This window comes from Canis lupus, chromosome 2, assembly GCF_011100685.1.
Source record: "Canis lupus familiaris isolate Mischka breed German Shepherd chromosome 2, alternate assembly UU_Cfam_GSD_1.0, whole genome shotgun sequence".
NCBI classification, from domain to species: Eukaryota; Metazoa; Chordata; class Mammalia; order Carnivora; family Canidae; genus Canis; species Canis lupus.
In genome coordinates this window covers 12,561,518-12,622,465 of record NC_049223.1, presented here as the reverse complement: position 1 = coordinate 12,622,465, position 60,948 = coordinate 12,561,518, and the positions used below count along the sequence as shown (strand labels likewise).

The following is a 60,948-nucleotide window of genomic DNA, read 5'->3' as shown; positions in this document are numbered from 1 at the left end:
GGAGGGGGGAAACGATGGCAGTAAGAGAAAAGAGAAAAATACTCCTCTGTACCTTGACCCACTGGAATTCTTTCTCATCTGAGAGTTAATCTTGAATCTATTAAGTGCTGTGTCATACTAAACCAGATGTCTAAGGTTTGTATGTTTTCTAGTCCATTGTTGAAGGCATTTAATGAAACCCACTTTAATTTCTATGTGAGTGTTGATTGAAAAGGGCCCCCTTACACTATTCACTATGGCAAGAAGCTCCATTTGTTCCTTGAACAAGAACTGAATCATTCTATTCAGCAAATGTTCTTCTCCATACACACATTTTGGTAGCAGGGTATGGGGGCATATATTAGTCTCTCAATATATCTCACCCCTGTAATACTTTTTTAAAATGCAGTGTGGCTATTTACAAAGTACTTTCTACTCTTATGAAATAAAAGGTAAGCATTACATCCTTAATTGTCATTAAATTCAATTTGATATCTATCACAATAAGAGTTTCTCATAAGTATAGCTATATATATTATGTAACTACAATATACTCAATATACACCTAGAGCTAATATAATCACTCTTTACCTTGTACCCATGTGTTGCCTATGGTTTCAAATATTGACATGCTAAAAATGCCAAGTGTCAGAAAAAATGCCAGGTGTCATTTCTCAAATCAGTACTGCAATTTGGAGACGATTGAAATTGATCTCTTACATCTATTTATTTTTTTTTAATTTTTATTTATTTATGATAGTCACACAGAGAGAGAGAGAGAGAGGCAGAGACACAGGCAGAGGGAGAAGCAGGCTCCATGCACCGGGAGCCCGATGTGGGATTCGATCCCGGGTCTCCAGGATCGCGCCCTGGGCCAAAGGCAGGCGCCAAACCGCTGCGCCACCCAGGGATCCCGATCTCTTACATCTAATATCAAAAGCAGGTAAGGGTGCCTGAGGGCCTCAGTCAGCTGAGCATCTGACTCTCGGTTTTGGCTCCGGTCAAGATCTCAGGGTCATGAGGTTGAGCCCCATGTGGGGTTCCCCACTCAGCAGAGAATCTGCATAAGACTCTCCCTCTCCCTCTACCTCCCCCTGCCCTGCTTTTGTACTCACAGTGTCTTTTTCTCTCTCTCGAATAAATAAATCTTTTTTTAAAAAAGCAGGTAAGAACATTAACATACTTCTTACAAAGATGTAGTGAAAAATGGGCTGGCTTCCTCTTCATATCAATGAGAAAGCACAGGGCCCTGGCATCTATTCAGAATCCAGCTCAGTGCTCTGGATCAGAGTCAGTTATTTGTCACTGATATGGGTTTAAGGCTCATCACTATTTACCCAGGATGTTTGACACGTCCATCTCATCCAAGGAAACATTTGCAGAAATCAAAGACTTAACTTCCTTATCAAACATTCTAAGTTCTTGTCTTAATATTTTTCAATATAGTCAGATGAAGATCTTTTTACCTATTTAAGTTCATTCAACTTTCCATTTTTTATGTTTAGATAATGTTTATTTCAACGATGTATACAGATATCAAGGGCTCACACTGAAAACATGCAAGGAAAACATTGAAGAGGTGAAAATGATCAAGCTGAGGACATCATTGAATTCATCGTTAATGAAATACCTTCTTTTCCAACAGATGGGTAATAAACAGATCTGGCTCAAGGTCCGGAGGTAAGAGAAGGAAGTTGGTCAGACAGCTCTATCAGGAAGTTCATCTGCAAATAAAAAAGGTTATTTTACTAACATTCACATGTACCGGAGTATATGCTTTGGCTGTATTTGCTGAGTGTGTAGATAGATTGGGTGGAACTCTACACCTCTTATACTCAATCCCCATTGTCATCTAAAGTATAATATGTAGTCCTTAACAGAGTTTTGTGTATGACTCTAACAAGGATCCAACTCACGACTTTGAGCTTCTGGGCAGAAGGGTCTGGAGCTGTGCTGTCCCATACTGTAATCATGAACCACCTGCGGTTGTTTACACCTCAATTAAATAAAAACTTCAGTTTCCAACAGCCACATTTCACCTGTTCCATAGTCATATGTGGCTAGTGGCTAGTGACTACTGTTTTGGACAGTGCACACACTGAAGATTTCCATCATCACAGGAGGTTTTTTGGGACTGGATCCTCGATACTCAGAATTTGTGAACCAGCTGCTGTGGCCTCAGCCAAGGACCTGTTAGAAATGTGGACTGTCAGTTACCTCCAAATCCATTGAGTCATAATCTGCATTTGACTAAGACCCCCAGGTCATTTATGTACCAGGTCATTATGTCACGTTTGAAGAGCACTGGTCTAGACCAGAAGGAAACATGCCCCCAGGTTTAGAAAGAGAGAACTGCATCCATCAAAAGGTGCAGAGTGACCTCCTACCAGCGTATGTCTTTGCTATGGCTCATTAAAACTAAACAACTAAGGTTGCTTCCAGACATAATGTAACAGTCGTTGTCTGCACCAGTTCCATGCATGCTGTCCTCTTGGCACCCTCATTAAAATAGCCAAATATTTATTAAGCTTGAACTCTGAACCATGCATTGTTCTAGATGCTTCATGTTTTTCTTCATGAAACTTCACAAACAACCTTCTAGGTGACTTCTATTACTTATCTTATTTTACAAATGAGGATTCTGAGATGCAAAGAATGGAAGTAGCTACTGCCTCCACAGCTGAGCTGAAATTCAACCCAGCAGTGTCCAAGCAAGGGGATCTCTTCCCGCAGTTCCTGGAAAGCTACAACTTTGGGGGGTGCTCCCCCAGTGCCCGGAGCTCCAAAGGCAGTAAGTAGTGTAGGAAGGATCCTTTGTTGTGTGCTCCTCCTCCTCCTCCTCACCTCCCCAGGAGGCACCACAGCTCAGGTTGCTGGGACCCACGTTGAGGGGAGGGCCTGGAAGAACACCATGTTTCCTTCTTATTTGTTTAGTTCATCCTATGGCTCAATATTTTCCCCAAATCCCCAGGAAGAATCGAAGAAAGATAAAGAGCTACAGTGAAACTCCTGCCAAAATCCTAATGCAACCTGTCCACCCAGGGAATGCAGGCCTCCTCTAGAACAGCAACAACAGAATCAGCCGTTTCCTGCCCAACCTAAGTGGCTCTGAGTGAGTCATCACTTTCCCTGCCCTAGCCAGGGTATGACTCCCCTAGTCCCTTACAAAGTGCTCAGGCCCGCCTGTTAAGGCTGGAGAGCCAACTATTTCAGGGTCTCCTTTGAATCTCATGAATAAAAAATGCCTGCACTTAAAATTCCAGAGTGCCCACAAACAGACCTGAAATTCACTCTGTTGGCCTCCAGCAGACACCAAACTACCCTCGTGCATTAAGCCCAACAAGAGGATTTGGTACTTGCCAGGGGCTAGCCTGTCAGCTGGCTAAAGGGGCATATGAGTGAAGCCAGGCTGCGTCAGCACCAGCCTTGCTTGGTTATTCAAAATGTCTATTTTTGTGACACAGTGCTCAGAACCAAACGACACACCACCAAGGACACCTTTTTGTTCCTCCTCTCTAGTACTCTACTTTGCTCCTTTCAAGTAGTAAATGCTAAATTCTGGAAGGACAGAGATTGTGTATCTGTACCACCATGAGTGTCCAGCAAAGAACTCTGTATGCAGTAGATTCTCAATAGATGTTTATTAAGGGAAGAAACGCACATGGATAAGGATTCCAACAATCACTATTACTAAGCAACAGCCGATAAGAACAGCATGATACTTTGTCATTCTCTAGGACCTTTTTCCAATGAACTTATTTTGTAAAATTTCAGATAATAAATGCATACTAGTGGGACGCCTGGGTGGCTCAGTGGTTGAGCGTCTGCCTTTGGCTCAGGTCGTGATCCTGTGGTCCTTGGTTTGACTCTTGCATCAGGCTCCCTGCAGGAAGCCTGCTTCTTTTTTTTTTTTTCTTTTTTTTTTTTTAATTTTTATTTATTTATGATAGTCACAGAGAGAGAGAGAGAGGCAGAGACACAGGCAGAGGGAGAAGCAGGCTCCATGCACCGGGAACCCGACGTGGGATTCGATCCCGGGTCTCCGGGATCGCGCCCTGGGCCAAAGGCAGGCGCCAAACCGCTGCGCCACCCAGGGATCCCATTCCTCTGCTTATGTCTCTGCCTCTCTGTGTCTCTCATGAATAAATAAATAAAGTCTTTAAAAGATGAATAAATCCATACTAGTCTTATTTGATAACTGGAACTGTTCGTGTTGAGTAAGGATGTAATTTGGCTACCACCAAACTGGGCAGAATAAAATCCAATCTTTCTTGTTCTCACCTTGAAGCTCTATTGACTGGGAAGACCTAGGATCTAAGAGGAAAAAAAGTATCATAACTAGTCAATGGGGCCAATGATTTCCGTCCATCTGAGGGAGATCTGAGAGAAGAAAACTGGATTCTCCATGTGTCTGCAGAATTTCTTAGGGGGCAGATGCAAGGTCACAGAGGGGGGCCTCTGGCATCTGTGTGGATGGCTGTGCTTTCCTTACGGACCCTAGAAAGGAAGAAGGGCTGGGAAATGGCCTTGGAATAAACAAATGAAAAGCAGAAGCGCCCTTGGAGGGGCACATGCCAGGGCTAGGCTCCATAGCATTCATCTCTGTGTGGTTACAGCTCTTGGGCACCAGTGAGTGGGTCTAGACAAAAGCACTTATCTTAAATATTTGCGAACAACTTCATACTCACAGGGAACCGGGAGGAAATATTTTAGGGAGGAGACCATTGCATCATGCTGACTTTTGCCGCCCTTCTAGCTCTGAGTGCTGAGCCCTTTACTGTTGCCCAGCATTCTGCAAACACCCACGGTTGGCTTTTTCCTTCAGGCCAGTGATGCGGAATCAATGGATTCCTTTATGTCCAGATAGGACTCTGATCCTCCAACAGCCTCATTAAAGAATCAGTGTTTTTTTTTTTAAAAAAAAAAAGAATCAGTGTTTTTGAGAGTCATTGTGTTTAGTGGGTTATTATGTAAAGACAGACTTTCCTAAAACCCTGTGGAGAAAGCCATTTGCACCATTGTCTGGAGCATGGGTGTCATCTGCACAGAGCTGGAGGAGCTGACCTCGAATCAGGTCTGTGACAGAGATAGCAGAGGACTTTCTGCCTCCAAAGGAAGGCAGGGCTTTGCATGATGACTTATAGATGACTTGGAACTTTTATTTTGTCTATGTATTAAAAGGAGTAAGGATGTAAATGGTGGATGATAACAGCAGGAGCCATCATACATAGCACTCGACTTTTTCCAAGTCCTGAGGATTATAGCATTCACTTCCATCTTTAACCCAGGAAGAATCAGTCTCCTTCTCTGAGTCCCTATAGAACTTATCTCTACCTAAGATGAAGGAGAAAACACTGAATTTAAATCAAAAGTCCTGAGTTTGAATCCTGATCTATCACTTACTAGCTCTGGGGCCTTGAGCAAAATATTTATTCTCTGAGCCTTATTTTACTTATCTATAAAATAAAGCTAATCATAAATCTTTCTCAAAGAATCATTATATGAGATCTCAAGCAAGAAGTTAGGCTTTCAACAAATACTTGATGAGAGAATTAATATCACTGTGTCATAATTCATTGGTCATGATTCCTCAACTGGAATGTAACCTTCCTGCCATAATGGAATGGGTCTTACTCATCTCTGTATCCCTGACACCTAGCAAATGCCCAGCCCATAATAGGTGCTGAATAAATGAATGAATGAATGAATGAACCATGTAAGCCATGCCACTACTGAGGCATTGTCCTATATTGTCTCATGTTGTCAGGTGCTCTGCTGAGCTGGAGAAAGCTGGACTACCAGGTGTTGGAGAAACCAATTAAGACAACAAGTCAACAAGCAAGTAATAGTCAAGCCTTTAATCACTACCTAGTATGAACAAGAAGCTACACTGGAGAATGTGCTGATTCCTCCTGTTGATTTTCCCCATGGAACAGAACCAAGTGAGGGTCTGATGTATCAGCGCAGATGTGGACATTATCTCACTCCTGAGGGAGCCCTGAGCAAAAGGTTCCTGGAGTTTTATTGATCCTGGGCTGGGCTGGGGGTTAGGGAACAGAGGGAGGAAGACTGCCATGGAAAAGTAGTAGTGAATACTAAGTCAGCATAGAGAAAAAGTGTTTTCAAGTGTCCTCCTCTCTTCCTCTATACGGAGGTCTTGGCTGTGTCTCCCGAGGGTGGCTCTGTCATTGTATCTCCCTGGTAAAGAGACCTCCAGATGGAGGTGCCTGGGCTGGCAATGCAGACGTGTGTAAGAGCAAGGCTGGCGGGGGTGGGGGTGGGGTGGGGGGGGGCCTGGGTCCTTGACTGTAACTCCTGTCAGTGTGTGGGGAGGTCAGCTTCCCCCTTGAGGACTGGCAGGTGAAGCCTCTCTGATCACCGGTGCTTAGGCCTGAAAAATCACACATAGGTGTTTGGCCGAGAGCTAGACTCTTCATCCATATATTAAGAACCGACAGGCAAAGTAGCCACAGACACAAAAGCTTTAAATGACTTGTCTAAGCTCACTTGCTATGGTAGATGCAGAGCTGGGATCAGAACAGAGTTCTTCCGATTCTCTCCTGATTATTTCACAGCACCAGAAATGGGTAAGTGCTCTTCTGCTTCCAGAAGTTGGCAGCCTTTGTCAGAATGTGTTAATGTGTTGTCAATGTCCAAGGCCTGCAGTACGAGGCAGAATTTTGACCCTGTGACCCTTGTCCCTTGGTGTTATGCCTATGAATATACATTATATAACAAATTGGACTTTGTGGGTATAATTAAGGTTATTAATCAGCTGACCTTACCATAAGGAGATAATCCTGGGTTATCTAGTGGGTCAAATGTAATCCCGGAAGCTTTTAGTACAAGAGGAAAACAGAGAGTCAGAGAAATGCAGCAGAAGAGGAAGTCAGAGAGATTGGGAGCATGAGAAAGATTTGATGCACTGGCGCTGGCTTTGAAGATGGAGAGTTGGGGGCCAATGAAAGAAGCAATGTCTGGAATCTGGGAATCACCCCCACTCCAGCAGACAGCCAGAAAAGACAGGGATGTCAGTCCCACAACCGCATGAGGAGGAACTAAATTCTGCCAACAGCATGGATGAGCCTGGAAGCAAATTCTTCCTGGGAGCCTCCAGAAGAGCCCAGACAGGCTAACCCCTCATTGCAGCCTTGTGAGACCCTAAGCAGAGTATCTGGTTAAGCCCACCGGACATGTGGCCTACAGAAACTGTGAGACAATAAATGGGTGTTGTTTGAAGCCAGTAGGTTTGTCATCTGTGCCAGCAGTACCAGAACACTAACAAGAATATACAGGTTTGAAAGCACAGAGGACCTATCCTTCCACCTCTTTCTCATCATCCCATTGCTGCTACTCCAGACCTGGTCACCACTCCCCTCAGTCAGTAGGTCCTTTGGTACTCTGCAGAAAATGCTGTTGCTAGGCCCAGATCAGACATTCCTGAGTGCAGCTCCAAGTTCATTTTAAGCTTGTGGGTTAGGAAGGCATTGGGACTATTTCTCTGATGCTCGGTGATGGTATCTTTATCTCTTCTGACTGTGACATACTCAGTGAAAGGCTTTCAAGTCAGGAGACTAGGGTTGCCAGCTAAAACACAGTTAATACCCTGTTAAATTGGAATTTCAGATTAAAAAACCCATATAACTTTTTAGTCCATCGCAAATATGACACTGGACATATTTATACTAAAACATTACAAAGCATACATCTAGGTAGATATATACTTTAAAGTGTGGCAGCCCTACCAGGAGCAGACATTAAAAATTAGAGTTTTTGAAAGTAAGCAGAACTGACCAGGAAAACAGTAAGTTGTGACCTAAATTGGATCTGGGTTCTCTTTTCTGGGACCAGTGCCCTTTTGTTCCTGCCACAACCAAATCTGTTATCAAGAAAGGATTTAAAAAAAAAAAAAAAAAAGAAAGGATTTTGTGTCGGATGCTTACACATCAGGGGAATTTTTGTCAGCAGGAGGTGTCTGCATCTCCAAACCTATATCCTGATGTGGAATGAAAGATCTTGTCTCCTGCGAAAATTAAGGTTGGGTTTCACTGAAAAGATGGGGTGATAAACCTCAGTCTAGGTTCCTTCCTGAGACAAGAGGAAGGAGGCAAGACAGATCTGTCCTTAGATTCTGGCTTTGCTGTTCTCTGCTTTGTGATTTGGAGTAAATGAATATTTCTCAGCATTTTTGTCCTCAGCTATAGTACATTTAACTTTAGGATGATTATGAAGGTCAACATAGCCTATACATATAAAGTATTTAGCACATAATGGATGCTCAGTATGTATTATTTATCTTCCCTTCCTGAGCTCTGACCCAGTAACCATGTTTATTCTATATAAAGGCAAAGATGACCATGTCTATCTAAAGCCACCTATAGGCATCTAAATACTAGCATGTAGGGCTGAAGAAATGTAGACTAATAATACATCCATACAGAGCATTTATTGGACACTTAGTTGAATATACCCATAGAGGACATATTATGTGTTGATGATGGTTTTGGATGATTTATACAAATCACTGAACACCCACAACAGCCTTATGAGGAGACATTATTTTTATCATTTTCACCCCATTTCGGGTGAGGAAATGGAGGCACTCACTGAAAGGTCAAATAATTTGTTCCAGTTCACCTGACTAGTAAGTGGTAGTAACAGATTTTTGACTCAGGTAATTGGGTCCAGAGTCCTTGCTGTTAAATACCTCACTCTACTCCTCTCTGTGTGCCTGGTCGCTAATCTACATTCCTATCTCTTTTAATCCTCATAACAAACCCATAGAGTAGGGATTTCTTTGTTTTTGTTTTGTTTTTAAAGATTTTATTTAAATTCAAGTTAGTTAACATAGATTATTAGTTTCAGGGGTAGAATTTAGTGATTCTTGCCTATAACACTCAACGCACATTACATCAAGTGCTCTCCTTAATGCCCATCACCCAGTTACCCCATTTCCTCATCAACCTCCCCTCCAGCAACCCTCAGTTTGTTTCCTAGAGTTAAGAATCTCTTAAAGTTTGCCTTCAAGTAGTGATTTCTATAATCTTTCCCATTTTTCAGTTTGACCAGCACCTAGCAAGTGGGGGAGCCCATCTCTGAGAACCAACGGTAAGACAGTACTTAAGTATTCAAAACATTTGAATCTTAATATTAGTATACTTGAGATAATTAAATTGTGGATGTTTCATCCCAGAGAGGGAGAATCTCACAAGACTGACACAATTTGGCACTCTTATGCGTCAGGACAAGAATAGTTCCCGGCTCAAGAATGGTCCCCTGGGCTCCACCAAGCCCCTCGGGAGGAACTGCCTTCCTGGTCTTTCTCTGAAGCCCTCTTCTCAGCATGCAGAGTTATCACCCCTGAAATAGAATCCCAGTGGAGAGGCTTTGTCTTCCTCCTCTGATGTAGCACTTTCTGTGGTTTTTTTTGGTGACAAGTGAATCAAGTTTCCATTTCAAACACTGATGCCAAAAGGGAGGGGAAAAAAAGCTCTAGCATCACTTTGGAGGATGATTCTTTGTCTTCATTCTGGAGCCCAGAATGGAAAGTTGGCAGCTCAGCCTGAAAGATGAGAATGCATCAGGCAGCTGCATTGCTAGGAGATAAAAACCACAAAACGGGGAGCAACTCGTTTCATCTGAACTGTGGATGGGTGGGTGGTTGGGTGGGGGACGGCAAGAGGCAAGCACCATGCTCCAATGCAGGTCTCGGCCTTTCAGGGTGGGAATCAGATTGCCTAAACATGACGTCATGCAAGCCGTTCCCACACCATTGGCCTACTTTTGAAATCACTTAGCAATGGCTGCTGAAGCCAAATTTGAAATAAATTACTCTATGACTCAGCCTGTTAATCTCTGTTTTGATAACCCACATCAAGTCATTGGAACTTTATATTTTGTATGAAAATATCATAATGTATTGTGAAGGGCTCTTTAATTCACCCCCTGCCTCAAGAATATGCCAGTTGTGCCCAGGTGAAAAAAGCAGATTCACTTGTTTTGAGGGAAGATGGTGAGAATTCCTCTTTATCAGAAGGCTTTGGAAAAGTTAAGAAAGTAGCCTCTAGAGTCAGACTCATGGGTGAATACTGGCTGTACACCCTAGTGTCCTCCTCTGTAGGTGGCTAATACTCACTAACTTCATGAGGTTGTTACAGTGATCCACTGAGGTAAAAAGTTCTAGCATGGTGCTCTGTAGGTGCACAACGTATGTAGGCAATTGTTGTTTATGTTTGTATTTGTAAACACATAGCTCAGAGCAAAAAAATGAAAATGAAGAAAAAGTCACTGATCCTGCTGGTTGTTATTTCCTCTAGATGTGGTGCTTTATAGCTCACTGTTCTTAATGAGGCCCTGCACACCTGGGAGGTTTGAGGAAGTCTGTAGAACTCTTCTATCAAGACATGTAACTGGAATGATGCTGGTTTAAAAAAAACACACTCAATCTCCTCGCGGAGGACTATGGGATCTACAGTCCAGGAGCATTTTCTTTTCAGGGCACAAGTACCCATGTGATGCAAGTATTAAACTTGAGCTAACATCAGAGAGTCTTAAAGTGTTTCTTTCAACAGCAAAAGGCTTGCACTCCACCACATCATCCCATTCAGTGTCTTCCTTTCACTGTTATTTTTCAGCCTATATTCCCCCAATTCCTGAGCTGACTTTCTCAATCAGCTTTGTGTTATCTGGAAATTGGTCCATGAAATGAAAACAGTTTCCTATGATTTTCACCTTGTTTTTCCTCTAACTAGAAATTATTAGAAATCATTCATGTTTATCATCTGTCTTCAGCTTGTTAGAGGATTCTGAATGCCAAAGGTACTTTGAATTTTCACAGAAGTTTTTCAAAGCTTCAAGAAGCTCTTCTGGCTCTTAGCTCAACACACCTCTGAAAACTGTATCAGTTCATGTGCTGGGCCTGGAGTAGCTTTGGCCAAGAGCTGTGATTTGTCAGCCCTGATATTTATCATCCTAACTCTTCTAGGTAATGTTTTATGTCTGTTTGGGGTCTTCCTCTCCTTTAAAATCCTATCATTCTCTCACTTCAAGAATTCCTGCAGCACAGTTGGATGCTCTGAAGTGGACATGGATACAACTAGGTGACTATCAAATCATCATAAATACCCCAGAAATTGACCTGAAGACTGCCAGAATAAACTCCACAACTAAAGATAGAGAAGAGGCCATATCAAAGAAGGTAGGAAATGAGAAGATGTGGATTGGGAGAAAGTGGCCCATGGCAGCTGTGGTGGGGAGGGAGCCACAGTCATGGAGAAGGGCAAGAGACAGTCTAGCACAAGGGGAACCCACACCCGAAAGAGGAATGCCCATAGCTATTGGCTTGAAAGCAAGAGGGTCTGAATCCTGGAAGCTCTTGCAACCAACAGGGCTTAAAGCCTGAAGTTTTAAAGGTCAGAGTGCTTGACTCTGGGAGAACTTGGAGAACATAGGGGCTGCTCTAGGAGAGAAGGCAGGCAAACTGTTTGTGGATATACAGTGTGGAAACAGCAATCTAAAGAGCACCTGAGGCACACAGTGGGGAGGTTATTTATTCATGTCAGGACATCCCAGAGAAAGAGCATTCATGGAGAGACCCTCTGGGAACAAAGGAACTGGCCAGTGCCATTTCCCTCTGCCACCCCTCAGCATAAGCACAGGGCCACCTGTGGAAACCAGCACAGCACTGATGCTCAGCGCCTAACTTGCTTACCACTAAGCCCCGTCCCCCGCCTCAAGGCCCATGGAACCACCCCTCCCAGTCACACCTGTCTCAGTCCCAGCATGGCGGATCCCCTACTCCAAAAGACTGACCCTAACCCCTGCCAACACCACATCTTCTGACCCAGGAATTTTGCAAGGTCTCAGTTCTGGTGGCAGCAGTAAGGGTCTCATTTCACAAGCACAACAGAGCACACCTAGTTAAAATGTACAGAATTCAGGCCAGAGATCAGCCACTGCCCACAATAAGCAAGGAGAGTCTCTGCAGATGACTGACCTGAAGCACACAGTGACCAGGACACAATAGTAGAGTGCATGCAACACACAATGGGAACGCTCCTAGAGGCACCAGACCCTGGAAGAACAGGGGATACTATTATAGCAGGGCACTACAGAAAGTCTTCTTTCTTTATTATTCTAGTGATAATGAGGGAGAGAGAGAGAGAGAGAGAGAGCACATGTGTGAGTGGAGGGCAGGGGAGAAGAAGAGGAACCAGCAGATTCCCTGCTGAGCATGGAGCCCAACATGGGGCTGGATCCCATGATCCCAAGACCACAACCTGAGCTGAAACTAAGAGTCAAATGTTTAACCAACTGTGCCAGGATCTCTTCTTCATAAAGTCACTACCCTCAAGAACAGGAGACATAACTGACTTTTCTAACACAGAGAAACAGGTACAGAGACTTAGCCAAGATGAAAAGACAAAGGAATTTGTTCCAAATTAGAGAACAGGACAAAGCCATGTCTGGAGAACTAAGCAAAATGGATATAAGTGACATGCCTGATGGAGAATTGAAAGCAATGATCATAAGGATACTCACTGGATTTGAGAAAAGAAAGGAATATGGAGTAAACCCCTTACCACAGAGATAAGGGGCTCTAAATGAAATGAGAAATACACTTGATGCAATGAACAGCAAGATGCAAGAAGCTGAGGAATGAATGAATGACTTACAAGACACAGTAGTGGAAAGAAATCAAGCTGAACAAAAGAGAGAAAAAATAATTATGCAAAACAAGAATAGACTTAGGGAACTCAATGACTCCATCAGATGTAGTAACACTGTTTTTCTTTTATAGGTAAAGTGTTATCTCTTTCCTTGCTTTCAATTTTTCCCCTTTGTCTTGGATTACAGAAATTTGTGATGTGTCTTGGTGTGGATTTCTTTGTTTTTGTTTGTCTGTTTGGGATCCCTCAGATTATTGAGTCTGTCAGTTTATGTCTTTGGCCAAATATCAGTCATTATTTCTTCATACTTTTCCAGCCTCATTCTTTTTCTCTTTTCTGGGACATTGATGACACAAATCTTTTGGTATCTTCCCCCAGATCTCTGAGGCTCTGTTCACTTTTGTTTTTTGGTATATTTTTTTATTGGAGTTCAATTTGCTAACATATAGTATAACACCCAGTCCTCATCCCGTCAAGCGCCCCCCTCAGTGCTCGTCACCCAGTCACCCAGTCCCTCTGCCCACCTCCCCTTCCACTACCCCTTGCTCATTTCCCAGAGTTAGGAGTCTCTCATGTTCTGTCACCCTCTCTAATTTTTCTCACTCATTTTCTCTCCTTTCCCCTTTAAACCCTTTCACTATTTTTTATATTCCCCAAATGAATGAAACCATGTAATGTTTGTCCTTAACCGATTGACTTACTTCACTCAGCATAATGCCCTCCAATTCTATCCATTTTGAAGCAAATGGTGGGTATTCGTAGTTTCTAATGGCTGAGTAATATTCCATTGTATATATAGACCACATTTTCTTTATCCATTCATCTTTTTTCTTTTTAATTTTTTTTTTATTCATGATAGGCAGACAGTGAGAGAGAGAGACAGAGACACAGGCAGAGGGAGAAGCAGGCTCCATGCACCGGGAGCCCGACGTGGAATTCGATCCCGGGTCTCCAGGATCGCGCCCTGGGCCAAAGGCAGGCGCCAAACCGCTGCGCCACCCAGGGATCCCTATCCATTCATCTTTTGATGAACACCGAGGCTCCTTCCAGAGTTTGGCTATTGTGGACATTGCTGCTATAAATATTGGGGTGCAGGTGTCCTGGCGTTTCATTGCATCTGTATCTTTGGGGTAAATCCCCAGCAGTGCAATTGCTGGGTCTTAGGGCAGATCTATTTTTAACTCTTTGAGGAACCTCCACACAGTTTTCTAGAGGGGTTGTACCAGTTCACATTCCCACCAACAGTGCAAGAGGGTTCCCCTTTCTCCACATCTTCTCCAACATTTGTTGTTTCCCGTCTTGTTAATTATCACTATTCTCACTGATGTGAGGTGGTGTCTCACTGTGGTTTTATTTCTATTTCCCTGATGGCAAGTGATGCAGAACATTTTCTCATGTGCATGTTGGCCATGTCTATGTCTTCCTCTGTGAGATTTCTCTTCATGTCTTTTGGCCATTTCATGATTGGATTGTTTATTTCTTGGGTGTTGAGTTTGATAAGTTCTTTATAGATCTTGGATACTAGCCCTTTATCTGATATGTCATCTGATAATACCTTCTCCCATTCTGTAGGTTGTCTTTTAGTTTTGTTGACTGTTTCTTTTGCTGTGCAGAAGCTTTTAATCTTTATTAAATCCCTATAGTTCATTTTTGCTTTTCATTCCCTTGCCTTCACAGATGTATCTTGCAAGAAGTTGCTGTGGCCAAGTTCAAAAAAGGTGATGCCTGTGTTCTCCTCTAGGATTTTGATGGATTCTTGTCTCACATTTAGATCTTTCATCCATTTTGAGTTTATCTATGTGTATGGTGTAAAAGAATGGTCTAGTCTCATTCTTCTGTCCAATTTTCCCAGCACCATATACTGAAGAGACTTTTCTTTTTTCCCATGGATAGTCTTTCCTGCTTTGTCAAATATTAGTTGACCATAGAGTTCAGGGCCCATTTCTGTGTTCTCTATTCTGTTCCATTGATCTATGTGTCTGTTTTTGTGCCAGTACCACCCTGTCTTGATGATCACAGCTCTGTAGTACAACTTGAAATCCGGCATTGTGATGCCCCCGGCTCTGGTTTTCTTTTTCAATATTCCCCTGGCTATTCGGGGTCTTTTCTGATTCCACACAAATCTTAAGATGATTCGTTCCAACACTGAAGAAAGTCCATGGTATTTTGATAGGGATTGCATTAAACGTATAAATTGCCCTGAGTAGCATAGACATTTTCACAATATTAATTCTGCTAATCCATGAGCATGGAATTTCCATCTCTTTGTGTCTTCACTTCCTCCATTTCTTTCAGAAGTGTTCTATAGTTTTTAGGGTATAGATCCTTTACCTCTTTGGTTAGGTTTATTCCCAAGTATCTTATGCTTTTGGGTGCAATTGTAAATGGGATTGACTCCTTAATTTCTCTTTCTTCAGTCTCATTGTTAGTGTATAGAAATGCCACTGATTTCCGGGCATTGATTTTGTATCCTGCCATATTCCCAAATTGCCGTGTGAGTTCTACCAATCTTGGGGTGGAGTCTTTGGGTTTTCTATGTACAGTATCATGTCATCTGTGAAGAGGGAGTGTGTGACTTCTTCTTTGTCAGTTTGAATGCCTTTTATTTCTTTTTGTTGTCTGCTGAGGCTAGGACTTCTAGTACTATGTTGAATAGCAGTGGTGAGAGTGGACATCCCTGTCATGTTCCTTATCTTAGAGGAAAGGCTCCCGGTGTTTCCCCATTGAGAATGATATTTGCTGTGGGTTTTTTGTAGACGGCTTTTAAGATGCTTAGGCATGTTCCCTCTATCCCTACACTCTGAAGAGTTTTGATCAGGAATGGATGCTGTATTTTGTCCAATGCTTTCTCTGCATCTATTGAGAGGATCATATGGTTCTTGGTTTTTCTGTTGTTGATGTGATCTATCATGTTTATTGTTTTACGAGTGTTGAACCAGCCTTACATCCCGGGGATAAATCCCACTTGGTCATGGTGAATAATCTTCTTAATGTATTGTTGGATCCTATTTGCTAGTATCTTGTTGAGAATTTTTGCATCTGTGTACATCAGGGATATTGGTCTATAATTCTCCTTTTGGAGGGGAGTCTTTGTCTGGTTTTGGAATTAAGGTGATGCTGGCCTCATAAAACAAGTTTGGAAGTACTCCATCCCTTTCTATCTTTCAGAACAGCTTTAGTAGAATGGTGTTGTTTCTTCTTTAAATGTTTGATAGAATTCCCCAGGGAAGCCATCTGGCCCTGGACCTTTGTGTCTTGGGAGGTTTTTGATGACTGCCTCAATTTCCTTCCGGGTTATTGGCCTGTTCAGGTTTTCTATTTCTTCCTGTTCTAGTTTTGGTGATTTGTGGTTTTCCAGAAATGTGTCCATTTCTTTTAGATTGTCTAATTTATCGGCATATAGCTGCTCATAATACGTTTTTAAAATCATTGGTATTACCTTGGTATTGGTTGTGATCTCTCCTTTTTCATTCATGATTTTATTAATTGGCTCTTTTCTCTTGTTTTTTTTTTTTAATAAGGCTGGCTAATGGTTTATCTTTCTTATTAATTTTTTCAAAGAACCAACTCCTGGTTTTGTTGATCTGTTCTACAGTTCTTCTGGTTTCTATTTTATTGAGCTCTGCTCAAATCTTTATTAACTCTCTTCTTCTGCTTGGTGTAGGTTTTATTTGCTGTTCTGTCTCCAGTTCCTTTATGTGTGAGGTTAGCTTGTGTATTTGAGTTTTTTCCAATTTTTTGAGGGATGCTTGTATTGTGATGTATTCCCCTTTTAGGACTGCTTTTGCTGTATCCTAAAGATTTTGAATGGTTGTATCTTCGTTTTCACTAGTTTCCATGAATCTTTTTAGTTCTCCTGTAATTTCCTGGTTGACCCATTCATCTCTTTAAGCTCCAGATGTTTGAGTTTCTTCCAAATTTCATCTTGTGATTAAGTTCTAGTTTCAAAGCATTGTGTTCAGAAAATTCAGAAAATTCAAAATTCAGGCGACAACCTGAATCTTTTGGTTTGTCTGAGACCTGATTTGTGAAACAGTATGTGGTCTATTCTGGAGAAAGTTCCATGTGCACTTTAGAAGAATGTGGATTCAGTTGCCTTCAGATGCAAAGTTCTGTATATGTCTGTGAAATCTAGTCCAGTGTATCATTTAAAGCCTTGTTTCTTTGGTGATGTTGTGTTAGAAAATCTGTCACTGGTAGAAAGTGTCGTGTTGATGTCTTCCAGTATTAGTGTATTATTATCTGAGTATGTCTTTACTTTGGTTATTAATTGATTGATAGACTTGGCAGCTCCCACATTAGGTGCATAAATATTCATGATTGTTAGGTCCTCTTGTTGGATAGACCCTTTAGGTATGATATAGTGTCCCTCTTCATCTCTTATTACAGTCTTTGGGATAAACTTTAATTTATTTGATATGAGGATTGCTACCCCAGCTTTCTTTTGAGGACCATTTGAATGGTAAATGGTTCTCCATCCTTTCATTTTCAGGCTGGAGGTGTCTTTAGGTCTAAAATGACTCTCTTGTAGACAGCAAAATAGTCTTGCTTTTTTATCCAGCCTGATACCCTGAGTCTTTTGATAGGATCATTAAACCCATTCACGTTCAGAGTTACTATTGAAAGATATGAATTTAGTGTCATCATAACCTATTCAGTCCTTGTTTTTGTGGATTATTTCTTTGGGCTTCCTCTTTCTTTTACAGGGCCCCTCTTAATATTTCTTGCAGAGCTGGTTTGGTGGTCACATATTTTTCCACTTTCTGGCTATCTTGGAAGCTCTTTATCTCTCCTTCTATTCTGAATGAGAGCCTTGCCGGATAAAGTATTCTTGACTGCATGTTCGTCTCATTTAGGACCCTGACTATATCCTGCCAGCCCTTTCTGGTCTGCCATGTCTCTGTGGAGAGGTGTGCTGTTAATCTAATATTTCTCCCCATATAAGTTAGGGATCTCTTGTCTCTCGCTGCTTTAAGGATTTTCTCCTTATCTTTGGAATTTGCAAGTTTCAGTACTAAATGTCGAAGTGTTGAACTGTTTTTATTGATTTGAGGTGGGGGAACCTCTCTATCTCCTGGATCTGAATGCCTGTTTCTCTCTCCCCAAATTAGGGAAGTTCTCAGCTAAGATTTGTTCAAATATGCTTATATGCTTTCTGGCCCTCTGTCCCTCTCAGCATTCTCTGGATCCCCAATTATACATAGATTTTTCCTTCTGAGGCTGTCATTTATTTCCCTTAACCTTTCCTCATGGTCTTTTCATTGTTTTTGTCTTTTTTTTCCTCAGCTTCCTTCCTTGCCATCAACTTGTCTTCTATGTTGCTCCCTCTTTCTTCTACCTCATTAACCCTCATCGTTAGGAGCTCCAGTTTGGATTGCATCTCATTTAATTGATTTTTAATTTCAGCCTGATATAATCTAATTTCTATAGTCATGAAGCCTCTTGAATCCCTTATGCTTTTTTCCAGAGCCACCAGTAGCTTTATAATTGTGCTTCTGAATTGGCTTTCTGACACAAATTGCAATCCAAATCTGTAATTCTGTGGCAGAGAGTACTGCTTCTGCTTCTTTCTTTTGTGGTGAATTCTTCCTTCTACTCATTTTGCTCAGTGGAGAGTGGCAGTATCAGCCAGCTGAGTCAAGAATATCAACCATGATCTAAGTAAGTTTCAGCCTAGATGATTCTGATGAGGTCAGAGACGAGAAATTTAAAACAAAGATCAGAACAAAATAAAACAAAAGGACCACTAAAGTGAAAAAACAAATTTTAAAACAAAGTAGTAAAAAAATAAGAGGCCAAGAATCCCAAAGAAGAAGAAAAAAAAAAAAGAAAAGGGAAATAAGGAAGAGGAAAAAAAAAAAGCAAAAGTAAAGAGGAAATAGCAGAAAAAAGAAAAAAGAGAAGAATAAAAAGGGTGAGGAATGGGCGATGGTGGTGGTGATGTAGTTGTAGTGGAGGGAGAATGTAGTCTACCTGCGGGTCCTAGAAGGTTATACTCTTGGTTCTGAGTGTATTAAGTTCTGTTTGTTAGAAGATGCTCAGTCCCAAATTTGTATAAACCAGAAATACTTGTAGAGGGCCCCAACATTGATCACCAAAACATAAATGAGATAAAAGAGGGGGGCAGAATGGGAATGAAGAGAGAATATAATCTCACAGAATGAACCAGCACGGTATACCACTTGTTCTGGGTGCATGCTGGTCATGTTTTAGAAGGTATTAACTCGCGCCATTGTAGAACCAAATGAGGTAGAGAAAAGGAAAAAACACAAAAGAAAAAAGGCATATCTCATTTATCTCCCAAAATTAAGTTGAGTATGTTGAAGGGAAACTAGAAGTGGAAAATATACCTAAGACGTGTAATTGTAAAAATATGAAAGTCAAAAAGGAAGAAACTTAAAAATGAAGAGGTGGTAAAATATTTTAGTTAAAGGTGGGAAAAGAGAAAATTGGAAACTTACAGTCTGATATAAAAACTAGTTGTACTGGAAAAAAGGGGGGAGAATAGAGGGGTACCCTCTAGTTCTATATACTGTAGATCCCTCGACTTCCCCTGGAGCTTTCCAGCGCTGCTGGGTGGGGAACTTGCTCTTCCCCTGTCCTTCCAGCTGGTCTTCTGGGGGAGGGGCGGGCTGTGCCGATTCTCAGGTGTGTGCACCTTGGGGAGCTGTCCCGCCCCCTGCTGGGTGCAGGGTCACGGGGAGCCGACCTGACCTCCCGTGAGGCCCGTGTCCCCTGGCGGCCACGCCTCTCCCAGGCACCGGGTGACACCAGGAGGGACAACCCCACCGGCGGCGGCCAGGTCTCCCTGGCCCTGGAGGGCGCCCCTCGTCCCCGCAGTGACTCCCACCGTCTCCCAGTCCGCAGGGGCCTGGATGCTCCCGGGGCAGGAGCGTCCTCGCTGTCCTGGGCCCTCCCCGCCTCGGCCTGTCCCGGGGGGAGCAGGATCCCGGCTGTGTCCCCGGCGCCCTGGGGTCCGGGGCCTGCGCTGCTGGAGTCGCGCTCCCGGGGAGCCCCCTCCGCCCGGAGCCCCGCCCGACCCCCCGGCTGCTCCCCGAGGCCGCGGGGCGCGCTCCAGCCCTTTACGGAGATGGGCCGGTGTGGGGGGCGCTCTCCCCCGGCGCCCCTCCTCGGTCAGTGACCCCGGGACCTGGAGGTTCCCCGCCCCCCCGGATCCCGCCCGGGGTCCCTGCTGAGCGCCTTTCCTGGGGAGGAATCCGGGGCGGATTGTAAAGCTCCCGCTGGTCCGGGGCTGGGCTTTCCCGCCGGGAGGCTCCCCGCAGGCCTTAGCCCGGCTCCTCCGGTGCCCCTCCCCACTGACTCTTTTTTTTTTTTTTTTTTCTTTTCCGCCTTCCTACCTTGTTAGAAGCGGAAACCCTTCTCCCTGTAGCGTACAGGCTGTTCTCCCTTTAAATCTCAGGTCAAATTTGTAGGTGTTCAGGTGACTTGAAAGTTATCCAGGTAAGTTGGTGGGCAGGTGGCTTGGGGACCCTGCTCCTCCACAGTCTTGCCGCCCCCCCCCCCTTCACTTTTTTTCCAGTCCATTTTGTCTCTGTTATTCAGATTGGGCAACTCCCATTGTTCTACCTTCCATTTCACAGATTCTTTCCTCTGTCACTCTAACCTACTGATGAAGTATCCAATGAGTTTTTCATTTTGGTTACTGTATTTTAAGTTCTAATATGTTCATTTTGTTCTTCTGTATACAGAATGTTCTTCTGCTTCTATTTCTTTGCTCAGACTTTCTGTTATTTCATTTGTTTAGAGTGAGTTTGTAACTGCTCATTGAAGCATTTTTATGATGCCTATTTTAAAATCCTTGCCAGATAATTCTAATGCCTGTGTCATTTTGGTGTTGGCATATGTTAGTTGTCTTTTCTCACTTAAGTTGAGATTTTCCTGGTTCTTAGTATGATGAGTGATTTCCAGTTGAAAGCTGGACATTTTGGGTATTACGCTGAGCTCTGAATCTTATTTAAATCTTGTATTAGGGAACCCTGGGTGGCGCAGCGGTTTGGCGCCTGCCTTTGGCCCAGGGCACGATCCTGGAGACCTGGGATCGAATCCCATGTCAGGCTCCTGGTGCATGGAGCTTGCTTCTCCCTCTGCCTGTGTCTCTGCCCCTCTCTCTCTCTCTCTCTCTCTCTGACTATCATAAATAAATAAAAATTTTTAAAAAATCTTGTATTAGTAGGCTTCTCTGACACTGCTCTGGTGGTAAAGGGTGGACTCAGCCTCATTATTGCCAAATGGGGATTGAAGTTTAGGTTTCTCACTGTTCTTCCCTTGACACCTGGGAGAGAGGGACTCCTTGTTACTGCAGAGCAGAAGAGATGTAGGCCCCCGCTCTAGGCTGTCTACTAACACCACCCTGAGTGGGAGGCACAGAGATGCCTACTTATTGCTCCCCAGATATCTCCTGATGAGTCTTGGGGGAGGGGTGGCCTCATTACCTCTGAGCAGTGGGGAAAATCTTGCCTCTACACTAGGTTTCCTCTGACACCTCCCAGCAGATGCTTCATTATTACCAACCTGACAAGGTGGCAATCTAGGTTTTCCACTTTGTCTTTGCTCGTGAGTGAAGGAAGAACCATAATGTGCTCTGTGGTGTTTGGCTGAAGCTGAGTGGTTATTGAAAGTTGTTTGCCTTGCTAGACTTCTCCTTTCCTGGTCCTTTGGTGAGAGAGAGCAGACTTTTCTTGAATTTGGGGTTTTCTCCTTCTGTTCCTATTGGTGTTTCCATGTTACCAGTTTTTTTCAACACCCAGCCTGGGATAATGAGGCAAAAAGAAACCCCAAGGAACTCGCTCCTTGCTATTCTTCATGTCCAGAGGTCCCTAGTGTGACTACCTTCTTATCTTTACCTTTTCGAGTCTTTGTATGCTTCACACATAACATCTGGAGAGTTAGCTGTAGTTGGTGGGAGGAATAAGAAAAAGGATGCCTAATCCATCTTTCTGGAAGTAGGATTCCTGCATTTTGTTTTAGAAACATATTAATTCCTTTGGGAACATGAAAGGCTATATGTAGATAAACTGTGGATTTCCTTCAAGTCCAGTCCACATGCCATCTTCTCTGTGGAGACTTCCCTTAAGAATTCTTCTGTATCTGTGTGATCACCAACCTCTATTCCTACCTCCATCAGAGCAGTGATATTATTGTGCTGTTTGTGCCTGTCTCTGTCTGCCTTCACAGAAAATAGATAGCACTCAGATTTGCTATGTACTTTTAGATGAGTGGATCCAATGAAAGGACCTTTTATATAAATTAACAAGCTAGAATTCAAGTCACAAGCTGTGCACATTAGGTATTACGTTTTTTATACAAACTTTTCCAGATACTTATGCCAAATGTTGCTGCTTTGACTTTTGGCCATTTTCTATCATGCGATTCAAACTTATCCTTTAATCTGACCAAACAGGTTACACCTTAAGTCTTATCTAAATATTAATATAACATACACCAGTTGGTAGAAAAAAAATCTTTCCTTATGTTCAAACAAATCCCCAGTGCTCAATAGACTTGAAACTCCAGACACCATGCTTCTTCATATTTGTATCATAGTAGAGAATGCACAATAGAGAATGCATGGAAGGTGAGGGAATTCTTACCTGTAGTTTTAATTTTCTCTGAGAAGAAGCCAGAGAGAAGTCATATGGAGTAGGCATCTTGAAAGAGAGGTGATGGTTTGGAACACCTTACTTGAAATATAGATTAGTGTAGGGGTGCCTGAGTGGCTCAATAGGTTAAGCATCTGCCTTTGGCTCAAGTCATGATCCCAGGGTTCTGGGATTAGGCTCCCTGCTCAGTGGGAAGCCTGCTTCTTCCTCTCTCCCACTCATGCTCTCTCTCTCTCATAAATAAATAAATAAATAAATAAATAAATAAATAAATAAAATCTTTTTAAAAAAATCGATTAGTGTGTGTAGGGTTGGGGAAATAAGGGAGAGAGGGAGTCTAGGGCCATTTACAGATTTTTAACTAAATGATGATACGTCATTATCCAAAATAGTGAATATGGGAGGAGAAATAAGCTCTTAGGGAAAGATGTGAGTTCAGCTTGGGCCATGTTGATCTTGAGGAATGTGTAGGACATTCAGGTGAAACAATCTGATGAGCATTAGTGTACACTAAGCTAGTACCATCACCTGGAGGCACATGGGTGGAACTGTAAGCCGTGTGTGCCTTTGAAATTACCCAGGAGAATGTGTTGAGTGAAAATGGGAGACCAAAGATGGAATTCCTGGGAAACACTAACATTTAAGAGGCAAGTGTAGGAAAAGAGAATTTAAAAAGAGACTGAGAAGCAGTGGCCAGAAAAAAAGGGATCAGAATCAACAGTATCACAAAATCCAAAGAGGACAAAATTTCAAGGAGATAATAGACAATGATATTAAATTCTGTAAAGGAGTGCAAGAAGATGTGGACAGCAAAGGGAATAACTGAATTTGCAACTTGAATGTCAGGGAGATGACTGAGTCGGAAGGCTGAGTGCCGGGGATTGACATGAGAACAGTGGAAGAGGAAGCGGACACATGAGAGAACGCTGCTCTTTGGAGAAGCTTATCCCAGAAGGAGACAAGTGATTAAGAGATATATGGGAGGGGGCGCCTGGGTGGCTCAATTGGTTAAGCATGTGCCTTCGGCTCAGGTCATGATCCTGGGGTCCTGGGATCGAGCCCCACATTGGGCTCTTTGCTCAGCGAGGAGCCTGCTTCTCCCTCTCCTCCCTGCTTCTGCTCTCTTAGTCACTATCTCTTTCTGTCTCTCAAATAAATAAATAAAATCTTTTAAAGAAAATAAGGTGGGGTGGATTATATTATATTATCAAAACACAGGACAATGCCTGGTACCTTTATGGACTCTCTATAAAATTTTGCTGACTGCATAAGTGGGTTAACACATAAGAACATGGAGAGGATTTGTTTGTGAGGGAATAGGGTTTCCTGAAGAAACAAGGGAAAGGCAAGGGTCACTGGGGAGGAAAGGCAGAGCAGAATGGGGACAAGATGATGGTGAGAGGAGGTGGGAGACTGAACCTAAGATAGCGGCCAGGGAGGGTATAGTGTGAGATGTGACAAGGTTGACTGGCCTCGTGGAGGTTCAGGGCCCATGAGGGAGGCCTGGACCCCTTGGGAAGAGCTGCCCAGTGGTTAGATGAGGAGTGAGTGAGAAGGAGATTTCCATACTAAGACAGGTGGTTGGTGGGATAGGCCCCTGTGATATACCTTAAAATTACCACAAGTCCCTCCTCTTCTTGAGCAGACCCTAGGCAGAAAGATGTACGCTATGTAAAAGGGTGATAAAGCTGCCCTTGGTGTTCCCCTCGATGCCACCAAAAAGAGTCCATTTGTGGGCCAGTGATAAATGCAACAGACAGTTTTGAGCTGGCTGAGCGAGGCCTTGCCTCCGTGTGAGTCCATTAATTTGTACAAGGACTTTTGTTTTGTTACCGTGAGAGGAAAGAGGAGTTTTGCACAGACCTTGGGGATGGTAGGAAGAGGAGGAGGGAGAGAGGCATTGCAGTCATTCCTTTTTGGTCCCTTGGACAGTGCTCAGAGGGTTAGAAATGGATGGAATTGCTTCTTATGAGATTCAGGGCAAAGGGTGATGGTGAGAAAGTGATGAAATTGGGCTTCACAATTTTGTAAGACTCTAAACAGAAGCAGAGCTGTCTGGGATTCAAGGAAACAAGACTCACTGAAGATGTCAAGTTCTCTAGCCCTGGTGATGAGGCAGTGAAGCAGTGGCCAACCATCCCACCCAACCTACTCAGTCCCCATTTGCCTCAGCACAGAGAGCCCGGCCTGCAGAGGTCCCTTCCGATATTTCTGATAGTCCATGAGGAGTCCATACATGCTGCACACATTCCTTTTTCGTTGTTGCTTCCACTCTAGAATGCAATGACTGGTTCCTGACCCTCATCCAGCAGTTTGCCAGCTTCAACAATGGCAAGACAGAGACTCTGCCTCCAGCAATGGGCAGAAGCTGCTGGTGGTTCCAAATAGCATGAAGAGGATGGGGAGGGATGGGGAGGGAGCATTTCCCCCACCTATGCATGAAAAGCAAGCATGAAAATCTAGTACTCTCAAGTATTGGAAATTTGGCAGCACCAAGAGATGTCATCCTGGGAATAGCTCATGGCATCCTTAGGAAGGCAGGGGTCATGGGGAGGCTTCTGCCAGAAAGGCTATGGAGAGCAACTTCGAACCTTCAGGAACCAAGAAAGGAAAGCCAACACTTTGTGGTGACTGCAGCCCACAGAATATTTGTGGACATGTGGGAAGCATCCTGACCCCTAGAAATCCTAGGGGTGGGGGGAAAGTGAATGTGAGATAAAAATTATTTTCTATGATGAAGCCATTGGGGAATTGTGACATGTGAAGCTGAGCATCAGAACAAAGTGTGACTTCTGTTTGTACTTACACGTGGTGGAATATTGGACGTTCGGGTTATACAAAGGTGATACAAGATTCAGTCCTCAAGAATTTTTAATGGCTTGTATAGTTAAATGTCTTTTTTTAAAGATTTTATTTATTTATTCATGAGAGACACAGAGAGAGAGAGAGAAATAGAGAGAGAGGGGGGCAGAAATATAGGCAGAGGGAGAAGCAGGCTCCATGTAGGGAGCTGATGTAAGACTCAATCCCGGGACTCCAGGATCACGCCCTGGGCTGAAGGCAGGTGCTAAACTACTGAGCCACCCAGGGATCCCCTATGGTTAAATGTCTTATCAACAATGCATCCCTTCCATTTTCCTTTGGTAAATATTTAAAGCATCGTTCTTCATATTTAAATGTGTTAAAACAAATAGTAAAGTAGCTTCCCAGAGCCTTCCAACATGAGACCTGATACTCTTCATCACGGCTATGAGAAAAGAAAGAGAACACTTACATAATGTTTAAGTGAGAAGCTTCTAGTTGACATTTCCTGTGATGATTAGAACTAAAAGCAGAGGGCTACAACTAGATGTTTGTGGTCCAGCTACAACCTGCTGAATCTTTCATGATGTCACCAGGCAAACAGCAAACCATGGCATTCTGCTTACACATTTCAGCTCAAGGACCATAAATGCGGAAAGCAGACCCAATAGAGGGATCATTATTGATTTACTCAAGCATATAAATTTTAGTGAATAGACTCAGAGATGCAGAACACACACATTGAAAATCCAAGCAAAGTGCTATAGCAGTGAACACAAGAGAATGACAAGAAGTTTAGGTAAGGAGTAATATCATAGGTCCCTTGAGATAGAAATAACTTCAGAGATCATCCATCTTGCCCCGTCCTTCTCATACGGCATATGATGTATGTATATCAACAACTCTTTAGAAGTGCAGATCTCTGGGTCTCAGCTCCAGAGCAAAGACCTACTTTAATGGGTCTCACATGGGGCCCAGGAATCTGCATTTCAAAACTAGCATCCTCTGCTGAATAATTTCTATTTGCATTTTGAGACCCACTGTATCCTTCTCCATCCAACCAGGCTGATAGTTATGGAGTGAATCAACTGGGATTCCTTGTTTTCTGGAGTCCAGTTGGGTTCCATGAATGGGAAGCACTGGCAGGAAATGAGGGGGTGGGATATTAACCACCTTGGACACTTCCCTGCTGTCCACAGGTTGGCAGTGGCTATGTTTCTCTACTAAAGGCTGAGTCTTCTACAGCACTCTCTCCAGGTCTCCCTTGTCTTCCCTTTCCTCACTCCTTCAAGTCCAGGGAGGTAGTGGCCAGACTGCACCCCGAGGCCAATGAGATCAGAATCTCTAGGAGGGGATACTGGAGACCCTTACTTTAAAGCTCCTCCTGGAGATTTTAATTTGCAGTCAAGGTTGAGAGCAATGGCTTAGATTAGGAGATTTCATGAAAAAGCAGGTGCTGATTTGATATGTCCAGGGTGGAACCTAAAGATTGTCCTTCTAGCAAGATCTCTGGGTGACCTGTATTGCACACTAAATTTTGAAAAACACCATTCTTGACCAACTCCTTTATTTCTCTTAGAAAGATAAAGTGACTTGCCTGAGAACACCCAGGACTAGAACCTAAGTATCCCAAGTCGAAAGTCAAAGGTGGAGATCTGAGATGACCCCAAGAGATGGCAGTGCAGAGTCAGAAAAATAATACCAGTGGGAACTGGGTGTTCTACTAAAGACTTGCTCTAACTGGGTCACTCCACAGGAAATACACATACAACTCCTGGATGTGTGAGGCCCAAGGAAAAAGGAACTTTCCTAAGGTCTCATAGTAGCAGGTGCAGACAACAGCTGCTGGGATGGCTTTCCTTTGGGAGCATTTGTGAAGGGAGGGAGAACAGACCAGATGATGTCAGCTCTTCTGGAGACTGTGTTCCGAGAGTCCTGGAGTGAGAAGTTCTGCAACACTTGGATCATTAGAAATGTGCTGACTTTGTCACATCATTGGAACCAATCTTTGGGCCGGAAATGACAGGTTCTTTTGATTTCTTATTAAACATTGAGAACCTCTTAGCAGATAGCTCCTGTGGTAAATTGTCTGCAAGAATATATGTCTCCTATATCTATGCTCTTGGGTAGTACAGGGCAGGGGAAAATCTTTTTCCTTCTACCTTTCTGGGTTCTTGGCTGGGGTTCTGTAACACAAGACAATTAAAAAGGAAAACAAATGAGTTTATTGACATGTATATTTCATATACATATGGGAGAAACTCAGGGATGAGTAACTCAAACAAGGGGTTAGAATTTAGGCTTATATAGCATCAGAACAAAAAATAGTAAATTTTCAGAGAAGTTACAAGACAAAAGAAAAAGGCTGTGAGTTTCTGGGCAGATAATTATATGGGAGACTAATTGAGGTGAGGGCCAGTCAGTAAAGTTATGGAGAGTTCTCTCATGCCCTCTTTGGCCTGATAAGGAGCTAGGATTGTCGCTGATTCACTTCTGTACAGATTCATGTCTTGCTTTTAGGTAGGTGGGGGAAGCCTTCCTCTCAATTGCTTTGAGCTCAAAATGTCCAAGTGGTATGTTTGGGGGCAGCAAATTCTGCTCCCCCTCAGTAGTCATTTCTCATAGTGACTGTGAGCTTAACCATGTGTGTTGGTTTGTGTGGTGGGAGAAAAAAAATGTGGCATAAGCACAAGCAGACATGTGAAAAAGGCCTGCAGGTTAGGCCTTGTGCTCTCTTGCTGCTCTTTGGAACCCTGTAAACACTGTGTAAAAAAAAAAAAAAAATTAGGGCCAGCCTCCCAGAGAAGGACCCACACAGAGCACACACAAGACGACCAGCTGAGGTCAACCTGCCTGCAAACCCCTGGACCTGCAAGTGAGGCTGCCCAGCTGCCGGCCAAACTGCCAGTTGACCAAAAATGTATGTGGGGATCCAGTAGATATGAGCTGACCCACCTGGGAGCAGAAGAATCATCCAGCTGGTCTTGCTCTGAGTCAAATAATTATTAGTTTAAGCAACTGAATTTTAGTGTAGCTTATTAAAACAAAACAAAAGCTGACCAATCCAGCTCCAAACACAACAGGTTAGCCTGAAGTATTATACACTCCTTGAGGGCAGGGCATGTTTCTTAAGTACTGTTTGCGGTGGCAAAATACTGGAAACAGTGGGCTCGTGTTTTATCATATTATGGAGTACCATACACCACAGCCACTAAAAGGAAACATTAGGGAACTTCCCAGAACGCTCGGTGAGACGCAGAGGAGCAGCGGCTGCCCGAGCTGCACCCAGCAACGCGCTCCTTCCTGATCCCCAACATCGTCTTCAGCCCTCTCACCGGCTGTAGAAAATGGTGAAAGAAACCACTTACTATGATGTTTTGGGGGTCAAACCCAATGCCACCCAGGAGGAATTGAAAAAGGCTTACAGGAAACTGGCCTTAAAGTACCACCCTGATAAAAATCCAAATGAAGGAGAGTTTAAACAGATTTCTCAAGCTTATGAAGTGCTCTCGGATGCAAAGAAAAGGGAATTATATGACAAAGGAAGAGAATAGGCAATCAAAGAAGGTGGAGCTGGTGGTGGTTTGGGCTCCCCCATGGACATCTTTGATACGTTTTTTTGGAGAAGGAGGCAGGATGCAGAGAGAACGGAGAGGTGAAAATGTTGTACATCAGCTCTCAGTAACCTTGGAAGATTTATATAATGGCGCAACAAGAAAACTAGCTCTGCAAAAGAATGTGATTTGTGATAAATGTGAAGGCTGAAGTGGTAAGAAAGGAGCAGTCGAATGTTGTCCCAATTGCCAAAGTACTGGAATGCAAATAAGAATTCATCAGATAGGACCTGGAATGGTTCAGCAAATTCAGTCTGTGTGCATGGAGTGCCAGGGCCATGGGGAACGGATCAGTCCTAAAGATAGATGTAAAAGCTGCAACGGAAGGAAGATAGTTCAAGAGAAGAAGATTCTAGAAGTGCATATTGACAAAGGCATGAAAGATGGCCAGAAGATAACATTCCATGGTGAGGGGAGACCAAGAACCAGGATTGGAACCAGGAGATATTATCATTATTTTAGATCAGAAGGACCGTGCTGTTTTTACTCGACGAGAAGATCTTTTCATGTCTCTGGATATACAGCTGGTTGAAGCCCTGTGTGGCTTTCAAAAGCCAATATCTACTCTTGACAACCGAACCATGGTCATCATTTCTCATCCAGGTCAGATTGTCAAGCATGGGGATATCAAGTGTGCGCTAAACGAAGGCATGCCAATTTATCGTAGACCATATGAGAAGGGTCGCCTAATCATCTAATTTAAGGTAAACCTCCCTGAAAATGGCTTTCCCTCTCCTGATAAACTTTCTTTGCTGGAAAAACTCCTACCGGAGAGGAAGGAAATAGAAGAGACTGATGAAATGGACCAGGTAGAACTGGTGGACTTTGATCCTAGTTAAGAAAGATGGCGCCATTACAATGGGGAAGGATATGAGGATGATGAACATCAGCCTATAGGGGTGGTTCAGTGTCAGACCTCTTAATTGGGCCAGTGAATAACACTGCAGCTGGCATTTTATATGCAGTAGTGAATGAGTGAAGGACTATAATCATAGCTCACTACTTGCTATTGTTTTTGTTTTAATATTCAACTATAGTAATGTTTTAAAAGTTAAATGAAGAATAAACTCAAATATTAAAAAAAAAGAAACAAACATTAGGTCATGGGATGAAATATATATATATATATAATGAAAATTAAAACAAAAACCCACACACATTTTGGCCAATGACAAAATCCCATGTAATATTTTTGTATTATTATGCAAATGGGAAGAAAAATATGAGCCAGGTGGAAATGTTGGCAGGAATAGGGAAAGATAACCAAAGAGAACAAAGGAAAGGAGAGTGTATTTAAGTATTCCAAAATATATATGATCTTATATAAGAGTATATATATTTTTTCATGCCTAACCATTTCCTGGAGAACCAAACATCTTAGGTGCTAGGATTTCAGCTGACTCTTTTTTTTTTCTTTACACTGTTAGGAATTGTTCAAATTTTATATTGAGTATGTGGTATTTAAATAATTAATATAGCTTTTTTCCTTGTTGCAGAAAAAAAACAAGTACTCCAAACCTAGAGCAGCGGTACACATAGATCAGTGTATAATAGAATCACCCGAGCTACCTAAAAATATAAATTTCTGGGTCCCACTCCACATCTACTGAATGTAAACATCTGGGCATCAGGATCTGGAATCTGCATTTCAAATAAGAACCCCAGGTGATTCTAAATGAACTAAAATATAAGAACCGCTGCTGCCTGAGGTTCTCCAGAATGAATAATCAGCACTACTTATTAAAAAGTCACTGACACTTGAGTGGCTAATCTGGAAAGCCATGAATAGCAAAGGCGGCTGATGGACACTTAATCTGTTCATGTTCCACGTTCAAGGTCGTATGTAATCAACTGCGCCTCTTGTACTTCTTTCTGACCTCTGATTTCCACTGCTACCTCCCACAATCATGTATCTGGCCTCCTCTGTTCATTCATCCTCCCCAACATTTGTTGTTTTCTGTCTCGTTAATTTTTCCCATTCTCACTGGTGTGAGGTGATATCTCATTGTGGTTTTGATTTTTATTTCTCTGATGAGAAATATTGTGGAGGTTTCTCAAGAAGTTAAAAATAGAGCTACCCTATGACCCACAATTGAACTACTGGGTATTTACCCCAAAGATACTGATGTGGTGAAACACCAGGATACCTGCACCCCAATGTTTATAGCAGCAATGTCCACAATAGCCATGCTGTGGAAGGAGACTCGATGTCCTTCGACAGATGAATGGATAAAGAAGATGTGGTCTATATACACAATGGAATGTTACTCAGCCATCAGAAAAGACGAATACCCACCATTTGCTTTAGCGTGGATGGAACTGGAGGGTATTATGATGAGTGAAATAGGCCAATTGGAAAAGGACAATCATTATATGGTTCCACTCATACATGGAATATAAGAAATAGTGAAAGGGACTATAAGGTAAAGGAGGGAAAGTGAGTGGAAAAATTAGAGAGGAAGACAAACCATGAGAGACTCCTAACTCTGAGAAACAAACAAAGGGTTGCAGGAGAGATGGGTGGGAGGATGGGGTAACTGGGTGATGGGCACTAAGGAGGGTACTTGATGGGATGAGCAGTGGGTGTTCTACTATATGTTGGCAAATTGAATTTAAATAAAAAATTAAAAATAATAAAAGAGACGCTGAGTTTCCTACATCCTATGTGCAATCGTGGTAGGGGCACTCCCAGGTGGCTCGGGCCCCCAAATAGAACAGTAAGTCCTGGAGAGGTGGTAGGTAGGGAGAGGACAAGATGAGGGTCATGTGGGTAGCCACCTATGTTATTTGGTATATGACTGAGCCTGGATGTGACCCTCATTCTATGACTTTGGGTCTAGTTTTTTTACCTTGGTGGCTAAGTAGAATCAGTGCCATTTTTTTTTTTCCGATTTGGATAACACAAAGGAGTTTGAAGGGCTATAAGCTGTTATATTGTCTGTAATTTACTTTTTAAATACTTCACCAGGGTACTCTGTGTGTGTGTGTGTGTGTGTGTGTGTGTGTGTGTGTGTAAACTGTGATCTTCCTGATTCTTAATTCAGGTTTCTTTTTTTTTTTTTTTAAAGATTTTATTTACTTATTCATGAGAGACACAGAGAGGCAGAGACGTAGGCAGAGGGAGAAGCAGGCTCCCTGTAGGGAGCCGGATGTGGGACTCGATCCCAGGACCCCGGGATCATGACCTTAGCCAAAGGCAGACTCTCAACCACTGAGTCACCCAGGTGCCCCTTAATTCAGGCTTCAATTTAAGGGTGTTTAGTTAGCATTTGAAAGGCTAATCAGAAGCCCATATTCCAGCATATTCCAAATAGGAAGACTCTAGGCCCGTCAGGTAGCCTTATCTTGGATCATCAACAGGGATTCGATCATTAGCATAGGGGACTTATAGCTGATTTTATACTGGTGAAATGACCAGGGGTTAAGTTAAGCTTTCAACATCGTTACATTGCTGTGATCCTCCCACTCCTGTGAGTTCATTGTCTGGATACTCAGGAATGGAGCTGAGGTTGCAGACACAGTCCTGCTTCCTGGTCCTCCAGAAGCGTCTTTCATTCAGGCCTGACCAGTCTGCTGAATGCTGCTAGGACGTCATTGAATCCACCTAAAATAAATCTTTCATACAAGGTCCTTGACAGTGTGCTGGAAAGAGCAAAGAGCTGCCACTTCATGGAACTTACAGAACAGGTTCTACAACTATTATTTGCCAGCTTGCTAGTAAAGTATCTGTAGGTGTGACAACTTCTCATGAGACTTGCTTTTTACTGTAACAAACTGCCTGATAAAGAGGTAGTTTCATGTAACAAACCCACCACCTACCTTGTGGTAACCTATACCCATTAATTCCTAAAAAGGCCTACTAATTGCAAGTGACCAAACTGGCTTAGGTAGGCCACATCATAAACCATCTCAAAACTGTTTCTTCTAGGGACACATAAGTGGCTCAGTGCTTGAGCATCTGCCTTTGGCTCAGGGCGTGATTCTGGGGTCCTGGGATTGAGTCCCACTTCGGGGTCCCCACAGGGAGCCTGCTTCTCCCTCTGCCTATGTCTCTGCCTCTCTCTCTCTGTGTCTCTTCCGAATAAATAAATAAAATCTTTTTTAAAAAATGTGTTTCTTCTAGACCTGCCCACACTCCAACAGAACTGGATCAGCCCCAAGGGAACCTCCTGGGAAAGAGCTGGATGCCAAGGGAGCCTCAGCCCTCCATCATCACCCTCCCAGCCCCACTACCATCCCTACCTTCAAGAACCTAAACCTATAACCATAACGTTAGCTCCTGGGCTTGCTGGGAGAGAACACACAATTTGAAAATGATCCCATGTTCTACTTCTGTGACATGCAAGAAGGTCAAAGGATCTTAACTGGGCTCAAAAGGAATTCCCAAGTTTATATGGTGGGGGGCCAAGGGCTTTGAGTAAGTGGAGGATTCTAGAATGAATGTGGTTTGATGAAATTTGAAGGAAAAAAAGAAAAGATGTTTGAAGGAAAATGTGGGTCAACCTCCTTAACTAAATAATATAATTACTAAGATATGTTGTGTGCTTGGTAGGTGCCTGGAATTGTGCCAAGCATTTTAAAGGGATTATTTAATTCAATCCTTCCAGCAAATGAATGAGGTAGGCCTTACTATCATCTCTTTTTATAAAGAAGGAAGCTTAGTGGGTAAGTCAGTTGCCCAAGGTCACAGAGATAGTAAGCAGAGGAATAAGGCTCGGGTGCAGGACTGTCTGGTGCCAGAGCCCAAGCGCTCAATTACTGTTTTTGAAGGAACTGAAATCATAGGTGTGCAGGTCCTGAAGTAAGCTAAAGTCTTTGGAGACTTCTATGAGCAAAACCATCACAGAACCTTGCCTAAAACCTTGCTTCCATGGTGCTCTATCGAGTACCTGAGTTGGGGGATTACTGGCCCCAGGCCAGCTGGGCTCCTCGCTATAGATGAAACAGCTACTGATCTAGATGTCCTCTTTGTTTGCTGTGTTTGCTGGGGGCGGGGAGGGGTGTTGAGACTCTCTCCTTGATAACTGGGAGGCTAGGGGTGCAGCTGTCCCAGGAGCGTTTGTTCATCCTTTCCAGGTGGGAAGAGAAGCAACGCCTGGCTGGAAGCCGACCCCCTCGGAGCCCTCTCTCATCCTGCTGTCATTGTTATGAGTTCATACTTGGCTATATAAATCCCAAACTGGGCTCTGAAGCACTTCATTCTGACCCCTTTGCTTATTCAGTCACAACCTTGCTAAACCCCATGCTGCTTTCAACAAGGTCAGCAAAGATTGGGTTTGGTGCTCCCAGACTCCTTGCTCATTCCTCGTGTGCACTCAATCATTAGCACTGTAGTATTAGTTTAAACATGCATCTTGGATGGTTGTGCTGGCATTGGAAAAGCCATCTCCAATTATGGAATAAAGTTTTCATTGTCAGTGATGTGGATGGGAGAGAGATGGGGAGAGGAGATAGAGATTCTTTTCCAGGTTAGAGATTGCCCAGATTTTGAAGCAAGGGGAAAGGCATTGGTCTGCAGGGATGTATATACTCAGCAGTCATACACTGTGACTCGTGGGTGTTCAAGAACCGGAGAGGAGAGCTGCAAGCAAACACAAAGTTGAAGGAAATCTCCTTACAGGCCCTATCTCTGAACATCAACACAGCCCTAAGCCCTGGGGGCTCCGCCTATGATGTAAGCAAATTGAACAGTTGCCTAGTCACACCTTTGGGCACCTCCCATCCCAGGGGAAGGGCCGGATCTCCGGGGCCAGAGACTGATGAGAAAGAAAGTGATTTGTACTTAATAATAGAGCTGCTGAATGATAGTCATAATAGAAACCAACCAGAGCCAGGCAAGAATAGAGTCTTTACACGTAGATGTTATCACAAGCTTCTGATCATAGCAGAGAAAGCATGAAAAGGAGAACATGAGAGAAGATCACACTGACAAGTGCCTTTAGGTTTTGATATTTTTTGTTAAACTTATTAGAGTCGAAATATCTCAAGAGCAAATCAAGCATTCTGTTCCACAGAAATTCATTGTGTTTCTTGTTGAAATTTGTATGTGACCCGCAAAGGTACCAACAAAGTCTCTGTCCCCAAGGAACATATAATCTAGACAGGGAGATAAAATATGAGACTACAATATAAGGTAGAATTTAACACACTTGGCATTTACAGATTCAGAAGAAGAAAGAAGTCACTTCTGCTAAGGTGGTCAGGAAAGTCTTCATGGAAGAGGAGGCGTTTCTGCTAAGCCTTGAAATTGAATACACTTTTAACAGGAGGAGGTGGGTGAGGTAAAAGGAATAGGCTGAGAAAACATGAGGCTAAAGGTAAGGTGATTAGTGATGCCTGGGTGGCTCAGTGGTTGAGCATCTGCCTTCAGCTCAGGTCATGATCCCGGGGTCCTGGGATCGAGTCCCGCATCAGGCTCCCTTTGAGGAGCCCGCTTCTCCCTCTGCCTATGTCTCTCTCCCTGAATAAATAAAATCTTAAAAAAATAAAAAAGGTAGGGATCGCTGATGGCTCACTGGTTTAGTGCCTGCTTTCGGCCCAGGGTGCGATCCTGGAGTCCTGGGATCGAATCCCACATCGGGGGATGGAGCCTGCTTCTCTCTCTGCCTGTGTCTCTGTTTCTCTCCCTCATTTTGTGTCTCTCATGAATAAATAAATAAAAATCTTTTAAAAAAATAAAAAAGATAAAGTGATCAGTTTGGAAAAAGAGAAAAGGAGAAAAGGAGAAAAACATAGAAATATCGAAAAGATAGAAAAGGAGAAAAACCTGAAATATCGTTGAGGCCAAGTCATGAAAAGGCTGAAAGCCAAGCAATGGAATTTGTGCTTTATTCTGTGGGCAAAAAGGAGCCACTGAAAGTTTTTTGAGTGATTCCGAATTGATCCTCACTGGAAAGAACAGACAGGGAGAGAGAAACTGGGGTTAGGTGGGCCAACTGGGAAGCCATTGTCAAAGTCTAACCATGGACCTGGACTAGCACAGTCTTCCGGCTACAGAATGGATAGGACAGATGTCAGAGAACCATCTTGGGAAAGGTCTTGACAGCTGATTGGATATGAGCAGCAGGGAAAGGTAGAGACCATGTGAATTTTAGGGGTTGAGACCGGTGCCTGGGTGAGCAGGTATTCATAAAAGGGACTCCTTTTGGGGGCTTTAGGGAGAAGGGTTCATATGAGTCTTAGGCCCACACTGCTGGTTAAAGGTCAACCAGGATGAACAATTCTTCAACTTGGTTCTGGAAACAGCTCAGATTCAGATGGGGGTTACTCTGAGGATTGAAGTCCCACAAGACTCTTGCTGTGCCCAGAAAGGGAGCACCCCACGTCAGTTTCTGTGAAGGTGAGCCCAACATCAGGCTTGTGATTGTGAAGCCAACACAAGTGGAGACCTCTGCCCACTGTGCCTAGCACAGAGAGTCAGAGAGTGGTCACAGCACTGGCCCCAGCCCCACCCCACCCATCACTGCAGCTCCCACAGAATTTGGGGGAGGTTCCACAAAGCACAGAACTGCCCACTTCCTGCAGGTCAATGTAGGCAAGTAGATGATTCCCAAGTAAGGCTGTCCCTACAGACTCACAGAATTGAGAACCAACCCCTTCAAAAATGATAGTTGAAGTTAGAACAGGAGGGGAAAAGAGAAAAGAGGGTCAAGGACATACCTTGGGGAACACAGTTGGAGAACATAGCAGGAAGAACTAGAGAAGCACTCATAAAAGGAGAAAGACAGGGGATCCCTGGGTGGCGCAGCGGTTTGGCGCCTGCCTTTGGCCCAGGGCGCAATCCTGGAGACCCGGGATCGAATCCCACATCGGGCTCCCGGTGCATGGAGCCTGCTTCTCCCTCTGCCTGTGTCTCTGCCTCTCTCTCTCTGTGTGACTATAATAAATAAATAAATAAATAAATAAATAAATAAATAAATAAATAAAAATTAAAAAAAAAAAAAGGAGAAAGACAGGTCTGAGAGATGGGAGAGGAGCCAGGGCAGTGCTATGCCAAGGAAGGAGATCCTTTAAGAAAAATGGGATAATCACCTCTCCAAGAGTACAGGGACATTAAGGACATTCAAGGCTGAGAAGGCTGGTTCTTGGTGATCCTGAGGTCACCTTCAAGAGAAGTTTCCTGAAAGCAGTAAGGAAAATGGATTTAAAAGATATAAGCAGTAAGCAGGTGGGTGGGCAGTAGGAATAGCAAGTGCAGACTGAGTCTCTAGGTGCACAGTTGAGGGAAGAAGAGGGAGAGAAACAAGATACCCGGTGGAGATGGTTTCTGCTGGTTATTGGATGTTGAACATGAAGGATGGGAATTCCTGAGAGGGGCCACTGAGGATTCAGAGGTAGAGGCAGGATATTCCCAAGTAGGTTCAAGAGGAGACGGTGTGCATTTAACCAAGGGCAAGACACTGCCTCTTTTGAAACACAGTGAGGAAAATGAGGATGGAGACTCAGCTGTTTGGGGAGGAGGAGAGGAAGAAGTTCATTTTAATTTGCATTTTCCCCAAAACAGACCCTAAGACAAGGATCCAGGTACAATTATGTATTTGAGTGTGTGGCTGAGCAAGTTACTAGCCAACAGACGCTCAGTTCTGCTAGGGACACCAAGGAGGCTATGAAATATGCTTGAGAATGTCTCCCCTACGTGTGAGGACAGTGAGGTATTACTCATTTATTGTGCTTGAGGCCTGGTCCTGGGGTTTAGCTCTGGAGAAAAGCCCTTAGAGTAGCACATTGTAGGGGAACTTGTCTGTAAGTGACCTCTGGCATTGGGGGTGATGCTGGTGGTGGTGGTGGTGGTGGTGGTGGTGGTGGTGTGTGTGTGTGTGTGTGTGTGTGTATGTTACAGATGGACACTTGCAGCACTGGCTCTAGGCTAAAGAGGCTCTCTGAGTCAGGGAAAGGGGACTTGAGAGCCCAGCACTTTGGCATGTTCTGGGGGGAAGGGATGCATGGAGGTTGGCGCGGATCCGGCACCACAGGCAGCAGCTGGGCTGATCTGTGGAAATGGTCCCTTCGTGCACAAAGAAGAAAGCCAAAAATGTACCAAGTGGTGAGGAGAGGGGAGAGAGGACAGGGAAGACGGAGGTCGTCAGTCCTGATCAGATTTTATTTCTGCTTCATGTGACTTGGGGAAAAAATGGAGATTAAAGGAAGATTTCTTTTTCACTTTGTTTCTTTTTTTAAAAAGTCTTATTTATTTGAGAGAGAGAGTGAGCGAGAGGTGGGGGGCAGAGGTTGAGGGAGGGGCAGACTCTTCCCTGAGCAGGGAAGTGGATGTGGGGCTTGATCCCAGGGATTCTGGGATCATGACCTGAGCCAAAGGCAGACAATTAACCAACTGAGCCATCCAGTTGCCCTTTGCTTTGTTTCCTAAGAGAAGCTTACAGCATGATTGAGAAGAAGGTACAGAGATTTCCCACGTATCCCCTGGCCCTACATGCACATAGCCTCCCCCCAGTATCAACATCACTGGCCAGAATGGTAAGTTTTTTACCAGTGATGAACCTGTGCTGACACATCATGTTCATCCACAGTCCATAGTCTACTTGAGGGTTCACTCTTGCTGTTATACATTCTGTGGGTTGGACAAATGCAAAATGATATGTATCTTTCACAGTAATATTACACACTGTAATATTTTCACTACCCCAAAACCCTCTCTGCTCCACCTACTCATCCTTCTCTCCACTCCCTAACCCCTGGCAACCACCGAACTTTTTACTGTCTCCACAATTTTTTTCATCTCCAGTATGTCACCTCTTTTTTTTATAATAAATTTATTTTTTATTGGTGTTCAATTTGCCAACATACAGAATAACACCCAGTGCTCATCCCGTCAAGTGCCCCCCTCAGTGCCCGTCACCCATTCACCCCCACCCCCGCCCTCCTCCCCTTCCACCACCCCTAGTTCCTTTCCCAGAGTTAGGAGTCTTTATGTCACCTCTTTAGATTGATTTCTTTCCCTTAGTAATATGCATTGAAGTTTCCTGAGGGGAGATTTTGTTTTTTCTCTGCAATTACAAAAAAGAGGATCCTCAGAAAAGTTAGGATCCACAATTCTATAGTTTCTGGAAAATGAAAACCTAAAAAATGTGTATCCTCGAGTATTTTATCTGTGACACCTGGAAAGCAAGAGACCAAACGTTGTGATTGTAAACAGCGTGCCAAGCCCAGCATTACATGGTTTACTTCTAACTGTTCAGGCGGTGCTCCCTGCTGATCGCATCAATAAAACCTTCACAACATGGGGTGATTCATACCAGCCCATGGGGATCTGCAGGATGAGAAGCCCAACTGTTGCTAGGAGAGAGGCCCCTCGTAAGTGGAGAGACGCCAGCTGGAAGCTTCAGCACCACAGACACAGCCCGCCCGAGCAGCCTCTGCAAGGGCTGGGGACATAGGCACCGAGGGAATACTTCTTTTTTTTTTTTTTTTGGTATATTTTTTTATTGGAGTTCGATTTCCCAACATGTAGTGTAACACCCAGTGCTCATCCCATCAAGTGCCCCCCTCAAGGCCCGTCACCCAGTCACCCAGTCCCTCTGCCCACCTCCCCTTCCACCACCCGTTGTTCGTTTCCCAGAGTTAGGAGTCTCTCATGTTCTGTCCCCCTCACTGATATTTCCCACTCATTTTCTCTCCTTTCCCCTTTATTCCCTTTCACTATTTGTTATATTCCCCAAATGAATGAGACCATATAATGTTTGTCCTTCTCCGATTGACTTACTTCACTCAGCATAATACCCTCCAGTTCCGTCCACATCGAAGCAAATGGGGGGTATTGTCATTTCTAATGGCTGAGGAATATTCCATTGTATACATAGACCACATCTTCTGTATCCATTCATCTTTCGATGGACACCGAGGCTCCTTCCACAGTCTGGCTATTGTGGACATTGCTGCTAGAAACATCGGGGTGCAGGTGTCCCGGCGTTTCATTGCATCTGTATCTTTGGGGTAAATCCCCAACAGTGCAATTGCTGAGTCATAGGGCAGATCTATTTTTAACTCTTTGAGGAACCTCCACACAAGATTCACAAGACAGGAAACCACAAATGTTGGAGAGGATGTGGAGAAAAGTGAACCGTCTTGCACTGTTGGTGGGAATGTGAATTGGGAGCCCGATGCAGGACTTGATCCCGGGACCCCGGGACCATGACCTGAGCCAAAGGCAGATGCTCCACCACTGAGCCCCCCAGGTGGCCTCAAATACGCTTTTAAGGAAAAATCTATGTTCCAAACATTCAGTGACACGAATTTACGATCCTGGCTCTCAGCCTTCCAGTATAGGTTTTACCCCAGGCATGTTATAATTTTACCCCCCAGAGATTTCAAATTTATCAATAAATAAGATGAGGTAGAACCGTTTTCTTGCACCAGGTGAGGGGCCTGGAGCAGCTCCTGCAGGTGCTGGCATCAGGGCAGGCCTGCAGCTGCAGGATAAGAGGCAGGTGCCCCCAATAAGCTATGGGACATCAGATACATGGGTTGGCCTCGGGGTTTCAGTCTCTACCTGTAAAACGAGGAAACTGGGTTAGATCATCTCAAATATCTACATGTGCTAAATGTGGCTAAAGTGGCTAAATATATAATTGGGACGTAGATAGCCATGTGATTTTTGTTTTTGATTTGGAAGAAGGCCGTAGTAATAGTGAACTTATAGAACGCCCCCCCCCCCACCGCAAAAAGTCTCTCCTGAACAATAAGTTCAGCTCTCCCTGAGGGAAGGCACCTCGTTTGAGCATCAGCTGGCAGTGTGAGTTGGTCAGGGAATGAATGGCTTTCAGCTAAAGAATGACGGAGAGAAAATCCACACTTGGCTTGCCTAGACTTGGGGAACGTTGACACAGGGGTCAAAGCCTTCTAAACCATGAACTCTCACCATAATAAAAATAAATTAGAACCTCTTTTTTGCAGTGGACTAGATGAGAACAGGGTAGCAGCATCCCCGTCACCGTCTGTAATCCTCTGTGAGCTATGCTCCTGCTTATAATAGTAGTCAGCACTTTACAGCACATACTGGGCTCAGGCATCTTTCAAGGCCCTTATAGATATTAATTGGCTTAATTCTAGAACTCCTCAGAAATAAGTACTGTTCTAATCCCATGTTACAGATGAGGAAATGGAGGTGTAGGAAAGTTCAGAGACTGACCAAGGTCATACTGGGGGATGTGTAGGGATGCAAACACAGGTAGTCTGGCTCAGATGTGCTCTTTACCACTAAAGTTTACCTGGGAGGGAAGGTAATGGCCCATTGAAGTTATTCATGCTGTGGTAGTTGGTTGATATTGCCCAGAGAAGGTTGCTGCTGGGGTGTGTGTGTGTGTGTGTGTGTGTGTGTGTGTGTGTGTGACAGAAGCTTTACTTGGAATAATTACACAATCTTCTGTTACCTTCCCAGGATAGAGCCTGAACTGGTTTGATGGCCTTGACCGTGAGGCAAGATGGAGGGAGGTGGAGAGGAGGGCAGGGCAGAGGGATGGACAAAGAAGCCTGGAAGACATTATGGAAGAAAGGACCCCTGGGCATCTATCCTGGCTTGAACGGACTGGCAGGCCAACCAATGGGAGCAGGAGAGGCTCTAGGGACATCTGGATTGCAAGCCTGTTTTTGATCAACAGGAAGGAGACTGGCTCCCTGAGGAGGGAGGGTGCCCACAGAGCCTTCTAGATAATGGGCATAAAGGAGGAACTCGAGGGAGCTGAAGGGTAGGAAGGCCCTCTTTACTGCTATCTGTAGTAGTGCCTCTCCTAGAGAATCTGGTTCAGTATAGCTGAAGTGAGACCTGGAGTCTCACTAAAAAATAAAGATTTTTTAAAAATTCCCCTGGTTGATTTCAACGTGCGTCACTGGTACATAACGCTGATCTGGTCCAGGCTTTGCAGTAAGTGTAGCTTATGGCACATTTGTGGAGGTAAATAGGATTTTATGTCCTCTTTACGCATGGAAAATGTGTCTTCCAGACTCCCCCAGGGTGTGAGGGGAGGTGCCCTCAAGTGGGGATCTTGCACAAAGGAAGAAAACCACTGGTAAGGGATTTCTGCCCATCTGAGGTTTACTCCATGCTAACCTGCAAGAAATCTTGGCTCTTTCCTCTGCATCTATCTGTGCCCGGGATCATTCATTAGGAAGCTGGGTTCTTTCAGGGGAAGGTCTGAGCATTTTCTGCAGGGCATTACCAGCAGTCATGCTTACATAATGCTTTACCACTTTCAAAGCGCCTTCCATTCATAATTTCTTCTTGGATAAGGAAAGTGCTTGACTGGTGCCTAACTGTATTTACTTCTTTTTTCCTGTTGTTTGGGATTTCATATCAATTTACGAATCCAAGTTAGAGATTAGTTGGTATTTATGTTGCTAGTTGCTAGTCAATTTTATGGGAAAGCATAATTAACTAAATCTGGGCCCTAATTATATATTTTAAGCTCCTGACTTCCCAGCGCCATCCAGTTGGAATTATTGCTGTACTTCTGTGAGGAAAGAGTTAACAAGCAGGTCTGGTTACTTACTCTTTGTGTGTCTCAAGGGATGATGGCTGATGCTTGTGCAACCCCTGGGAATGTGGCTTTGGAGAGTTTTTTATGTTAGCAATTGATGATTTTTATCATATACACTAGGAGCAATGGACAGTACAATACCAGACCATCAGGTTGCTTTGTGCAAACATCAGGATTGATGATGGGAAACTAGGCTGAATTTTGGTTGCCATGGTTGTTTGCTAGAAAAATATGCCTACGTAACCAGCCTCCCAAATAAACCTTAGATGATGAGATTCAAACAGGTTTCCCTGGGCAGAGACATTCCACACATATCCCTATAGTTCTCTGCTAGACAGAGAGACAGCACTCCTATGGCTCTCAGATGAAGAAGGACATGAGAAGTGTGTGGTAAATCTCTCTGGAATCTGCCAATGTACATCCATCACCTGTTGCTTTGCTCTGTATATCTTGGTGTAATAGATCTTAGCCACAAGTAGACTTACTATGGAGTCTTATGAGTCCTCTAGCAAGTCATTGGACTTAGGGAAGTTGTGGGATCTTGAATATACTTTGCCACCACACACCAAATTTATTTTTTTAAAGATTTTATTTATTTATTTGAGAGAGAGAGAGAGAGAGAGAGAGCACAAGCAGTGGAGATGGAGGGGGAGGGCAGAGGGAGAGGAAGAAGCAGACTCCCAGCTGAGAAGGGAGCCTGACTTGGGGCTCAATCCCAGGACCCTGAGATCATGACGTGAGCCAAAAGCAGAGGCTTAACCAACTGAGCCACCCAGGCACCCCCCAAATTTCTTACTAACCCTGACCAGGTTAATAGTCTTAGGCTCATCATCATGTAGCACCTAGCATTAGCTTTATTGCCTTAGACGTAATATTTGGCACCTGCATAACAAGCCATAGTTTGGCTTTTCTTGCACCCTAATAAATGGATTTAGTCTCTATAATGGTGTTCATCTTGGTTTCCCTGCATGGCATTGTAGTTTCTTATTGGAGTGCAGATCCTGTCCAGAAGCCCATCCTTTCTGACCAGGTCTTGTAACACTGGTGTGCCAGTTCTTCTCATCCCAATCTTGCCTTACATCTGCTCTCTCCTTCTGGACACCTGCTTTTGTACTATCCTGAATTATTACCGTTTTAGCTATCTGTAATTGGGAGTAGGCCTCGCTATCATTTTAGGGATTGGGGAAGCTACTGGCTTTCAGACCATCCATTCCCAGAAGGAAATGAGCAGTTTCTACATGACTGCTTTGAAAACCCAAATCTATTCAAGAGGACAAATATGAGTGGATGGAAACCAATCTTTTTTTTATTATTATTGGAGTTCATTTTGCCAACATATAGCATAACACCCAATGCTCATCCCATCAAGTGCTCCCCTCAGTGCCTGTCACCCAGTCACCCCCAGCCCCTGCCCACCTCCCTTTCCACCACCCCTTGTTCAGGATGGAAACCAATCTTAACTGAATTTGAAACACCTCAAGCTCCCTCTCCTCTCCCCCAACATTTCTGTGGAGACCATCGAGGCAGATGGCTGCATGAGGTGGTAGTGAGGTGAAGGAGCAGAGCGGGTAGCCCAGGATGAAGTAGTGGAGACTGAGTGAAATGAGGAAAGCATCTGTGTGAGAGGGTAACCTGGTGTAGGGTGTCAGGATCTGAGCAGGGTGAGGAGAGCATTCGTGTGGGGAAAAAGATATTCATGCAAGGAGGTGACCTGGTTTGGATGTTGGAGCCTGACTGGAGTGAGGAAGGAATCTTCTCAGGATGGTGGCTTGGTTAGGGTATCAAATTCTAGGTGGAGTGAGGAGGGTATTTGCACCTTGATGGCAGGGGTCTAGTGCGGGTGACAGCACCCACCCAGGGAGAGCATTTGCAGGGCACGAAGGAGGCGAAAGTGGGAAGACTGACTTTAGAAAGAGGGATTGATCAAATAAGTAAATATATTGGTGATAATGGGAACCAGGTTTCCCACTGTTAAGAGAATTATAAATACGAAAAGAGAGAAAAATAGGATGAACTTGGAGTATTGGACTGACATTGAAGATCTGTGTGAACTCATTGTTTTTCATGCAAATAGAGAAATAAGTATGACATAAATCTGTCAGAAACAGTAGTAAGGATCTTAGGCTCAGTCCCTGAGAGGTCCTGGGAGACCTTTAGCAATGAGCATACCTAGAACCCAGATCTTGTTTTCTAAATACCTTTCTGATCTAAAAGGGACCAGAACTTCTTGGAAAAATTATTCATTCTGGATGAGTCTAGAACATCCTTTTGGTCAGAAAGTGGCAAGAAAGTGCTCAGAAAATGATGAGAAGAACATGTCAGGGGCACCTGGGTGGCTCAGTTGGTTAAACATAAGCCTTCAGCTCAGGTGAGCCCTGCATTGGGCTTTCTGCTCAGCGAGGAATCTGTTTCTTCCTCTCCTCCCTGCTCATGCTCTCTCTCACACTCAATCTCTTTCTCTCAAATAAATAAAATCTTTGGGAAAAAAAGAAAAGAATATGTCAAAAAGATACAGAAGCTGTTCGAGGAGGCTCCTTCAACAAAGCATTGATTAGATCATCAAGGTAAAAATGGTAGGAATAGATTCCAAACCCTTGAATGAAATAGAAATTCCTAAGTACATACTGATATGGATAAATGGAAAGTTTTATGAAGAACCAGTGTATTTACAGAGATCAAATGTACCTTCCCACAAAATACTTATTAACTCTGAAGGGAATGAAAAATAACTTTACAGTGGAAAAGCCTGGCAGATAACATTTTTACCAATTTATTAAAGTAAACATCACCAGTAATGAGACAAACTAAAACTATGCATCACTTGATGCAATGCAATATGAAAAACATGGTCTCGATATTGTGACATTTCTGCAGAATTGCTTAACCAGAATATAATCATCAGGAACATCAGACAAACCCAAACTGAGGGATATTCCTTACCGCAACTGGCCTGTCATCTTCACAGGTGTCAAGATCATCAAAGTCAAGAGAAAGTAAACAAATGTTTTAGATCGGAAGAGATTGAACACACATGATAGCTAAATTAAGTGAAGGATTCTGACTAGATCTTTCTGCTCTCAAGGACGATAGTGGGACAAGTGGTGAAACATTAATGGGATTCAGGGTTAGATGACAGTAATGTATCACTATTGATTTGCCAATTTTAGTTATTGTGCTGTTCTGTAGGAGAATGTCCTTATTTGGAGGAAATACACCCACAAGAGTGGCAGGGTACCATTGGCAACCTGTTCCAAAGGAGAACAGGAAAAATAAAAGTACTTTGCACTCTTCTTTCAAGTTTTCTGTAAGTTTGAAGTTATTTCAAAATACAGTGTTCAAAATGTTTTTTTTTTTTTTTTTTTTACTATGGTGAGTCCCTCTTTAGTTAGTTAACTATAACAGATATTACTGAATAGCTCAAATAGGAAATCATGAGATTTTCAGCTGCCTTTCTCACCTTCATCTAACCAGCCTACCAGGCAGGATCTCCTCTCTTGCCCAACACCAGCCTATCAGTAAAGCCACTGGAAAACCACCAAAGAACTTCATGGTCCCATCATTTTTTCTCTTAAATCGCTATCTCAACTGAGGAGAGAACAATAATTTTCTCAGTTTCTCCTAGGAGACCCTATCTTGACAAAATTCAAACCCCTACTGGAGTTATGGGACCACTTACATCTAGAAACCTGTTCTTTTTTCTTTAAAAAATTTTAAGGCAAAAAAATTAAAAAATTAATAGTAAATAAAAAAATTTAAGGCAACACATAGCTCTGAGATAAAGTTAAGTGGAGCTACTGGATAAAAAGAATCAAATTAATGAAAATAAGAAACAATCATACAGATAGGGAAGGACAAAAGACACAGCAAATTCTGGCCAATCGTCCCATGATTTCCTCCCTGTTCACTTTCTGGAAACTCTGTGTGCTCTCTACAGACATCAGGAAGCTCTGCAGGGAATAAAGTAGGTTTGACCAGAGGTAAATGAATAAACTGGGAAACAGGCATCCAGCACCGGCCTGTGACAAGGCTCTGAAATCAGAAAAGTCAGATTGAGGGGCCCCTGGGTGGCTCAGTGGTTAAGTGTCTGCCTTAGGCTTAGGTCATGATCCCAGGATCCTGGGATGGAGTCCCAGGGAGTCGGGCTCCCTGCGAAGAGCCTGCTTCTCCCTCTGCCTGTGTCTCTGCCTCTCTCTGTGCATCTCTCATGAATAAATCAATAAAATTTAACAGAAAGAAAGAAAGAAAGAAAGAAAGAAAGAAAGAAAGAAAGAAAGAAAGAAAGAAAGAAAGAAAGAAAGAAAGAAAGAAAGAAAGAAAGAAGAAAGACGAAAGGAAGGAAGGAAGGAAGGAAGGAAGGAAGGAAGGAAGGAAGGAAGGAAGGAAGAAAAGAAAGAAAGAAAAGTCAGATTGAGAGTAATTCAGTGGCCTGAATAATGCTTTTGCATTTGATATAACTGTGAGTATTGCCTCCTTCGGTCAAAAATGCTTGTAAAAGTTTGCAGCCTGCATGCCCACTGGACGAGAGGCCATTTCTTGGAAGGTACCCGAGGAATCTGCTATTGGTGGAGAAGTCAACTTTACGAGGTGATGAAGATTCCTTCCGCAGCAGACTAGATGCAGGTCCAAGCCTTTCTTGGGGTGTTTGTCTTTTCTTAGAGGAGGGGAGATACTGAATTTCTTTGTCCTGCTCATTTCCTTTCCCTGCTTAAAATGAAAAAAAAAAAAAAAAAAAAAGTTCTGTTGGACTTACCCTGTGTTTGTTTTCCTTCCCTCTGGACTCACTTGGATTTTTTTTTTTTCTGTAGTTGGCTTTTCCTCATTTTTAAAGTCTGGTTGATTTAGGCTGACATAAGTTTAAATGTGTTTACATGTGTGCTTATCAAATAAATATGACAACATCAGTTTGGACCTCTTTGGAAATCAAAGACAAAGTTCCCATCTTTGCAGTGTAATCCTTTAAAGGGAATTGCTCTTTCCCATTTCCCACCAACCTGGGGTCAGTTTTAGGAAGAGATCTCTGTGTCTAATGCTCTCAGTATCCAGGAATGCAATCTTACATGCGCTGAGCAAAATTACCATTATGTGGCCATATTTGGTCACTTACTTATGTATTCCACAGGTACCTGTTTTGCTAAGTTTTGGAGATAATAAAATCAAGTCTCAGACACACAGACTCTCACCTCACGATGCTCATGGTCCACAGAGATATGGGCAAGTAAATCAACAGACTCAGTAGAAACGATTGTTATTGTTGGCATCACAGTGGAAAAACATCTGCCTAAGTGGGAGGGAGACAGGGAAGGTCCTCAAGAAACCATGCTTGAGCTTGGTTCTGAAGGGCAGAAACATGAGGTGGAGTGGATGGAGGGTCTGGGGGGCAGCAAATTCCTTCCAGGCAAAGGAGAGAGCATGAGTGAAGCTTGGGAACTTGAATAAGGCTCTAAAATCCTCTAGAATATGACCAGCAGGGGCCCATTTGGTGCCCACACTTTTTCTTATCAGCAAAACTGCTTGTGCTGTGTGGGGTTCTAATTTCCAGAAGTTGGGAATCTGTTCTGACAAATGGGAGTGTATTTGCTTTGACAACAGAACAAAGTATTTGGAACTGTGATGGATCTTGACAATTAACTGTTAGTGGGGCAGTAGGGGGCATAGTTCTGACCCCTAATTCTATCTGCTTCTTCTCTTACCTATTTCAGTGGGTTTCTATACTTTCTGGGATTTAAATAGCCCTATGCTTGGATTTATAATTTTAGTGACATCCACATTGTTTATAATCATGATAGTTTGGTTACTTAGAGGCTGGCAGAGGTATTTCTAAATATGCTATGATCAGAACTTCCTATTATTTCATTCATCAAATAATTACTGATCACCTAGAATGCCAGATACTGTTCTAGTTGTTGGATATGCAGCAGTGAGCAAAATAATGCTCCTGCTCACTGGAGCTGAGATTCTAGTGAAAGCAAACAGAAGCTAAATAAAATAAATATGTTCATCATATATTCTATTGGAAGTTGATCAATGCATTGAAAAAAAAATTAAAAAGCAGGGAAGGGATATAGGAAGCACCAGGGGTCAGGAACTGAATTTTAACTTTGATGGTTGAGATAGGTCTTATCGAAAGCCACCGTTAAGCAAAGATGTAAAGGATATCTGAGTTAGAGAGGACAGCAAGTAGAAAGTCGGGGTGGTTGGAGCATGCCTGGCAGGTTTGAAGTTTGAGGAACAAATAACAAGCAGCCCGGTGTGGCTAGAGCTGAGTGAGCAGGGGTGAGTAGCACAATACTAGGTCAGCAAGGTGACGGTTCTGAACCGGGCTGCCTTGGCTCATTATATGGTGGCTGGCGCCTCAGCTGGGCTTGGACACCTCAGGACAGCTTTATGGCTCATATCTGGTGGTTGTCAGGCTGGTTGTTCTAGACTAACGCCTCAGCTGGGACAGCTAGGCTCTGCTCCTGTGGTGTCTCATCTTCCCGCAGGCCAGCCCAGGGCTTCCTCACACAGAGAGTTCTAAGCCCAAGAGTGTAAGCCTAACGTGGAAGAGTTTTGCAAGCCTCTGTCAGCAGCACATAGGCTAATATCCAATTGGCCAAAGCAAATGACACTGAGAAACCCAGAGTCAATGAGCAAGCTTCATGGGGGCACAGATACAGCTGTGGGCATTCAGGGACATAATTATAGCAATCGGTTATGCCCCTCACGTCATTAACACAGCCCCTGGCCACACTGAATGCCCACTACATAAATATACTGTTTGCAATCACTGACTGTTTCCTTCCTCTGTTACTGAAGAAACTGCATTCTCTCAAGAGTCCAGGTGTTGTGTGCTTTTAAGTTTTAGTGGATTTTATTTTTTAGAGTATTTTTAAGTTTACATCTAAATTGAACAGAAAGTACAGAGATGTCCATATACCTCCTGCCCCCACACTGATACAGCTTCTCACACCATTGACATCCCTAACCAGACCAGCACATGTGTTACAACAAGTGAGCTCACATCAACCCATCATTATCCACCAATTTTCCATGAAGGTTCATCCCTGGTGTTGCACGTTTGTTTGGATGGATGTGTGATGGATAATGCCATGGATGCACCATTATCATATTGTGGAGAATAGCGTCACTCCCCTTGCTTGGTGCTGTCTTCTCCCAGAATGCTGTGCCTTTGCACGGTCATCCCTAAAGTCCTAGAAGAGACTCTCTCCCACCCAGAAAGTCTTTCAGGGCCCTTCTGGCTGGGCTAACTGCCTGTGAATTCTGGGACCCACAGCACACTATACTAGCATTATTTTCACTAAATTAATTATATATTTTCATGTCTGGCCCTCCAGTAGGCGGTAATTCTCTATTTACAAAGGAATATAGAGGAAACTTAGAATATAATTAGTATCATCATCATCATCATTATAGCTACTCTTAATAGACTTCTTATGTCCCAGGCAATGTTTATATCTGTTGATTCATTTAAGTTACATGCTCATGGAAACAGGTGCTCCCATATGTGCGTCTTTGAACTTCCCAATTCTGTACCCCTCCCTTGGTTTTTTCCTATATTCTATCTGCATGTGATTTTAGAAGAAGTTTCTTGTTTTTATCCTCTGCTTGTGAAGAGCTACAGCAGTGACATACTCATCACAAAGAAGACTGGAGGAGACTGAAAGATAGGAAGAAATAAAGGACCTAATTGCAATGTTTGGCACACAGTAAGTCCTTAAAGTAATCATTCCCTTTTTTTCCTTGCAACCTATTTGCCTGGGTCTCTACTGATCAGTTTGCCACTAGATGGCAGGCTTTTGGCCAAAACACTAGTCAGACAAATACATGTCCCTTAAACTATTTCTTGGGTTCCCTCTACCTGTATCTTATGGTGGTTTTTAATGTGTCAAAGTAATATCGATCCATTTGTTTGGTTCTCAAATAATGGCCAGTGTAAACAGGTGGGCAGCTATGAACTCTTAGGCAGGAAAACTGGCCAATCACTGCACATAACTCTGCTTAGCAGTAAACATTGTGACTGCTATCTAAACACTGTAAAAGTCAAATTTCTACCTTGCAATATTTCTACATTGATGTCAGTGCTTATTTCACATTTAAGAGCTATCCATATGTGCAGCAATATATTCTTTGAAATAATTCCGTTGGAGTTTGCTGCCACAGATCACTTAGATACCTTTCCCCAAGAATTCAAAGGACAAGGACCTCAATTAGCTTTTGTGGGAAAATTGGGACTCATGACTCAGGATTTTCTCCAAAGTTTAGAATAAATAATAGCTGATGGGACGCCTGGGTGGCTCAGTCGTTTAAGAGTCTGCCTTGGGCTCAGAGTCCTGGGATCAAGCCCTGTGTTGGACTCCTTGCTTGATAGGCAGCCTGCTTCTCCCGCTCTGCCATTTGTGCTCTAACATTCTCTCTTTCATATAAATAAAATCTTTTAAGAAATAATCGCAGAAAACATTTACTGAGCACTACTAATGCCAATTATTATGCTAAGACTATTCATAGTAACCTGATGATAAGTTGGAAGTATTATTTTTTTCCCATCAAGTTATGTTTACTCCAAAATTGCAAGGTTGGTTCAATATTTGAAAAGTCCCCAATATAGTTTTCTGTATTAAGAGAATAACAATGGAAAATTATATAATTTTCTTATATAAGTGCAAAAGAGTCTTTGACAAGATTCAACACACAAAGAAAAACTTGTAGCAAACTGTGAATAGAAGGAAACTAATTTGGTAAAAATTACCAGCAAAAAGCCAACAGCAAACATTATTCTTTTAAAATTTTTGGTAATGAAAGACAATTTCAATACAAAAATTCCTATTATTTTTCCCACTTATTCTTTTTTAAAAACTGCAGTAAAATATACATAATATAAGATGTATTACTTTAGCATTTTTAAATGTAAAGTTCAATGGCATTAAGTACATCCATGATATTGTACAACAACCATTACCATTCATCTCCAGAATGTTTTTCATCTTTCCAAACCGAAACCCTGTACCCATTGAACACTGTCTCTCCAGTCCCCTATGTCCACAGCCCCTGGCAACCAACATTCTGCTTTCTGCCTCTATGAATCTGTCTGCTTTAGGTCCCTCATATATGTGGAGTCACACAGTGTTTGTGTTTTTGTGACTGGCTTATTTCAGTTAACATAATGTCTTCAGGGTTCATTCATGTGGTAGCATGTGTTGGAATTTCCTTCCTTTTTAAGGCTGGATGATAATCCATTGTATACATAAACATTTTGTCTCTCCGTTCATCCACTGATAGAAATTGGGTAGCTTCCATCTTTGGCTATTATGAATAATGCTGCTGTGAGCACAGCTGTACAAATATCTCTTCAATTCCTTACCTGCAGTTCTTTTGCATATATACTTAGAAGAGGAATTGCAGGATCATATATTAATTCTATATTTAATATTTTTGAGGGACTATCATACTGTTTTCCATATCAGTAGCACCATTTTACATTCCCACCAACAGTGCACAAGGGTTCCCATTTCTCCAGTCTTGCCAACATTTATTCTCTGTTGTTCTTGTTTTTAATAGCTGTCATCCTAATAGGTGAGAAGTGCTTTCTCATAATGGTTTCGATTTGGATTTCCCTAATAATCAGTGATACTGAACATCTTTTCATGTGTTTATTGGCCATTTGTTTGTCTTCTTAGCTGAAATGTCTATTCAAGTCCATTGCTCATTTTCTAATAGGCTTTTGTTGTTGTTGAGTTATAGGAGTTGTTTATATATACCAAATATGAAGCCCTTATTACATATATGATTTGCAAAGATTTTCTCCTATTCTGTGGGTTAACTTTTCATTCTGTTGATAATATCCTTTGATGCATAGATGTCTTTAAGTTTGATATAATCCAATTTATCTATTTTTTTCTATTGTTGCCTGTGCTTTTGGTGTCATATCCCAAAAAAATTACTGCCAAGTCTAATGCCTCAAGCTATTCATATATTTTCTTCTGAATCTTGTAGTGTTAGGTCTTACATTTAGGTCATGAATCCATTTCGAGTTAATTTTTATATATGGCATTAGGGAAAAGTCCAACTTCATTCTTTCACATGTGGGTATCCAATTTCCCCAGTACTATTTGAGAATACTGTCCTTTCTCCATTGGATGGTTCTTGTCATCCTTGTTGAAAACCATTTGATCATACATGTAAGTGATTGTTTCTGGGCTCCTTATTCTATTCCACAGGCCTATATGTCTTTATGCCACTATCATATTGTTTCGATTGCTTTAGTTTTGTTTTTTTTATAAATTTATTTTTTATTGGTGTTCAATTTGTCAACATATAGAATAACAACACCCAGTGCTCATCACGTCAAGTGCCCACCTCAGTGCCCGTCACCCAGTTACCCCCACCCCCCGCCCACCTCCCCTTCCACCACCCCTAGTTCATTTCCCAGAGTTAGGAGTCTTTCATGTTCTGTCTCCCTTTCTGATATTTCCCACATATTTCTTCTCCCTTCCCTTCTATTCCCTTTCACTATTTTTTATATTCCCCAAATGAATGAGACCATATAATGTTTGTCCTTCTCCGATTGACTTATTTCACTCAGCATAATACCCTCCAGTTCCATCCACGTTGAAGCAAATGGTGGGTATTTGTCGTTTCTAATGGCTGAGTAATATTCCATTGGATACATAAACCACATCTTCTTTATCCATTCATCTTTCGATGGACACCGAGGCTCCTTTCACAGTTTGGCTATTGTGGACATTGCTGCTAGAAACATCGGGGTGCAGGTGTCCCGGCGTTTCACTCCATCTGTATCTTTGGGGTAAATCCCCAGCAGTGCAATTGCTGGGTCCTAGGGCAGGTCTATTTTTAACTCTTTGAGGAACCTCCATAGAGTTTTCCAGAGTGGCTGCACCAGTTAACATTCCCACCAACAGTGCAAGAGGGTTCCCTTTTCTCCGCATCCTCTCCAACATTTGTTGTTTCCTGCCTTGTTAATTTTCCCCATTCTCACTGGTGTGAGGTGGTATTTCATTTTGGTTTTGATTTGTATTTCCCTGATGGCAAGTGACACGGAGCATTTTCTCATGTGCTTGTTGGCCATGTCTATGTCTTCCTCTGTGAGATTTCTGTTCATGACTTTTGCCCATTTCATGATTGGATTGTTTGTTTCTTTGCTGTTGAGTTTATTTTTTATTTTTTTATAAATTTATTTTTTATTGGTGTTCAATTTGCCAACATATAGAATAACACCCAGTGCTCATCCTGTCAAGTGCGATTGCTTTAGTTTTGTAGTAATATTTGAAACCAGGAAGTGTGAGGTGTCAACTTTGTTCTTTTTCAGTATTGTTTGGCCATTTAGGGTACTTTTAGATTTTAGGATGATTTTTTTCTCTTTCTGTAAAGAATGTCATTTGAATTTTGATAGGAACTGCATTGAATCTGTAGACCATTTAGGTTGAACTGACATCCTAACAATATTATGTCTTCTCATCCTTGAACACAGGACATCTTTCCATTTATTGGTATCTTCCTTAATGTCTTTCAGCAAATGTTTTGTGATTTTAAGTGTACAAGTCTTTTGCCTCCTTGGTTAAGTTTATTCCCAAGAGTCTGATTTCATTTTATTTTTGATGTACTTTTGTAAATGAAAAATTTTTTTAAATTTCCTTTTCAGATCATTCATTGTTGGTGTATAGAAATGCAACTGATTTTTTGTATGTTGATTTTGTATTATGCAAGTTTGCTAAATTTGTTTATTAGTTTTAACAGTTTTTGTGGAATCTTTAGGGTTTTCTACATATATAAGATAATGTTGTCTGTATATAGAGATAATTTTATTTCTTCATTTCCAATTTGGATGTGTTTTACTTCTCTTTCTTGCCTAACTGTTCTGGCTAGGACTTCTAGTACTGTGTAGAACAGAAGTGGAGAAATCCGGCATTCTTGTCTCCTCCCTGATCTTACAGGGAAAACTTTTAGCCTTTTCATTATGTGGTATGTCACCTGTGGGGTTTTCATAGATAGCCTATATTATATTGAGATTGTTTATTTTTATTGTCAGTTTGTTCAGTGATGAATTTGGTCAATGCTTTTTTCTATATAAATTGATATTATCATGTGATCTTCTCCCTTTCAGTCTGTGTGGGGTGTTACATTGATTGATTGAACCATCTTTGCATTCCAACTTGATCAAAGTACATAATCCTTTTAATGAGCTTTTGAATTCTGTTTGGTATTATTGTGTTGAGGATTTTTGTGTCAATATTCATCAGAGATATTGGTCTGTAGTTTTCTTGCAATGTCTATGTCTAGCTTTGGTGTCAGGTTACTCCTGGCCTCAGAATATTTAGGAAGTATTCCCTTCTCTTCAATTTTTTAGGAGAGTTTGAAAAGGATTGATGTTAATTCTTTATGTGGTAAAACTCTCTAGTGAAACCATTTGGTCTGGGGCTTTTCTTTGTTGGGAGGCCTTTGATTATTAAATCAATCTCCTTCCTAGCTGTAGATCTGTTTAGATTTTCTACTTCTTTATGATTCAGTCTTGGTATGTTATGTGTTTCTAAGAATTTGTGCATTTCATCTGATTTATCTAATTTGTTTATGCTTAATTGTTCATAGAACTCTCTTATAATCTTTATTTCTGTAATAATTCTGTAATAACAGTAATAACAGTAACACCCCCTCCTTTATTTCTGATTTTAGATATTTGAATGTTCTCTCTTTTTAACTTAGTTAAAAGATGTCAATTTTGTTGTGCTTTTTGAAGAACCAACTATTGGTTTAGCTGATTGTCTCTATTATTTTCTATTGTGTTTAATCTTTTTTATTACTATCTTCTGCTACCTTTGGGGTTCATTTGTTCTTTTTCTAGTTCGTTGAGGTGGAAATTTAGGTTGTTGATTTGAGATCTTTCTTTTTTTTTTTTGAGATCTTTCTTTTTTATTTTTATTTTAAAAATTTATTTATTTATTTATTTATTTATTTGAGAGAGTGAGAAGATCACAGAGGGAGAGAGAGAAGCAGACTTGCCATTGAGCAGAGAGCCCAATGCAGGGCTCAATTCCAGGATCCTGAGATCATGACCTGAGCCAAGGGAGGCACATACCCAACTGAGCCACCAGGTGCCCCTTTTCTTTTTAAATGTAATCCTTACAGCTATAAATTTCCCTCTTAGCAAGGCTTTCTTTGAATCCCATAAATTTTGATATGTTGTGTTTTCATCTTCATTTGCCTCATGTGTTTTCTAATTTCCATTGTGATTTCTCTTTTGATCCATTGTTTTTTTTTAAGATCCCGGTGTTTAATTTCCACATATTTGTGGATTTCCCAATATTCATTTCTACTGTTAATTTCCAATTTAATTCTATTCTGGTCAGAAAAGATACTTGAAAATGATTTCAATTTTTAAAGTTTATTTTGTAAAACAAGTATTTTGTTTTACAGCCTAACATATGATCTATCTTGAATATACACTTGAGAAAAATGTATAATCTTCTCTTGGTGGGCAGAGCATTCTTTATAAATCTATTAGGTCCAAAAGGTCTATAGTACTGTTGAAGTTCTTTATTTCCTTATTGATCTTCTGTCTGGTTGTCCTATTAAAATGCTAGTATTATTATTTTCATTTTTATAGACAAGGAATGGAGGCAAAGAGATATAAAGTATCTTGCTCAAGTTCAGAGCTAGTAAGTGGTAGAATTAGCCCTCAATTCCAGGTCTTGATTCTCCATAGGCCATGCTCTAAATTACCAAAGAAAAGATAACTTTTGATGCTGTCCACACTCTGATAACCTCACTATTCAACTCAAACATTTACTTGCTAAGATTCAATAATTGCCAAATGCCACACACAGTCATATGTATACAAACATATGTATATGTGCATATATATGTGTATCTGTATTTATATATGTACATATATATACATATAAATGCATATATATATTTATATATATAATTTAAAATTTCTTCTCTCTTTCTTTAGAATAGTGGATCTTCTTATTGGATATTAGATATTGATAAACTTGGCTTTCTAGTCCCCCTTCAGCCAGCTGAGATCTATATTCATACCTGTTTTCTCACTCTCCATTTTTCCATCTGTTCCAGATGCACAACAAATACCTCCAAATCTAGCAGGTTTGATTATGTTCATGGATTCTGTGGGTCAGGAATTCAAACAGGGCTTAGCAGGATGACTTGCTTCTGCTCCAATGTCTGGGTTTTCAGTTTGGAACTGGCATCATCCAAAAGCTCTTCAACTTTACTCACATTTGCCATGCCTGGGTTAGGACTACTGAGAGCCACACACTGCTGCTTGAGTGCCTACATGTGGCCTCTGCATGTGGCTTGGGCTTCCTGACAACATGGAGCCTCAGGGAGGTCAGACTTCTTACATGGTGGCTCAGGGCTCCAAGCGCAAGGCTTATATCACCTTCTCTGACCCATTTTGAAAGTCACAGAATATCACTTCTCCTGTATTATATTGTTCAAAGGAGTCACAGTGCACCCAGGTTCAAGCAGAGGGCACATACCCTCTCCCTCCTAAAGAAGGAAAGTCACACTGCAGATGAACATTTGGGACAGAGAAATTGTTGTGGCTATGTTTGGAAAATGTAATCTGCCACACGCATCTTGTCTCCCTCAGCTCACTAATAATCTGTATCTGGAAATTACCTGTAAGGTCTCCCTGGCATCTGGGACTTTCCTTGGTCTATCCTTTTCATGACCCCATTAAGATTAGAACTTCCAATGGCCTCTTTCTTCTCTCTGGCTCATTGCCTATAGGACACTGAAGGAGATAGTGGGGGCTGTGACAGTGCCAAGTCCAAGGATGAAGCTTTGACCTACTTTCAGTGACTGATTCAATCCTGGACCTTCATTTTAGACAGACAGCTGAGACAAAATATGCAAGCTAAATGGTCTCTGAAACCAGAAAGGTCACAAAATATGTTACTCAAAAAGTAGACTAATTGAACAATACCAAGAGACAGGATGTTATAAGAGACAGTCACAGCTTCAAAGTGTTTTTATGGTATGTAGGTATGATATCTCCTTTAACTAAAGATCTTACACTTTTTGCAGGGGGCATTTGTTATTGATGCTCAGCTATGAAAAATTAGATATTCATTAGCTCTCTGGAGAAGAAGCACAATGGAGAAAGGGGAACAGAGCCAAGGCCCAGTGAGCCAGTCCCACCCAACAGGTGCCATTCCCTTATTCTCTGGGCAAAAAAGTCACCCAGGTATGCCTGGACACCCAAGGAATGGAATTCTACTTATTTCTATTTGCCCAAAGGCAAGAAATGCTCTTCTGAAAGCTAATGTTATAGAATTTCAACTTATGTAGCTATTTTACTGGTGTCTGAATCAGAAGAGTCTTTTAATTTGACCTAGGTCTCTATTAAATTTGAATTTTGCCTTTAGTGGAGCGGGGAGTCATGTAAGTACTAAGTATGGGGTAACTTTTCAGGTACTTATTAATAATTAATCACATTATATTCCCATATAATTGTCTCCTTGCATTCAAACTTATTTCCATTTTGCTGATTGTTTCCTGGCTGTTTTGTCTTTCTTTTTTCTTTTCTTCCCCTCTTGCCATCTTCCTTTGTGATTTGATAATTTTCTAGGGTGGTATGCTTAATTCCTTTCTCTTTATCTTTTTTGTATCTACTGTAGTTTTTTGCTTTGTGGTTATCATGAGGCTCACATAAAACATCTTACTATTATAACAGTCTATTTTAAGAAGATAACAATTTAACTTTGATCACATAAAAAACTCTACCTTTTGCTCCCTTCTCTACATTTTATGTTTTTGATGACACAATTTGTATCTCATTATATTGCGTATCCATTAACAAATTATTGTGGTCATATTTAATTTTAATGCTTTTGTCTTTTAACCATTATACTAAATTTAAAACTGATTTATATCATACACCACTATTACAGTATTGAGTATTCTGATTTTGACTATACATTTACCTTTCCCCGTGAATTTTATACTTTCATATGTTTTTGTGTTACTAATTAGTGTCCTTTCATTTAGGCCTAAAGAATTCTCATGAGCATTTCTTATAAGGCAGACCTATTGGTATTGAATTCCCTTGGCCTTTTTGTGTCTGGGAAATTCTGTATTTCTACTTCATTTCTGCAGGACACCTTTTGTGGGTAGAGTGTCCTTTATTGCTAGTTTTTTTTATTTTTGCAATTTAATAAATCATCTGGCTTTTTCCTTGACTGAAAGTTTTTTGCTGAGAAATTCATTCATAGCGTTATGGGGTTCCCTTTTATGTGATGTGTCCTTTTCTCTTGCTGCTTTAAAATTCTCTTCAAATTTGATTTTTGGTAATTTGATCATAATGTGTCTCAGTGAAGTCCTTTTTGGATTAAATCTGTTTGGAGACTTTTGAGAGTAGTCCCTAGAGAGATATACTTAGATTTCCTTATGTCTTCTCAGATTTAGAAAAATTTTAGCCATTATTTCTTTAAATAAAATTTCTGCCTCTTTCTCTATCTTTTTCCTTCTGGGACACCCATAATGAGAATATTAGTTCTTTTGTTAGTATCACATAAATTCTGTAGGCTTCTTCTACTGGATCAAGTCCTTCACTGATGATCTCTATAGCATTTAAAAATGTTATTCATTGTATTCTTCAGCTCCAGAATTTCTTGGTTCTTTTTATTATTTATATCTCTGTTGAACCTCTTGTTTTTTTCATGTATTATTTTCCTGATTTCAGTGAGTTGTCTATGTTCTTTTCTAGCTTGTTGCACTTTCTGATAACAATCATTTTGAGCTCTTTGTGAGGCAATTCATAGATCTCCATTTCTTTGGGTTTGATTACTGGAAAATTATTGTGTTCCTTTGGTGATGTCATATTCCTTTGACTTTACACACTCTTTGGCATTTTGCATTGCTTTTTTTGCATTTAAAGAAGCAGTCATGTGTCCAGTCTTTACTACTTGGCTTGAGAAGAGGAAGATCTTCACCAGTCATCCCAGTTTGGGATTCTGAGGCTCACTGAGACCTTGTCTATGGATGTGCTTGCTTCGTACTTCTTGTTGGGGGAATTCTTAAGATCATATGCCTTCTCTCAATCCTACAAAATCAGGCCAATGTTGAGAGCTTTCTATTTGTTTATGCAACAGCAATGCCATGAAATGCTCAACTTTGTGTGACTTTCCCATACTTGGGATGGCTTTCCACATGTGCTTGAAAGTCATCTGTAAAGGCTTCTCATGCAGACTGTGAGGGCACACTGGGAGATGGCTGTGAGGGGTGCGTGAAACATAAAGAGCATTGGGGGGTGCCTCTGGGCCAGTGAGAGGGGTCCACAGGTGAGGTGTCCCAAGAAACTCATGGCTGGGCTTCTTGTGGAGTCTGTGAGATTTCCGTGGCCCTTTGATGAGTTCTGAGCTCTTGCTGCTGTGCTCCCACCTCTCTCAACCTCTCAGCTGGGCTGAGTACTTCTGTACTCTGGGTGGGATGTACTCTGAGTGGGATGAGGAAAAACTGGTCTTCCTGAGCAGTGTCTTGAACAGCTCAGGAAGCTGGTCACTCACTCACTATGCTGTCACTCTTCCCTGTAAGAGAAATGGTAGGCTGAGGGGTTCTCTCTTGGCACCTGCTGCCTTCAGGAAGAGGTAACAAGTAAAGGGAAATCCTTCTTCTTCCCTTCGTCAATACATGTATATTCAGCTCCAGGTATGTATTGAAACTGCTCTACTGAACTCCTGAACCCCACAAAGTTACTCTTGTCTCTGGGTGGCTGTTGAAATTGATGTTCTTGGGGGAATTATGATAGAGAACCCCCTATTCCACCAGCTTGCTGAGGTCAGTCCCCTTCAACTCCTCAGAATGTCAGGGCAAGGGGGTGTAGGGGCTTCAGGTTAGCAGGTTGAGATTTCTGTTTGAATCTACCTGTCCTCCTCTTATAACCAAACTATAAAATACTTTAGTGTCCTAATTCAAACTTGTAACTGATAATGTTATCCCCCTCGAGATTATTTGCATTTTAACAGACATCTTACCTTTAAAAAATTAATGAGTTTGCAAGGAAAGGAAGGACTATCAGGAGTTCTTGGTTGGTTTGAGTAACCTACAACATTACATTCTTTAGGCTGAAGTTAAGCTACTCTGGGTGCCCTTAGAAACATTACCAGTGTCCCTGTCATGGGATTTTCTCAGTCTTCTTCATGTAATCCAGCAGTTCCATCTTGTGGGTTACGGAGATAGAGGCAAGAGGTAGTTTCTTTAGCAGGAGGCCTGTTTGCCTGGGAAACAAGACTGAAAGCCAGAGAATAAATCTGTCCCTTGTCAGGTCGGGCTAAATCAAGTCAAATTTAGATCTGAACTCAGTTCTGTAGACAGTTTAAAATGGACTTTTTAATGGGGAACAAAAACTAAAAGCGCTAACGTCTACAAAATGCTCCAAGCCTGCCACAACAGTTTTCAACTTGTTACAGGAATGTATAGCCATGTGCTAAAATGCTTTAGAACATCTTCATGATGGGCAGCCCAGGTGGCTCAGTGGTTTAGCGTGGCCTTCAGCCCAGAGCATGATCCTGGAGACTGGGGATTGAGTCCCACGTCGGGCTCCCTGCATGGAGCCTGCTTCTCCCTCTGCCTGTGTCTCTGCTTCTCTCTCTCTCTCTCTCTCTCTCTTTCTTTCTGTGTGTCTCTCATGAATAAATAAATAAAATCTTAAAAAAAAAACATCTTTATGGTGTTCAAAACGTGATCACCAATTAGTATCAACATCGCCAGGAATGTAAGCAGAAGTTCAAATCCTTAG

At 42.2% G+C, this 60,948-nt stretch overlaps 1 long non-coding RNA gene and 1 pseudogene across 1 annotated transcript; both read left to right on the top strand.

Moving 5' to 3' along the window:
• Nucleotides 1-1,332: 1,332 nt before the first annotated feature.
• On the top strand, nucleotides 1,333-5,985 carry LOC119869981. The gene is made up of 3 exons (XR_005354935.1): nucleotides 1,333-1,659; nucleotides 2,617-2,770; nucleotides 5,747-5,985. It is a non-coding gene; the product is annotated as an uncharacterized LOC119869981 (long non-coding RNA).
• Nucleotides 5,986-28,401: 22,416 nt separating this feature from the next.
• Nucleotides 28,402-29,606, top strand: LOC100683935 (annotated as a pseudogene).
• Nucleotides 29,607-60,948: the final 31,342 nt, after the last annotated feature.